Below are 72089 nucleotides of genomic sequence, written 5' to 3' on the forward strand. Positions count from 1 at the left end.
CCTTTAGCACTGGAGGTAAAGTACTTAATTAATATAGGAGCTCTCTTACCCCAAAAACTATTGAAACTTTGATATATGCACAAAATTGGTTTCGAGTCAGTTCAGTGCTAATTGACCTTGAAGAGTCTTTTGAAGAATTTGAAAAACTTGAGAAAGATAATATTCGTTATAATTATGTTTTATTTTATCTACATATATTGATTAACTTTACTACTTGATAATATGTTTAAGTTACTAATTTTTATTTGATTATATTTTATTGTAGAACTTGATCCAATTCCTCAACTAATAGACGAAGAAGACTCTGGTGATGAATCTGATTAGTGATCAATGCTTCACCTCTCAGCTTGGAGTTTTTTATGCTATGTTTTTATTAAGATTTGTATGCTATTTAATTTTGTGTTGTTGAGATTTGTTTTTATGCTGAATAATTATTATTTTATCAAGACTTGTTGAATTTATTGGATTACTGGACAGGTTGCTTTATAATGTTTATGGGATTTACTTTTTATTATTATGTTGGATTGTTGGACAGGTTACTTTATAATGTTTACGGGATTATTAGTACTTTAGTAGTGTGCATTTATACTATGTCAGGCAACATTGAATTTGTAAACTATGTTATTATTTTTTATTTAAAAAACCGCAAATCCAAAACAATCCAAACCCCTGGTGATCGGATCGGATTTTCAAAAAAAGTTCATCCAATTCAAACTGCACCGAACATAAAATAAGTGTTCGGATCGGATGCCTTTTTTCCTTAAAACCGAACCAAACCGTACCGTGAACACCCCTACTTTCTTCTTCGAAAGCTCTTTCAACCATTTCCATTCTCTCCATTCTTATTGATTCACAATCAGTCCATCAACAATCTACCTCGCCTTCTATCATTGTTGCCTCTTCCACTTCTGCGATCGTTGCTGTTACTACTGCTTCTACCATTACTCCTGCAACCATGGCCTCTGCCTTTTTCTCTTTTCTGTCCATTACAGCTATCACAGCAGCTTTTGCATCTGGTGTGAAAACAACTACTCAGCTATCCTCCCCCCCACATTGTGAAGAAGACGATGATCTTCAAATTATCTCTCTTCTTTTTTTGGTGGATGACGTGGTATAATTCTACAAAGAAGATAGGAGCTTGAGAGCCCCCAATGCAAACATTGAAACCTCTGTTTTCTGGGGGAACCAAGTATTCCTTTCTTTCAAGGTTACTGGCAGCTTATATTCCTTTTTAGGGCCTCGTTCTACTTAAGAACAAGTTGAGTCTGTCTTTTCTTTCTTTCCATCTCCCCGCTGAACATCTCCCTCTAATTTTCTACAAAAAAAATATTAGGGCTTCTTATTTTTCTAGTCGGGCCTTTAAGACCATCCCTCCAAAGGAATCTAGTTCCCTTCTTTCAACTTGGATGTCTAGGTTGGCCCCGACCTACAAATCTACATGAAAATCATTAGGGGTTGTTTCTGCTCTCAAACTAGCTAGGTTTGACCTTTCTTATACTGCTCTCCTCTTAGGGGCCAATTTATATTCTTGGTGCCTTGCTACTAATAACTTCCATTTTTCTTATGGGTTGATGAGTCCTAGTTTAATGGAAGTTTCTGCTTTGACTGGCATAGCTCCTGACGGGGAGTGTATGTCATGGGTGATGAGCGGATAATTTATACGTTTTTTGGCATTGTTTTTAGTATATTTTTAATAGTTTGAGTTGAGTTTTTAGTATATTTTTATTAGTTTTTAGTTAAAATTCACTTTTCTGGACTTTACTATGAGTTTGTGTGTTTTTCTGTGATTTCAGGTATTTTCTGGCTGAAATTGAGGGACCTGAGCAAAAATCTGATCCAGAGACTGAAAAGGACTGCAGATGCTGTTGGATTCTGACCTCCCTGCACTCGAAGTGGATTTTCTGGAGCTACAGAAGCCCAATTGGCGCGCTCTCAACGGCGTTGGAAAGTAGACATCCTGGGCTTTCCAGCAATATATGATAGTCTATACTTTGCCCAAGATTTGATGGCCCAAACCGGCGTTCAAAGTCACCTACAGAAATCCCAGCGTTAAACGCCGGAACTGGCACCTAAATGGGAGTTAAACGCCCAAACTGGCATAAAAGCTGGCGTTTAACTCCAAGAAGAGTCTCTACACGAAAATGCTTCAATGCTCAGCCCAAGCACACACCAAGTGGACCCGGAAGTGGATTTTTATGTCATTTACTCATCTCTGTACACCCTAGGCTACTAGTTCTCTATATATAGGACCTTTTACCATTGTATTTTCATCTTTTGGACATCTAGTTCTTAGATCAGATCTTGGTTCTTCTGGTTCCCTCTCTGGGGCCGAAACCAATGATCACTTTTGTTCTTATGTATTTTCAACGGTGGAGTTTCTACACACCATAGATTAAGGTGTGGAGCTTTGCTGTACCTCGAGTATTAATGCAATTACTATTATTCTTCTATTCAATTCCGCTTGTTCTTTGTCCAAGATATCACTTGTTCTTCAACTTGATGAATGTGATGATCCGTGACACTCATCATCATTCTCACTTATGAACAAAGTGACTGACAACCACTTCTGTTCTACAAGCAACAAGGCTCTAGTGTTTATCTCTTGGATTCTTTAACTGGAATCTTCGTGGTATAGGCGAGAACTGATGGCGGCATTCAAGAGAATCCGGAAGGTCTATCCTTGTCTGTGGTATTCTGAGTAGGATTCAATGATTGAATGACTGTGACGTGCTTCAAACTCCTGAGGGCGGGGCGTTAGTGACAGACGCAAAAGAATCACTGGATTCTATTCCGGCCTGATTGAGAACCGACAGATGGATAGCCGTGCCGTGACAGGGTGCGTTGAACATTTCCAATGAGAGGATGGGAGGTAGCCACTGACAACGGTGAAACCCTTGCATAAGCTTGCCATGGAAAGGAGTAAGAAGGATTGGATGAAGACAGTAGGAAAGCAGAGAGACGGAAGGGAAGGCATCTTCATGCGCTTATCTGAAGTTCCTACCAATGAATTACATAAGTATCACTATCTTTATCTTTCTGTTTTATTCGTTTATCATTATACCCATTTGAGTCTGCCTGACTGAGATTTACAAGGTGACCATAGCTTGCTTCATACCAACAATCTCCGTGGGATCGACCCTTACTCACGTAAGGTATTACTTGAACGACCCAGTGCACTTGCTGGTTAGTTGTGTGAAGTTGTAGTGATCACAATTTCGCGCACCAAGTTTTTGGCGCCGTTGCCGGGGATTGTTTGTGTATGAACAACTGACGATTCATCTTGTTGCTTAGATTAGGTATTTTTCTTCAGAGTTCTTAAGAATGAATTCTAGTGTTTCAGGGTGATGTTCTTATCATCACCAAAGCTGATTGATTCTCATCAATTTAGCTCTTGAATGCAATGTCCTGCTGAAGCTTGGCCGGCCATGTCTAATTTCTTTAGACTAAAGCTTTAGACTAACATTGCATGATTCCTGGAATTCTCATTAAGAATTTTGATACCTTTATTTTCTTTTTCTACATAATTTTCGAAAAAAAAAAATTTACAAAATCATAAAATCCAAAAATATTTCTTGTTTGAGTCTAGAGTCTCATCTTAAGTTTGGTGTCAATTGCATGTTTCTGTTCTTATTGCATTCATGCATGTGTCCTCATTGATCTTCAAGTTGTTCTTGATGATTTCCTTGTTTTGATCTTTGAATTCTATTGACTTGAGTGTTTTGTTATATGCATTCTCATTTTGTTAGTGTCAATGGTATACAAACTACTAAGTTTGGTGTCTTGCATGCATTATTATTTAATTTTAGTTGCATTTTGATTATTCCTTATTATTAAAAATCCAAAAACATTTTTAATTTGTGTCTTTTCAAGTCAATAATACAGAGAATTGAAGATTCAGAACATACTGCAGAGGAATCACACAGAAAAAGCTGGGCATTCAAAAATGCCCAGTGAAGAAGACAGACTGGCGTTTAAACGCCAGCCAGGGTGCCTGGCTGGGCGTTTAACGCCCAAAAGGGTAGTAGTTTGGGCGTTAAACGCCAGAATGTGCACCATTCTGGGCGTTTAACGCCAGGATGGCACAAGGGGGAGGATTTTGTTTTCAAAATCAATTTTTTTTCAAGTTTTCAAAGTTTTTCAAAATCAAATCTTTTTCAAATCATATCTTTTCAATCAAATGTTTTCAAAATCAATTTCTTTCCTTTTTCAAAGATACTTACTAACAATTAATGATTTGATTGAACATTTTAGGTATGTTGCCTTTTCTGTTGAGAAAGGTTTAATGTTTGAATCATATCTTTTCTTGTTAGGCAAGTCATTAATTTTTAAAAATCAAATCTTTTTAAAATTGTTTTCAAATCATATCTTTTCAATCATATCTTTTTAAAACCATAACTTTTCAATCAAATCTTTTTAATCACATCTTTTTCAAAATAGTTTTCAATCAAATCTTTTTTATTTCTAATTTCAAAATCTTTTTCAAAAATCACTTGATTTCTTTTCCACTCTTATTTTCGAAAATCAATTAAGTGTTTTTCAAAATGTTTTCAAAATCTTTTACTTAATTTTCGAAAATTACTTCCCTTCTTCTCACATCCTTCTATTTATGGACTAACACTATTCCTTAATGCAAAATTCGAACTCCATCTTCTTTGATAAGTTCGAATTTTCTACCTCTGTCTTCCATTTTTCTTTTCCTCTGACACCTCAAGGAATCTCTATACTGTGACATAGAGGATTCCATATTTTCTTGTTTTCTTCTCTTTCATATGAGCAGGAACAAAGACAAAGGCATTCTTGTTGAAGCTGACCCTGAACCTGAAAGGACCTTGAAGCGAAAGCTAAGAGAAGCTAAGGCACAACTCTTTGTTGAGGACCTAACCGAATTCTTTAAAAGAAGAAGAACCCATGGCAGCCGAAAATAACAACAATGCCAACAATGCAAGGAAGGTGCTGGGTGACTTTACTGCACCTACTTCCGACTTCTATGGGAGAAGCATCTCTATCCCTGCCATTGGAGCAAACAACTTTGAGCTTAAGCCTCAATTAGTTTCTCTAATGCAACAGAATTGCAAGTTCCATGGACTTCCATTGGAAGATCCTCATCAGTTCTTAGCTGAATTCTTGCAAATCTGTGACACAGTCAAGACTAATGGGGTTGACCCTGAGGTCTACAGACTGATGCTATTCCCTTTTGCTGTGAGAGACAGAGCTAGAATATGGTTGGACTCACAACCTAAAGATAGCCTGGACTCTTGGGAAAAGCTAGTCAATGCCTTCTTGGCAAAGTTCTTTCCACCTCAAAAATGGAGTAAGCTTAGAATGGAAGTCCAAACCTTCAGACAGAAGGATGGAGAATCCCTCTATGAAGCTTGGGAAAGATACAAACAATTAATCAGAAAATGTCCCTCAGACATGCTTTCTGAATGGAGCATCATAGGTATTTTCTATGATGGTCTCTCTGAACTATCCAAGATGTCTTTGGATAGCTCTGCTGGAGGATCTCTTCATTTGAAGAAGACGCCTACAAAAGCTCAAGAGCTAATTGAAATGGTTGCAAATAACCAATTCATGTACACTTCTAAAAGGAATCCTGTGAACAATGGGACAAGTCAGAAGAAAGTAGTTCTTGAGATTGATGCTCTGAATGCCATACTGGCTCAGAACAAGATATTGACTCAACAAGTCAATTTGATTTCTCAAAATCTGTCTGGAATGCAAAATGCACCAAGCAGTACTAAGGATGCTTCATCTGAAGAAGAAGCTTATGATCCTGAGAACCCTTCAATGGAAGAGGTGAATTACATGGGAGAACCCTATGGAAACACCTATAATTCTTCATGGAGAAATCACCCAAATTTCTCATGGAAGAATCAAGAGAGACCTCAACAAGGTTTCAATAATAATAATGGTGGAAGAAACAGGTTTAGCAATAACAAGCCTTTTCCATCATCTTCTCAGCAACAGACAGAGAATTCTAAGCAGAACCCCTCTGACTTAGCAACCATGGTCTCTGATCTAATCATAACCACTCAAAGTCTCATGACTGAAACAAGGTCCTCCATTAGGAATTTGGAGGCACAAGTGGGACAGCTGAGCAAGAAAGTCACTGAACTTCCTCCAAGCACTCTTCCAAGCAATACAGAAGAAAATCCAAAAGGAGAGTGCAAAGCCATAACCATGGCCGAATATGGAGAGGAAAGAGAGGAGGTGGACGCCACTGAGGAAGACCTCAATGGGCGTGCACCAATCTCCTCTGAGTTCCCCAATAAGGAACCATGGGAATCTGAGGCTCAAAATGAGACCATAGAGATTCCATTGGACTTACTTCTGCCTTTCATGAGCTCTGATGAGTATTTTTCCTCTGAAGAGGATGAGTATGTCACTGAAGAGCAAGTTGCTAAATACCTTGGAGCAATCATGAAGCTAAATGACAAGTTATTTGGAAATGAGACTTGGGAAGATGAACCTCCCTGGCTCACCAAAGAACTGGATGACTTGTCTAGGCAGAAATTACCTCAAAAGAGACAAGATCCTGGGAAGTTTTCCATACCTTGTACCATAGGCACCATGACCTTCAAGAAGGCCCTGTGTGACTTAGGGTCAAGTGTGAACCTCATGCCTCTCTCTGTAATGGAGAAGCTAGGGATCTTTGAGGTGCAAGCTGCAAAAATCTCACTAGAGATGGCAGACAACTCAAGAAAACAAGCCTATGGACTTGTAGAGGATGTTCTGGTTAAAGTTGAAGACCATTACGTCCCTACTGATTTCATAGTCCTAGAGACTGGGAAGTGCATGGATGAATCCATCATCCTTGGCAGACCCTTCCTAGCCACAGTAAAGGCTGTGATTGATGTTGATAGAGGAGAGTTAATCATTCAAGTGAATGAAAAATCCTTGGTGTTTAAGGCTCAAGGATATCCCTCTGTCACCATGGAGAAGAAGCATGAAGAGCTTCTTTCAAATCAGAGACAAACAGAGCCCCCACAATCAAACTCTAAGTTTGGTGTTGGGAGGCCACAACCAAACTCTAAGTTTGGTGTTGAACCCCCACATTCAAACTCTAAGTTTGGTGTTGGGAGGTTCCAACATTGCTCTGAGTATCTGTGAGGCTCCATGAGAGCCCTCTGTCAAGCTACTGACATTAAAGAAGCGCTTGTTGGGAGGCAACCCAATGATTATATTTTATATATTTTCTTTTGTTATTTTATGTTTTTTGTAGGTTGATGATCATAAGAAGTCACAAAATCCATTGAAAAAGCAAAAACAGAATGAAAAATAGGAAGAAAAACAGCACACCCTGGAGGAAGAACCCACTGGCGTTTAAACGCCAGTGAGGCTAGCAGTTGGGCGTTTAACGCCCAGTCTGGCACCATTCTGGACGTTTAACGCCAGAAAGGGGCACCAGACTGGCGTTAAACGCCAGGAAGGGGCAAGAACCTGGCGTTAAACGCCAGAAATGGGCACCAGCCCGGCGTTTAACGCCAGAATTGGCTCAAAACGTGTTTTTGAATGCCATTTGGTGCAGGGATGACTTTTCCTTGACACCTAAGGATCTGTGGACCCCACAGGATCCCCACCAACCCACCACCCATCTTTCTCTTTACCACTCACATCCATCCTTCCAAAAACCCCCACCTATCAAATCCCACTATCATCATCACTCCTTCATTTTCACACACCCTAAACACTACTTCTTCCCCTAATGGCCGAAACACAAAGCCATTCCCTTCTTCCTCATTTTTTCTTCTTCTACTCTCTTCTTTCTTCTTTTGCTCGAGGACGAGCAAACCTTTTAAGTTTGGTGTGGTAAAAGCATTGCTTTTTATTTTTCCATAACCATTTATGGCATCCAAAACCGGTTCAACTGAGAAGGCATGACCTCAAGCCCATAACTAAGAAAAGTATGGAGCAACCAAGAGATCCCTCTCATCATGAGATCCCTGAGATGCCTCAAGGGATGCACTTTCCTCCACAAGACTACTAGGAGCACCAAGAACACTCCGTCATCCTCCATGAAATTAGAAAAGATCAAAGAATCATGAGAGAGGAGCAACAAAGACAAGGAAGAGACAGTGAGGAGCTCAAGCACTCCATAGGATCTTCAAGAGAAAGAAAGAGCCGCCATCACTAAGGTGGACCCGTTCTTTAATCTCCTTGTTCTTTATTTTTCTGTTTTTCGAAAATTATGCTTTATGTTTATCCATGTTTGCGTCTTATGATCATTAGTGTCTTAGTGTCTATGCCTTAAAGTTATGAATGTCCTATGAATCCATCACCTTTCTTAAAAAGAAAACTGTTTTTATCACAAAAGAACAAGAAGTACAGGATTTCAAATTCATCTTTAAAACTAGCTTAATTAGTTTGATGTGGTGACAATACTTTTTGTTTTCTGAATGTATGCTTGAACAGTGCATATGTCTTTTGAATTTGTTGTTCATGAATGTTAAAATTGTTGGCTCTTGAAAGAATGATGAAAAAGGAGACATGTTACTGAGGATCTGAAAAATCATAAAAATGATTCTTGAAGCAAGAAAAAGCAGTGAATACAAAAAAAAAAGAGGAGAAAAACGAAAAAAAAGGGGGAGAAAGAAAAAGAAAAGAAAAAGAAAGAAATAAAGTTGTGATCCAAGGCAAAAAGAGTGTGCTTAAGAACCCTGGACACCTCTAATTGGGGACTTTAGCAAAGCTGAGTCACAATCTGAAAAGGTTCACCCAATTATATGTCTGTGGCATGTATGTATCCGGTGGTAATACTGGAAGACAGAGTGCTTTGGGCCACGGCCAAGACTCAATAAGTAGCTGTGTTCAAGAATCATCATACTTAACTAGGAGAATCAATAACACTATCTGGATTCGGAGTTCCTAAAGAAGCCAATCATTCTGAATTTCAAAGGATAAAGTGAGATGCCAAAACTGTTCGGAGGCAAAAAGCTACTAGTCCCGCTCATCTAATTTGGAGCTTAGTTTCATTGATAATTTGGAGTCTATAGTATATTCTCTTCTTTTTATTTTATTTGATTTTCAGTTGCTTGGGGACAAGCAACAATTTAAGCTTGGTGTTGTGATGAGCGGATAATTTATACGCTTTTTGACATTATTTTTAGTATGTTTTTAATAGTTTGAGTTGAGTTTTTAGTATATTTTTATTAGTTTTTAGTTAAAATTCACTTTTCTGGACTTTACTATGAGTTTGTGTGTTTTTCTGTGATTTCAGGTATTTTCTGGCTGAAATTGAGGGAACTGAGCAAAAATCTGATCCAGAGACTGAAAAGGACTGCAGATGCTATTGGATTCTGACCTCCCTGCACTCGAAGTGGATTTTCTGGAGCTACAGAAGCCCAATTGGCGCGCTCTCAACGGCGTTGGAAAGTAGACATCCTGGGCTTTCCAGCAATATATAATAGTACATACTTTGCCCAAGATTTGATGGTCCAAACCGGCGTTCAAAGTCACCTACAGAAATCCCAGCGTTAAACGCCGGAACTGGCACCTAAATGGGAGTTAAACGCCCAAACTGGCATAAAAGCTGGCGTTTAACTCCAAGAAGAGTCTCTACACGAAAATGCTTCAATGCTCAGCCCAAGCACACACCAAGTGGGCCCGGAAGTGGATTTTTATGTCATTTACTCATCTCTGTACACCCTAGGCTACTAGTTCTCTATATATAGGACCTTTTACCATTGTATTTTCATCTTTTGGACATCTAGTTCTTAGATCAGATCTTGGTTCTTCTGGTTCCCTCTCTGGGGCCGAAACCAATGATCACTTTTGTTCTTATGTATTTTCAACGGTGGAGTTTCTACACACCATAGATTAAGGTGTGGAGCTCTGCTGTACCTCGAGTATTAATGCAATTACTATTATTCTTCTATTCAATTCCGCTTGTTCTTTGTCCAAGATATCACTTGTTCTTCAACTTGATGAATGTGATGATCCGTGACACTCATCATCATTCTCACTTATGAACAAAGTGACTGACAACCACTTCTGTTCTACAAGCAACAAGGCTCTAGTGTTTATCTCTTGGATTCTTTAACTGGAATCTTCGTGGTATAGGCGAGAACTGATGGCGGCATTCAAGAGAATCCGGAAGGTCTAACCTTGTCTGTGGTATTCTGAGTAGGATTCAATGATTGAATGACTGTGACGTGCTTCAAACTTTTGAGGGCGGGGCGTTAGTGACAGACGCAAAAGAATCACTGGATTCTATTCCGGCCTGATTGAGAACCGACAGATGGATAGCCGTGCCGTGACAGGGTGCGTTGAACATTTCCAATGAGAGGATGGGAGGTAGCCACTGACAACGGTGAAACCCTTGCATAAGCTTGCCATGGAAAGGAGTAAGAAGGATTGGATGAAGACAGTAGGAAAGCAGAGAGACGGAAGGGAAGGCATCTTCATGCGCTTATCTGAAGTTCCTACCAATGAATTACATAAGTATCACTATCTTTATCTTTCTGTTTTATTCGTTTATCATTATACCCATTTGAGTCTGCCTGACTGAGATTTACAAGGTGACCATAGCTTGCTTCATACCAACAATCTCCGTGGGATCGACCCTTACTCACGTAAGGTATTACTTGGACGACCCAGTGCACTTGCTGGTTAGTTGTGTGAAGTTGTAGTGATCACAATTTCGCGCACCAATGGGCTACCGAATATCCTGATGATGTTTTTGACATCAATGTTGACTCAACTTCTGTGTCGGGCTTTATTCCAAATAATATGGGATCCGAGGGAGATCCCGTGACCGATAGTGAGCCTGTGGCCTTTTTGCTTTCATGGCTTAATGCCTTTGTTCTTGTCCTAAATCTATTGAAATTAAAAAAAAAAATTTACCACTAGCCATCATGCTTCAGTATAAAAAGTATGTCGACCTTCCTTCTTTGATTTTAGGTCAATTATATGAAACATTCTCCTTAGTGGTTGGTAAGATTTGACACGGTGAATTATCGATCAATCCCTTTGGTCCCATTTGAGTTGTAAACCTATGGTTGAAGGCTGTTCTTAAACCTTGACTGATAGATTCTTCTTTTGACGTTCCTAAAGCTCAACTTGATAGTATTCAACTATCTCTTCTCTCTTGGTAGAAACAAAAAAAATGTCTACCATAGATGCTTTTCATCACTTTCTTACTCTTTTTCTTGAGATAAAAATTGTGACAGCACTTCTTATTACCCAAATCCATTCACTCACCGTCAAAGTGCAGTTAGGTACCTTAATTACTTCATCACTCCCAAACCTGAAAATCAAAATATTGTCGATAATTTGTTGTCTAAAACACTTACTCCTCAAATTCTTCCTGTGGGAGTTTCCACGTGAGTCGACAATGGCCTTAAAGAAGAAACTAGTCACTTACTCCCCTCAATTCATGTCATGGCAATTTGGTTTAGCCCAAGCATTGCCTTCTCCACTCTCCCTCGACTTTGAGGCCCAAATAGTACACTATGAGGTGTCAAGAATAGAAGAGTTTGACTAAATCCTTGACTTGAATCACCAAAGAGTGAGCATTTAGTACCAAAGGTTCGACCTCTCTCGTTGTTTCCTTTCAACACCTGCCTTCCACAAGTGGTGGTCAACCTACTATACTTCTTATTGCTTTTCGACTGAACAAGTTCTTTCTAATTTGGTTCTTCCTGCTGCAGCATCGAAGAAAACTAAAGGTGAGCACGTCGAAGCAATTGTTAAGTTCAAAAAATATTATAAGATAAAATGTCATTTCAAAAAGGTAAAGTATGTTTTCAATGAGGCCTTTGAAGTGTGAGAAAAGAAGAAGGGAACACATTTTATAAAAAATTTGACCGTTATTTCAAAGCTTTGGCTTGAGATCCTTATGTTCAGAAAAAACACTTTATGCGACCATTTAAGTTTCCTTCTTTTCCCAATGTCCCTTTTGGACTTGCTAATCGACTACCTGACCTTTCTAAAGGAGCCTTAGGAGTGAATTACTGACTCCAAAGGAAAGACCCAAGAACATTGGGTATATTCACTACCGGTGCCTTGTACTATCCAAGGACCAGTGATAAAATACATGGTTGAACGAGTATCATTGGATATACTCCAAGTATCGTGTTTTCTTTAAGACTTAGAGCATTAAATTTTTACTCATCTTATATTCCTCAAACATTTTTAGCTGCTTGACCGACACAAATTTTAGCAGTTGCTGCTGATCCTCAACTGGTCGAAAAAATTGTGACTTAGATGAGGATCCTGCTCCTAAAAAAGCAAAGTCAAACTGCGGTGTTGGTCAAGGTCACGATAGGTCGAGTGATGCCACTCTTTCTTCCAAAAAACGTAGTCCTCTTGACATCCTTATGAGCTTAGGTCCCAAAAAAGTTCAAAAGACAAATCTCGTTATTTTCACCAAGGTATATATATATATATATATATATACACACACACATAGTGTCTAACTTATCCTTTGATATTTTTATGTTCTTTTAACTATTCTTTGTCACTTTGTCTTTAGTCTAAACATTCCAAACAAGACTCAAGAACTAAACTTAAAATAGGGAATCAATTTGAACAAGAAGTCGACCAACCCGATGATGTCGAGGTCGAAGTGACTCAATCTGTTTCTCCTGCAAGTTTTCAATGAACAGTGATTCCACCTATTCCCATTTTGGGTCCAATTCAAACTGTGCCATCGACAACCACTTCTCAGGTTTCTACCAAATCTCCACTGGTAAAATTCTTTGCCTTGTTTCCTCTCTTGTTACACTTAATTTTCTCAAACTTATCACTTTCTTGTTTTAGGCAAGTTACATGCCTCTACTTAGTGATGCAGAGACACATCAGAAGTCAGGTCCTGTATTGACTATCATACCCGAAGCAAATCAAGATGCTGTAAAATAGGATTTGGATTTCAAAGATCTTGACAAATATATTCTTTAGAAGGAACACAATTCTTGATTGCCTTAATCAATCTTTGGAGGATATTAACAACAATGCTAACCTAAAGGTTTGACTACTCGATGCTCTTAGTTTTCTGGACGAAAAAATTCCAACTAAGATTCACATAGCTCTAGGGGTCTTTATTGGGGATATATATAATCATATCTCTACATCTGAAGTTGCTGCGGAATACTTAAACAAATTGATTGAGGCACTGGTCAATCATGACACCCAATTAAAGAAATGTGATATGGCCAAGTCTCAAATTGAAGAAGTTTTATTAGATGGTCAAGCTATAAAGAGCAAACCTTAGCATCAAGAATTTATATTCTTGAGAAAAAATTGGCTGAGTTAAAGGCTGACAAAGGAAAAATTGTAGTAACTAACTCGACTCTGACACTTCAACTTCAAAAAATACATAATGTTTATGATTCTAAGACCTTGTGTCGTCTTGCCATAGTCGAAGCAGTAACTCAAGCCACTAAAGTTCAAGATGAAGTTTTTGAAGCTTCTGTCATTCTGGGTTGAAAATAAGAGGACTTAAAGCTTAAGTTTAAGACTTTGTTTTAGTTTTAATTTTGTATTTTGGTCAATGTTTTATATGAATGTTCACCTTTTATTCTAATAAGAATGATATGATTTGAGATATTTTTCATTTATGTGCCCAATCTGTCGATTATCTTTTATATCTTTTAACTCACACGTATTAATTACCGTCAAATACCTTTTCAACCTTAAAAGGTTCTTCCCATAATGGTGACAATTTTCCGTTAACTTGCTCAATGGGAAGGATTAATTTTAAAACGTTCTTCCCAAAATGGTGACCATTTTCCTTTAACTCAGTGGGAATGATTAATTTTAAAACTAAGTCACCGACTGCAAACTTTTTAGTCTTGACTTTCTTGTTATATGACTTAGCTCTAGATTCTTTCTGTCAAATCATTCTATCTAAAGCAATTAGTCAAGATTGATCTAATCCATCTAATTCATCCATCATACTCAATCAATATTGTTTGACAGGCAAATTATTCTGTTTTGCCACTCTAATAGTTTGTAAATTTATTTCAAGTGGTAAAACAACTTATAACCATAAGCTAACTCATAAGGTGTCTGGTGCACGAAATTGTGATCACTACAACTTCGCACAACTAACCAGCAAGTGCACTGGGTCGTCCAAGTAATACCTTACGCGAGTAAGGGTCGATCCCACGGAGATTGGTGGTATGAAGCAAGCTATGGTCATCTTGTAAATCTCAGTCAGGCAGACTCAAATGTATAATGGTGATGAACGAAAATAACATAAAAGATAAAGATAGTGATACTTATGTATATCATTGGTGTAAGAGCTTCAGACAAGCGTATGAAGATGCCTTCCCTTCCGTCTCTCTGCTTTCCTACTGTCTTCATCCAATCCTTCTTACTCCTTTCCATGGCAAGCTCGTGTAGGGTCTCACTGTTGTCAGCAGCTACCTCCCATCCTCTCAGTGAAAGCGATTGCATATGTCCTGTCACGGCATAGCGGAATTCAGCTGTCGGTTCTCGGTCAGGCCGGAATAATATCCATCGATACTTTTGCATCTGTCACCAGACGCCCCGCCTGCTAGGAGTTTGAAGCACGTCACAGTCATTCAATCATTGAATCCTACTCAGAATACCACAGACAAGGTTTAGACCTTCCGGATTCTCTTGAATGCCGCCATCAGGTCCTGCCTATACCACGAAGATTCCGAAGAATCCAAGAGATATTCACTAAGCCTCAGATGCTTGTAGAACAAGAATGGTTGTCAGTCACCTTGTTCATGGGTGAGAATGGTGATGGGCGTCAATCATCACCTTCATCAAGTTGAAGAACAAGTGATATCTTGGACAAAGAACAAGCGGAATTGAATGGAAGAACAATAGTAATTGCATTAATACTCGAGGTACAGCAGAGCTCCACACCTTAATCTATGGTGTGTAGAAACTCCACCGTTGAAAATACATAAGAACAAGGTCTAGGCATGGCCGAATGGCCAGCCTCCCAATGAGGGTTCAATCATCAAAACATGATCAAAAGATAGATGAAAATACAATAGTAAAAGGTCCTATATATAGAAAACTAGTAGTCTAGGGTGTACATAGATGAGTAAATGACATAAAAATCCACTTCCGGGCCCACTTGGTGTGTGCTTGGGCTGAGCAATGAAGGAATTTCGTGTAGAGACGTTTTCTGGAGTTAAACGCCAGCTTTTAATCCAGTTTGGGCGTTTAACTCCCAATTAGGTGCCAGTTCCGGCGTTTAACGCTGGGAATTCTTGGGGTGACTTTGAACGCCGGTTTGGGCCATCAAATCTTGGGCAAAGTATGGACTATCATATATTGCTGGAAAGCCCAGGATGTCTACTTTCCAACGCCGTTGAGAGCGCGCCAATTGGGCTTCTGTAGCTCCAGAAAATCCACTTCGAGTGCAGGGAAGTCAGAATCCACAGCATCTGCAGTCCTTTTCAGTCTCTGGATCAGATTTTTGCTCAGGACCCTCAATTTCAGTCAGAAAATACCTGAAATCACAGAAAAACACACAAACTCATAGTAAAGTCCAGAAAAGTGATTTTTAATTAAAAACTAATAAAAATGTACTAAAAACTAACTAAAAGATACTAAAAACATACTAAAAACAATGCCAAAAAGCATACAAATTATCCGCTCATCACAACACCAAACTTAAATTGTTGCTTGTCCCCAAGCAACTGAAAATCAAATAAGATAAAAAGAAGAGAATATACTATAGACTCCAAATTATCAATGAAACATAGCTCCAAATTAGATGAGCGGGACTAGTAGCTTTTTGCCTCCAAACAGTTTTGGCATCTCACTTTATCCTCTGAGGTTCAGAATGATTGGCTTCTTTAGGAACTTAGAATCCAGATAGTGTTATTGATTCTCCTAGTTAAGTATGATGATTCTTGAACACAGCTACTTATTGAGTCTTGGCTGTGGCCCAAAGCACTCTGTCTTCCAGTATTACCACCGGATACATACATGCCACAGACACATAATTGGGTGAACCTTTTCAGATTGTGACTCAGCTTTGCTAAAGTCCCCAATTAGAGGTGTCCAGGGTTCTTAAGCACACTCTTTTTGCCTTGGATCACAACTTTATTTCTTTCTTTTTCTTTTCTTTTTCTTTCTCCCCCTTTTTTTTTTTCGTTTTTCTGCTTCTCTCTTTTTTTTTTTTTTTTTGTATTCACTGCTTTTTCTTGCTTCAAGAATCATTTTTATGATTTTTCAGATCCTCAGTAACATGTCTCCTTTTTCATCATTCTTTCAAGAGCCAACAATTTTAACATTCATGAACAACAAATTCAAAAGACATATGCACTGTTCAAGCATACATTCAGAAAACAAAAAGTATTTGTCACCACATCAAACTAATTAAGCTAGTTTTAAAGATGAATTTGAAATCCTGTACTTCTTGTTCTTTTGTGATAAAAACAGTTTTCATTTAAGAAAGGTGATGGATTCATATGATAGCTTTAAGGCATAGACACTAAGACACTAATGATCATAAGACACAAACATAGATAAACATAAGCATAGAAATTCGAAAAACAGAAAAATAAAGAACAAGGAGATTAAAGAACGGGTCCACCTTAATGATGGCGGCTCTTTCTTTCTCTTGAAGATCCTATGGAGTGCTTGAGCTCCTCAATGTCTCTTCCTTGTCTTTGTTGCTCCTCTCTCATGATTCTTTGATCTTCTCTAATTTCATGGAGGAGGATGGCATGTGCTTCACCCTTAGTTGTCCCATGTTGGAACTTAATTCTCCTAGGGAGGTGTTCAGTTGCTCCCAATAGTCTTGTGGAGGAAAGTGCATCCCTTGAGGTATCTCAGGGATCTCATGATGAGAGGGGTCTCTTGTTTGCTCCATCTTTCTTAGTGATGGGCTTGAGGTCATGCCTTCTCAGTTGAACCGGCTTTGGATGCCATAAATGGTTATGGAAAAACAAAAAGCAATGCTTTTACCACACCAAACTTAAAAGGTTTGCTCGTCCTCGAGCAAAAGAAGAAAGAAGAGAGTAGAAGAAGAAGAAATGGAGGAGAGGGAGATGGCTTTGTGGTTCGGCCAAAAAGGGGGAGAAGTGGTGGTTTATGAAGGATGGATGTGAGTGGTGAAGAGAAAGAGATGTTGAGGTGATTGGTGAATCGGTGAAGAAGAAGAGAGAGAGTGGTGGTGGGGTCCTGTGGGGTCCACAGATCCTTAGGTGTCAAGGAAAAGTCATCCCTGCACCAAATGGCATCAAAATCCACGTTTTGAGCCATTTCTGGCGTTAAACGCCGGGCTGGTGCCCATTCCTGGCGTTTAACGCCAGGTTCTAGCCCTTTTCTGGCGTTTAACGCCAGTCTGGTGCCCCTTTCTGGCGTTAAACGCCCAGAATGGTGCCAGACTGGGCGTTAAACGCCCAACTGCTAGGCTTACTGGCGTTTAAACGCCAGCAGCTTCTTCCTCCAGGGTGTGCTGTTTTTCTTCCTGTTTTTCATTCTGTTTTTGCTTTTTTCATTGTTTTTGTGACTTCTTATGATCATCAACCTACAAAAAAGATAAAATAACAAAAGGAAATAGTTAACTATAAAACATTGGGTTGCCTCCCAACAAGCGCTTCTTTAATGTCATTAGCTTGACAGAGGACTCTCATGGAGCCTCAGAAATAATCAGAGCAATGTTGGAACCTCCCAACACCAAACTTAGAGTTTGAATGTGGGGGTTCAACACCAAACTTAGAGTTTGGTTGTGGCCTCCCAACACCAAACTTAGAGTTTGACTGTGGGGGCTCTGTTTGTCTCTGATTTGAGAGAAGCTCTTCAAGCTTCCTCTCCATGGTGACAGAGGGATATCCTTGAGCCTTAAACACAGAGGATTCTTCATTCACTTGAATGATCAGTTCACCTCCATCAACATCAATCACAGCCTTTGCTGTGGCTAGGAAGGGTCTGCCAAGGATGATGGATTCATCCATGCACTTCCCAGGATCTTGTCTCTTTTGAGGTAATTTCTGCCTAGACAAGTTATCCAGTTCTTTGGTGAGCAAGGGAGGTTCATCTTCCCAAGTCTCATTTCCAAATAAATTGTCATTTAGCTTCATGATTGCTCCAAGGTATTTAGCAACTTGCTCTTCAGTGACATATTCATCCTCTTCAGAGGAAGAATACTCATCAGAGCTCATGAAAGGCAGAAGTAAGTCCAATGGAATCTCTATGGTCTCATTTTGAGCCTCAGATTCCCATTGTTCCTCATTGAGGAACTCAGAGGAGATTGGTACAGGCCCACTGAGGTCTTCCTCAGTGGCGTCCTCCTCCTCTCTTTCCTCTCCACATTCGGCCATGGTTATGGCTTTGCACTCTCCTTTTGGATTTTCTTCTGTATTACTTGGGAGAGTACTAGGAGGGAGTTCAGTAATTTTCTTGCTCAGCTGACCCACTTGTCCTTCCAAATTTCTGATGGAGGACCTTGTTTCATTCATGAAACTTTGAGTGGTCTTTATTAGATCAGAGACCATTGTTGCTAAGTCAGAAGTATTCTGCTTAGAACTCTCTGTCTGTTGCTGAGAAGATGATGGAAAAGGCTTGCCATTGCTAAACCTGTTTCTTCCACCATTATTATTATTGAAACCTTGTTGAGGTCTCTCTTGATTCTTCCATGAGAAATTGGGGTGATTTCTCCATGGAGAATTGTAGGTGTTTCCATAGGGTTCTCCTAGGTAATTCACCTCTTCCATTGAAGGGTTCTCAGGATCATAGGCTTCTTCCTCAGATGAAGCTTCCTTAGTACTGCTTGGTGCATTTTGCATTCCAGACAGACTTTGAGAAATCAAATTGACTTGTTGAGTCAATATCTTGTTCTGAGCCAATATGGCATTCAGAGTGTCAATCTCAAGAACTCCTTTCTTCTGACTAGTCCCATTGTTCACAGGATTTCTTTCAGAAGTGTACATGAATTGGTTATTTGCAACCATTTCAATCAATTCTTGAGCTTCTGCAGGCGTCTTCTTCAGATGAAGAGATCCTCCAGCAGAGCTATCCAAAGACATCTTGGATAGTTCAGAGAGACCATCATAGAAAATACCTATGATGCTCCATTCAGAAAGCATGTCTGAAGGACATCTTCTGATTAATTGTTTGTATCTTTCCCAAGCTTCATAGAGGGATTCTCCATCCTTCTGTCTGAAGGTTTGGACTTCCACTCTAAGCTTACTCCATCTTTGTGGTGGAAAGAACTTTGCCAAGAAGGCATTGACTAGCTTTTCCCAAGAGTCCAGGCTTTCTTTAGGTTGAGAGTCCAACCATATTCTAGCTCTGTCTCTTACAGCAAAAGGGAACAGCATCAGTCTGTAGACCTCAGGGTCAACCCCATTAGTCTTGACTGTGTCACAGATTTGCAAGAACTCAGCTAAAAACTGATGAGGATCTTCCATTGGAAGTCCATGGAACTTGCAATTCTGTTGCATTAGAGAAACTAACTGAGGCTTAAGCTCAAAGTTGTTTGCTCCAATGGCAGGGATAGAGATGCTTCTCCCATAGAAGTTGGGAGTAGGTGCAGTAAAGTCACCCAGCACCTTCCTTGCATTGTTGGCATTGTTGTTGTTTTCGGCTGCCATGTGTTCTTCTTCTTTGAAGAATTTGGTCAGGTCCTCTAAAGAGAGTTGTGTTTTGGCTTCTCTTAGCTTTCTCTTCAAGGTCCTTTCAGGTTCAGGGTCAGCTTCAACAAGAATGCCTTTGTCTTTGTTCCTGCTCATATGAAAGAGAAGAGAACAAGAAAATATGGAATCCTCTATGTCACAGTATAGAGATTCTTTGAGGTGTCAGAGGAAAAGAAAGGTAGAAAATAGAAGTAGAAAATTCGAACTTGTCCAAGAAGATGGAGTTCGAATTTTGCATTAAGAGATAGTGTTAGTCCAAAAGTAGAAGGATGTGAGAAGAAGGGAAGTAATTTTCGAAAATTAAGTAAAAGATTTTGAAAACATTTTGAAAAACACTTAATTGATTTTCGAAAATAAGAGTGGAAAAGAAATCAAGTGATTTTTGAAAAAGATTTTGAAATTAGAAATCAAAAAGATTTGATTGAAAACTTATTTTGAAAAAGATGTGATTAAAAAGATTTGATTGAAAAGTTATGGTTTTAAAAAGATATGATTGAAAAGATATGATTTGAAAACAATTTTAAAAAGATTTGATTTGAAAATAATTTAAAAAGATTTGATTTTAAAAAATAATGACTTGCCTAACAAGAAAAGATATGATTCAAACATAAAACCTTCCTCAACAGAAAAGGCAAAAAATGTTCAATCAAATCATTAATTGTTAGTAAGTATCTTTGAAAAAGGAAAGAAATTGATTTTGAAAACATTTGATTGAAAAGATTTGATTTGAAAAAGATTTGATTTTGAAAAACTGAAAAAAAATTGATTTGAAAACAAAATCTTCCCCCTTGTGCCATCCTGGCGTTAAACGCCCAGAATGGTGCACATTCTGGCGTTTAACGCCCAAACTACTACCCTTTTGGGCGTTAAACGCCCAGCCAGGCACCCTGGCTGGCGTTTAAACGCCAGTCTGTCTTCTTCACTGGGCATTTCTGAATGCCCAGCTTTTTCTGTGTGATTCCTCTGCAGTATGTTCTGAATCTTCAATTCTCTGTATTATTGACTTGAAAAGACACAAATTAAAAATATTTTTGGATTTTTAATAATCAAAATGCAACAAGAATCAAATAACAATGCATGCAAGACACCAAACTTAGCAGTTTGTATACTATTGACACTAACTACATGAGAATGCATATGAGAAACAACAAAACACTCAAGTCAATAGAATTCAAAGATCAAAACAAGAAAATCATCAAGAACAACTTGAAGATTAATTAAGACACATGCAAAAAATTCGAAAAATGCAAGAAGAACAGAAACATGCAATTGACACCAAACTTAAGATGAGACTCTAGACTCAAACAAGAAATATTTTTGGATTTTATGATTTTGTAAAATTTTTTTGTGCTTTTTCGAAAATTAAGTGAAAAGGAAAATAAAGGTATCAAAATTCTTAATGAGAATTCCAGGAATCATGCAATGTTAGTCTAAAGCTTTAGTCTAAAGGAATTAGACATGGCCGGCTAAGCTTCAGCAGGACATTGCATTCAAGAGCTAAATTGATGAGAATCAATCAGCCTTGGTGATGATAAGAACATCACCTTGAAACACTAGAATTCACTCTTAAGAACTCTGAAAAATAAAAAATACCTAATCTAAGCAACAAGATGAACCGTCAGTTGTCCATACACAAGAACAATCCCCGGCAACGGCGCCAAAAACTTGGTGCACGAAATTGTGATCACTACAACTTCGCACAACTAACCAGCAAGTGCACTGGGTCGTCCAAGTAATACCTTACGCGAGTAAGGGTCGATCCCACGGAGATTGGTGGTATGAAGCAAGCTATGGTCATCTTGTAAATCTCAGTCAGGCAGACTCAAATGTATAATGGTGATGAACGAAAATAACATAAAAGATAAAGATAGTGATACTTATGTATATCATTGGTGTAAGAGCTTCAGACAAGCGTATGAAGATGCCTTCCCTTCCGTCTCTCTGCTTTCCTACTGTCTTCATCCAATCCTTCTTACTCCTTTCCATGGCAAGCTCGTGTAGGGTCTCACTGTTGTCAGCAGCTACCTCCCATCCTCTCAGTGAAAGCGATTGCATATGTCCTGTCACGGCATAGCGGAATTCAGCTGTCGGTTCTCGGTCAGGCCGGAATAATATCCATCGATACTTTTGCATCTGTCACCAGACGCCCCGCCTGCTAGGAGTTTGAAGCACGTCACAGTCATTCAATCATTGAATCCTACTCAGAATACCACAGACAAGGTTTAGACCTTCCGGATTCTCTTGAATGCCGCCATCAGGTCCTGCCTATACCACGAAGATTCCGAAGAATCCAAGAGATATTCACTAAGCCTCAGATGCTTGTAGAACAAGAATGGTTGTCAGTCACCTTGTTCATGGGTGAGAATGGTGATGGGCGTCAATCATCACCTTCATCAAGTTGAAGAACAAGTGATATCTTGGACAAAGAACAAGCGGAATTGAATGGAAGAACAATAGTAATTGCATTAATACTCGAGGTACAGCAGAGCTCCACACCTTAATCTATGGTGTGTAGAAACTCCACCGTTGAAAATACATAAGAACAAGGTCTAGGCATGGCCGAATGGCCAGCCTCCCAATGAGGGTTCAATCATCAAAACATGATCAAAAGATAGATGAAAATACAATAGTAAAAGGTCCTATATATAGAAAACTAGTAGTCTAGGGTGTACATAGATGAGTAAATGACATAAAAATCCACTTCCGGGCCCACTTGGTGTGTGCTTGGGCTGAGCAATGAAGGAATTTCGTGTAGAGACGTTTTCTGGAGTTAAACGCCAGCTTTTAATCCAGTTTGGGCGTTTAACTCCCAATTAGGTGCCAGTTCCGGCGTTTAACGCTGGGAATTCTTGGGGTGACTTTGAACGCCGGTTTGGGCCATCAAATCTTGGGCAAAGTATGGACTATCATATATTGCTGGAAAGCCCAGGATGTCTACTTTCCAACGCCGTTGAGAGCGCGCCAATTGGGCTTCTGTAGCTCCAGAAAATCCACTTCGAGTGCAGGGAAGTCAGAATCCAACAGCATCTGCAGTCCTTTTCAGTCTCTGGATCAGATTTTTGCTCAGGACCCTCAATTTCAGTCAGAAAATACCTGAAATCACAGAAAAACACACAAACTCATAGTAAAGTCCAGAAAAGTGATTTTTAATTAAAAACTAATAAAAATGTACTAAAAACTAACTAAAAGATACTAAAAACATACTAAAAACAATGCCAAAAAGCATACAAATTATCCGCTCATCAGTGTCGATCTTGTGGCCTCTTTAGGTGAACACATATATGCTCACAATACTTGGCTCAAAGTGTTATGCCAGTTTCGAGGTTGTCTCCTATATGCTTTTTAATCAAACTTATAAGAATTTTATTGATGCCTTCAACTTGACCATTAGCTTGTGTATAGTAGGGAGTCGAGTATACTATCTTAATTCCTTGTGATTCAGCAAACCCCTTTATTTGTTGACCTGCACACATAGTTCCTTGATCTATGGTCAAGGTCTAGGATACCGAATCTATGAATAATCGATTTCTCAATAAAATCAATTATCTTGACTTGGGTAACTTCCTTCATAGGCACAGCTTCCACCCACTTTGTAAAGTGGTCGACTACCACCAAAATAAATTTATGCCCCTTAGTCGAAGAAGGGTGAATATTTCCTATTAAGTTGAGAGCCCACCCTCTAAATGGTCAGAGCTTGATTATAGCATGTAAATCGAAAGTAGGGACTCTTTAAATAGGTGCATATCTTTGGCATTGATCACAATATCGAGCAAATTTAATATGATCCTTCATCATTAAAGGACAATACAACCCTTGTTGACGTTCTCTAAGATCCAGTGCATTTTTTAACCCAACTAGTGAGCTCTACAAATACCTTCATGTACATCAATCATAGCCAGATGAGCTTCTTGAGTACCAACACATTTGAGTAAAGAGCCATCGATACTTTTCTTTAAAAAATCCCCTCCAATTAATACAAAGCTTAATGGTAAGTATTTAACCTTTCGATCAATTCTTTGATTAGGATTTTTGAGATAGTCGATGATCTTGAACCTCCAATCACTTGGATATATTGCGTTTGTAAAATAGACTCCTCTTAATTCCAAAGGAGTTAAGTTAGTTTCAATTTCACTAAACTCTTTGATCAAATTGGAAGATATTTTATAGCCAGAAGCCATTTGAGCTAAGTCATTGGCATCCTGATTCGACTCTATAAATAATGTACTTGACTGAAACAAAGTTAAATTCGGCTAATAGTCGGGATACTTTCACAAAATATTTAGCTAGATTTTAGTTACAACTTTATAGTTTCTAGTTAACTGTTGAATTACTAGTTGTGAATCTCCTAAGATTTTGACTGTTTGAGCCCCTTTTTTTATTAATAATTCTAGACCAATGATCAATGCCTCATATTCTGATTCATTATTTGAAGCCATGGCTCTAGTCAAAACATAAACTTAGTCGGCATGTTATTAGGAGTGATTATCACTATCCCGACTCCTACCCCATACTAGTATTTAGATTCATCAAAAAATAATTTTCAAGATTTTAGTTCTAAGTATCCAACTATATTTTCTATGGATCTTTCATCAATGTCTATACAAGGGTGATTTGCGAGAAAGTCGGTAATCACTTGCCTTTTGACAGCCTTAATAGGGACATAAAATAAAGAATAGTCGATTAATCCTAGCATCCATTTCCCAATTCGACCCCTCAAAATTAGTTAAGAAAGCATATATTTAATAATATCAAATTTCGACACAACATAAATATTCTTTCTAATTAAATAACTTTTAAGTTTAGTACAAGAGAAATAGAGGGCTAAGCAAAGATTTTCGACTGCATTATATTTAGTTTCTATACCAGTCAACATTCGACTTAGATAGTAAACCACTCTCTTATTACCATCTTCATCTTCCTGGGCCAGCATGCTCCTTAAAGTTGTTTCTGATGCAGCTATATAAAGCTTTAATGGTCAATCTTGCTTAACAGGTGATAAGATTGGTAATGAAGTCAAATATTACTTTATCTGGTTGAATACCTCTTGGTACTCATTCTCCCATTTAAATTCTTCTCCCTGTTTTAATTTCAACAAAGGAGTAAAGTTTTACCAAAAAGGTTTGAAATGAAACGTCGATGAAAATTGACTTTACCTAAGAAAAAATATTCTTTCTTATTCTTGGGAGGTGCTGAGTCGAAAATAGCCTTGTACTTGTTAGTGTCGACGGCTACTCCTTTTTTTTTGCACTATAAATCTAGAAAAATTTTCTGCAGATACACCAACAACACATTTTAATGGATTTATTTTAAGTCGATGATATCTCATTCATTTAAAAATAGTTTCTAAACTATTTAAATGAGATTGTTTTGACTCTGACTTTACAACCACATCATTAATATAAATTTTCATAAACTTACCAATGAAATAATGAGAAATAGAGTTCATTTCTCTTTGGTAGGATGTCCCTACATTCTTTAATCCAAATGGCATGACTAGCCATTCATAGGTGCCGATAGCTCCTAGGCATCAAAACGCCATTTTTCGACACATCTTCTTGGGATATGAATATTTGATTGTATCTTGAGTATCCATCCATAAAGCTTAGAAGTTGGATCGCTTTCTACTGCAGGGTCGATCAACATCTTTGCAATTGACATATAATACTCATCCTTTAGTGTTGCTTTATGATGAGCGGATATTTTATACGCTTTTTGGAGGTAATTTCATGTAGATTTTAGCATGTTTTAATTAGTTTTTAGTTAAAAATTAATAGTTTTTAGGCAAAAATCATATTTCTGGACTTTACTATGAGTGTGTGTATTTTTCTGTGATTTCAGGTATTTTCTGGCTGAAATTGAGGAAGCTGAGCAAAAATCTGACTTAGGCTGAAAAAGGACTGCTGATGCTGTTGGATCCTGACCTCCCTGCACTCGAAATGGATTTTTTGGAGCTACAGAAGTCCAATTGGCGCGCTCTCAACGGCGTTGGAAAGTAGACATCCAGGGCTTTCCAGCAATATATAATAGTCCATACTTTGCGCGAGAATAGACGACGTAACTTGGCGTTGAACGCCAAGTACATGTTGCTGTCTGGAGTTAAACGCCAGAAAAACGTCATGATCCGGAGTTGAACGCCCAAAACACGTCATAACTTGGAGTTTAACTCCAAGAAAGGCCTTTACTCGTGGATAGCTTTAGTCTCAGCCCCAGCACACACCAAGTGGGCCCCAGAAGTGGATTTCTGCACCAATTATCTTAGCTTACTCATTTTCTGTAAACCTAGGTTACTAGTTTACTATTTAAACAACTTTTAGAGAATTATTTTGTACCGCATGACATTTTCATATCTGAATTACATACTTTTGACGGCATGAGTCTCTAAACTCCATTGTTGGGGGTGAGGAGCTCTGCAGCGTCTCGATGATTTAATACAATTCCTTTGTTTTCCATTCAAACACGCTTGTTCTTATCTAAGATGTTTATTCGCGCTTAATTGTGAAGAAGGTGATGATCCGTGACACTCATCACCTTCCTCAATCCATGAACGTGTGCCTGACAACCACCTCCGTTCTACATCAGATTGAATGAATATCTCTTAAATTCCTTAATCAGAATCTTCGTGGTATAAGCCGGATTGATGGCGGCATTCATGAGAATCCGGAAAGTCTAAACCTTGTCTGTGGTATTCCGAGTAGGATTCCGGGATTGAATGACTGTGACGTGCTTCAAACTCCTGAGGGCTGGGCGTTAGTGACAGACGCAAAAGAATCAATGGATTCTATTCCAACCTGATTGAGAACCGACAGATGATTAGCCGTGCTGTGACAGAGCATAGGAACGTTTTCACTGAGAGGATGAGAAGTAGCCATTGACAACGGTGACACCCTACATAGAGCTTGCCATGGAAGGAGCCTTGCGTGTGTTGAAGGATTTCAAGGAAGAGTTGAAGTCAAAGGACAAAGCATCTCCAAAACTCCAACATGTTTCTCATTACTGCACAACAAGTAACACTGTTATTCTCTTTTATTTTTATAATCAAATCTGGTAATTTCACTTTTAATCCTATTGGCTTCCTGACTAAGATTAATAAAATAAACATTGATTGCTTCAAGCCAATAATCTCCGTGGGATCGACCCTTACTCACGTAAGGTATTACTTGGACGACCCAGTGCACTTGCTGGTTAGTTGTGCGAATCACAAATTCGTGCACCACTTTACTCAAATCCCTAAAATCAATACACACTATTAATTTTTTAGTTTTCTTTAATTATAGGCACACTATTAGAAATCCATTCAACATACCTGACGGTTCGAATAAATTCTGCTTTTAGCAGTCGCTCAACCTCTTCTTTGATCCTAACCATAATTTCATGTGCAAAGCATCTGGGAGCTTGCTTAATGGGTCGAGCATTCTCGATGATGGAAAGTTTATGCTTGACCAAAGATCTATCCAACTCAAGCATCTCTTCATACTATGAGGCAAAACAATCTTGATATCTCTTCAACACCTCTATTAGCTCTTCCCTGAAAAGAGGATCTAAATACTTGCTAACATATGTTATTTGACCTTTTCCACCATCATCGACTTCACTGAGTAGATCTTGTACCTCAATTTTTTTGTTGTGCAAATCTTTTGAAAATAAGTCAGATTTCTTGAATCGTAAGTGGTAGAGATCATATATATAATCCAGTGCACATTTTTCTATGTACTCCTTCTTCTCAGACATATAGGCTGAAAGTCGAGTCCAATGGATCGATATATCCATCAAGTGGATTTTGTGGCCAAGCTTTTCTTGGCCTTAGGGACCAATTTCACACCATGGGCCCCAACATAGGAATCTTTTATAAGACTCGGGTCAAAGATTCTCATATCAATGTTTAGTGGTCGAATACTAGCATGATATTCTTTGAAGCATACATTTATCTATTCAATATAGTAGGGGTTTGCATCGGCTTCAATCTTTTCTATCCTTCCATCCTCATCCCAAAGCACCAACTTCTGATGCAGAGTCAAGAAAATCGCCCTTACTCTATGGATCTAATCTCTTCCTAACAGTATATTAAAGATTGCCTTGATAGGCACTACTATAAATACTGTTGGTCGTTCGATACTCCCTACTTTGACCCTAGTGGAATCATTCCAAGATTGTTGTCGATTACCATTGAATCCAATAACAGTCAAATTTATTTTGATGAAGTCTTCGACTGTCTTTTGGAATAATGATAGCATACTTTCATGAAGTAGATTAATCGTAGCTCCCCCATCTACCAGGATGCGCTGATTAGCAAACCTTTCACCTTGGCTTTGATATGCAATGATCGAAGGTGACCCTTGGTTATTTCCTCTAGCCTTTCAAATAACCCTTCTTTAATCAGCCCATTTTTGATAAATCTGTACTCTTCTCCTGGGATGACATCATTTCAATCCCTTTCGAGACAATTCTAAGGGCTTTCAGAGTCGCCCTGAATGTCAAAAGAGAGTAGCAACATCGTGGCTACATAACCAAAACCAGTCTCACCAAACATGACATATAAGTCATCTTTAAATTCAGAGTCAAAGGTCTATGTTAATGCTTCCTCCTCTTCTTTACCTATGGATGGTTGTTTTCTAGTCGATGTTTCCTTTAATACATGCTTTGGTTCTTGATCATTGATTGAGGATGCCTTGTCCTTCTTCTGTTCCTGCTTATTTAGTGACTTACTTTCTTTACTCAATTTCGAGTATTGATCCTCTGTATCAACATAAGCTCCTTGTACCTGAGCCACAACTCTTGGAATGAAGGGAGCTCTGTCCTAAAAATTGCGTCGAGATCTAGCTTGACCTCCACTTCTTCTGCTAGCCCCTCATCGAGAAGCACCTCTTTTCTGGCTTCAAACCCAATTCCCAAAACATCCTCTTAAAACATTAAAGTTATAATTTCTTGAGTAGTTTGGAGCATTGTTCTATACCTACTTATTATTTGACACATTAGCAGGTGGTACTCTAGTTCGATTCGATACCCCATGAGGTTTCTGGTCGACAGTGACCATTGTGCGCATCTTCTGCTTGATAGGGGTACCTGCAGAGTCTTGACTCTTACTTCTCTACTTTAGTCGAGCTTGCCTCAACTCTTCTTGATGCACACTTTCTTAACTCTTTTTGTATCAAAAGCCTTATCATTAAAGCATCGAACAAAGCACTGCATCGGGGATAGATAGCAACATTTCCCTCATCTTCTCTTTGCCTTGACCAAAAATCCAACAAACCTTCTCTTACTTTCGGGTAAACAAGCCTTTCTACTTCAAACATATCCATCTAATCATTTTTCTCTGTGAACTTAATAGAAACCATGTTGATTGAGAAACCATTTCTTCAGTTTTAACAAAGTTTGATGTGATATGGAAAGGATCAGAATCCACTTTCATCTCAAGTTTTTCTGCGAACTTTAGTTGACCATCTTCAATTGCCTTCTGTATCAAGTCCCTGAAACGTACAAAATTATTAGTATAGTGACCAAGAACTTGATGAAATTTACAAAATTTCTTAAATCTAATTTTAGAAATAGATGGCATTTGTTTTCTTTCAGAAAGTACAAGCTGTTTGTCTTTTAAAAGCATGTCAAATATTTGTTTTGCTTTTGTTAATTCGAACGAATAACTTCTTCCTCGTGACAAAGAAGTTGTATCTTTTGCTGGATTAAGAGATCGACACACAAAAGATGGTCCACCTTTTAATTCTGCAGCAAAGATAGACTCGCTATTTGGCTCTTCATCACTCATTCAATAAACATAATTCACTTTCTTATTAAGGAAAGTTTTTCTTTTACTCGACTCATGTTCTTCTTTTTCTTTATTCAAATTTTCAATTTGTTGAACCTTATCGGCTAACTGAGCCAAGTCTAGGAATTATTTGTTTACTAATTTCTTTTGAATAGTGAAGTCGAGACCATTGATGGCCATCTTGACTATTTTTAGTTCAGGAATAGGAGTGAAACATTTGTTTCTCATATTCTTGAATCATATTAAATAGTCATCGATCGAGTCAGATTTCTCCCTTTTCACTGTAAATAAATCAAACAAAGTTATTTTCATTTCACCTCTAAAGAATTGATCATGAAAACTTCTTTCTAACTGAACCCAGCTATGGATTGAGTTAGGTAGCAAATCTGAAAATTATGTGACTGCATTCTTTGTCAGAGAAGTGGAAAAAGATCTCATTTTCAAGTATTCATTACCAGCTAATTCGCCAATCTTGACTTATATCGAGCTCTGTGCTCGACAGACAAAATAAGAATTATTTGTCACACCTATATTAAATTCTGCCCTATTCAAGATTTGTTCGACAACTTGTGTTATATTTTGACCATAAACTTGAGCAGTATTATTTGCTCTAGCCTCGTTTAAAATCCTATTTGGATCATCTTTTCTATTTAGAATTACTTGATGATTGTTTATATGCATTCCACCTATCGGTGGGACAAACATTCGATTGATTACTCCTGCAATATCATCGACACGTCGAGTTATTTTCTCTATTCTTGCATTATTATTTTCCATTATTTGATTTAAAACTGTAGCCATCTGCTATGTAAGTGTAAGAACCGCAATTAATTAGCCACTTAATTAATTAATTTAATTGCCTAAAATAGGTTCCAAAAATTTAGAATATTAATTAGAAAATTTAAATATAATATTTAGACTCAGTATATTTTTCTGAGTTGGAAAATATAATTTTCTATGGAAAATTGCGTAAAAACGTGTACCGGTAAATTAGCCGGTAGTACTGGCGTAAGTCTATCCAGTACTGTGCGAGAATGATAAAAATAATAGAAAAACCTAGGATTATATTTAAAGTTAAAAACCGGGTGCTAATTCTAAAGGTTTGGCCCAAAATTGGGCCTAACGGGCCAAAAAGCGCTAACGGATTGGATCGAACCCAAATTGGACCCAAACCCAACATATATAAGTGTGTAAATGAACCCAAATAAGCTTATAACACACTTGAAACCAAACTTTAGCAGCTGAAAAGAAGAGTGAAGGGAAGAGAGAAAACACCATTCACAATTGCATTCAATTGATCATATCTTGAGTTATGGTGCTTCGATTTGTGAACGGTTTACAGCCACGCGAAGCTCTCACCGAGCCCATTAGTTTTATCTAACCAAAATGGTAAGATTTTCAAAAATTCCTCCTAGTTCTCATCCCTTGTGAATTTCAACTTTAAGGTTTTAGTTTTACGTAAATTTTTGTGTTTTTGGTTGTTTAGGTGCTAACCATTAGTGAGGAATTGTTGGGTTTTATGTCTAATTTCTGTGGATAAGGTAGGATTTCTCAAAAAACTCTTGTAGTTTGGTATATTGTAAATATTAGGTATTGATTTTGATGAAATATATGATGTTAATTTGAGCATTGGTACTGGTTGGAGTTGTCTTGGTCATTTGGAAGCATTTGGATATGAGTTGGTGGCTTGGTTATGATTGAAAACTTGTTTGGACTCAAATTTGGTGTATTGTGCGTATTGAAAATCGACCAAGGTACGGTTTCGGTTTTTTCTATGTAATATGTAATATTTCTGGACACTTAGGCTAGTAGACCTTAGGATAGGATTTAATTAGTTGTTGATAATTGTAATGTATAATAATTTTGATGATTGTGATAATTTCGGTGAGTGATGATGTTGATTTATGATGTGGAGTTGGATAATGATGATTATAAGGATTGATAATGAATTATGAGGCTTGTTGATATTGATAAATGTTGAGGATCGTGAAATGATGTTTTGTGATGTTAATTACTGAAATTTAAGTTTTATAAGTGGAATTTGGTGTATGGAATGGGTGATATTATATTTTGCTAAGTTGTGGAATGATGAGAAGGTATATGAATATAATTTATGTATATTGGCGCTATTTTTTATATGGAATAAATGGTTTTGAATTGAGAGTTTGGTAAATTTGAGGTTTAAAGGTTTTTGGAAAAAAATGGATTTTTGGCCAACTTTGGCAGATCATATCTTAAGCCCCGATTTTTGAAAATTTATTGGATTTTGTATCAAATTAAAGATAATTCAAAGAGCTTTAAAACGGTATAGCTTTCGGGGAAATCAAAGTTTTGTAGAAAAACATATGATTGTTGGAAGTTGGTGTCAAAAATTTGAATTTTGTGATGTTGCAAAAAATTGTAAGTTCTGGTTTGTGTGCCCAGGCAGACACCTGTGCCTACGCACTGAGCAGAATGGGTGTTATGACTCGTGCGTACGTACGAGACATGTGCCCTTTGAAAGTTGCAAGTTGTACGTACACACAAGTTGGGAAGAGCATTCTGTTGATTGCGTCCACACGTATTCATGCGTACTCACAAGATGGAAAATTTTACTTTGTGTGGGTACGCACATCTCTATGCGTACGCACAAGCCCTGCTTTTCTAATTAAAAACTTTATTTTCAATCGTTTTACCTTCCTGGTAAGCTTGCAAACTTCCGTAACACTTGTTTAAGACCCCTTAGCTTGTTTTTAGGCTTTAAAACATAGAGAATACAATGAGTGAGTTTAATTAAATATTTTCTGGTGAAAAGTTTAGAAGACGGAGGCTTAGATTTCTAAAGTTGGGAGTGGACTGTTGGAGTACTATATTGATGATGATTGTGGGAACTTAAGAGCTGATGGTAAACTTATGAAATCAAGGGATTAAGGATGGTTATGAGGAGTCAGAGACTCGAAGAGAAATGGTGAATCATTGAATGTTGAAAGTGATCACTGAATGAGATATGGATATATATTGTATTATACTGATATTGTTGAGACACTATGCGCTTGGCAGGTATGGTAGGTTAATCCCGCCTATCGAGGCCACAGTGGCGGCGTAAGGGCGATGGTTAGTTCCGCTTACGTTGTGATGTGAGGTCTTTGGCTGAGTATCCCCCTCACATCTTTTTGAAACACAAGAGTGTGCCAGGCACTATATTCCTAGACCGTGTACCGAGCACGATATCCCTAGGGGTTCCGATTATATTCATGATTGAAGAGCAACATTCCTATGGGAATGTGTCAGGTTGGTAGTTGAACTGACAATGTGATATCACAGTCAATAGGACAAGAATTCATCATATGCATTTTCAATGTGGTTACTTGCTTTGTTTACTTGCATACTATGCCTAATTGTATAACATGCTTAATTGCTTCTTGATTTACTTGCTATATATAATAATTACTTGTGCTTTACTTGTATGAATTACTTGTGTTTTTTACTGGGATTGAGGAGGTTCGGTAGGCAGTGGTAATGGGATCGCATGGCGGTTAGGCTGGCGAAGGCTGTGGGACAGTGGTGAAAATGTTAGATTAGAAATCCCCTAAGTTTGATGACCTGTTTAAGGATTTATTTATCTGTTTTATAAGCTTGAATATCTTGGTTGATGTGAAGTTCTAGAATTGCCTCTCACGTCCTGGAATCTTATATCTTACATTACTGGGCACTGTTACTGTTCCAAGGGTTACCTGAAACTGTAGGTCGATCTCGGACGAGATCTTCGGTGTTGGTCGGAGCCGACGTGTCCGGCAGGTGTACAGCGGCCGGAGCTGGTGTGTCCGACTTGTTGGACTTGGTGGTGGTGCTGATCCTTCGTCCCCGGAGGGTGGGGGGTACCTGCAAGGGACTCTGATGCTTAAGTTAGCAAGGGTATTAAGCAGGTATTGAGTAGAATCAGAGTATGAGTTATACCTAGGTGCTCCAGCGTATTTATAATGGTGAGATGTGGCCTCCTGCGGATAAGATAAGTTAGTTATCTTATCTTATCTTTATCTTATCTTTAAGTGAGGTCATCTTTTAAGGGAACCGCCTTTATCTCTATGGGATTGGACTGCCCTTGGATTTGGAGCGCGTTCCTCTATTTGGGCCCTTCGTTGGGGCTTTCCTGTGACTTGGCCGAGCTCTTTGAGGAGAGGTCGGGTTGTCCTGACCTGAAGAGGTCGGTCGCTTTGTCTGTCGAACATCCCGGGTCGGACAGCTCGACCCAGGGTATGAACAGTGCCCCTGTTTGAGTTCGGTCTTCTTTTTTGAGGCTGAGTCCTTTACTTCGATCCTTCTTTGGTGAAGCCGAACTCAAGCATTTTGTTGATTCCTTTGTATCAGCTTTGAATGCAGAACGTTTCCTCTAAAAGACGCGCGCTTTTATACCGGCGCTTTTTTGGGAACGTGCGAGGGTTTAATGCTTTTAATTTTGAGCATTAATTGCCCCGTTTCCCTTAGGCTCTTTTACTTTGGATTTTGAAAAAACCTGAAAACGGTTCTTCTCCTTTTGCTCTTTCGTAACTTCTTTTCTCAGTTCTCTCCACTCTCTGTTTTTGCACTTCTGCTTTCCTTTTGTTGTGGCGTTATTTGGTGTTTTCTGGCACTTAGGATCTTGCATTTCTTCCTGCGACATTACTCCTGTTCGCATTTTTTGTGAGAAGACATTTTCCAGATTTCGTCTTCCCTCTTTGAAGCTTGCTGCTCTTTTCCAGGTTGGTACTAGCTTTTCTTGCTTTTTCCGTGGCTTTGTTTTTGAATTTTGGTGAATGTTCTAGTTTTGCATGTTTGAAAGTTTGGATCTTTTTGCGATCTTTTATTTGTTGCTGTGATATGCTTTTCTTATCTTCCTTCTTGTGGTTTTTCTTGGAATTTCTGTTGAGGCTTTCTGGGGTTTTACTGTTGCTTTCTGGTTGCTTTTGATGTTGGTAGAAAATCTGCATCTGTTTCTTACTTTTGGAGATTGCTTCCTGTCTGATCTTTGAAAAAGGTTGCATCTTTAATGGTCCCGTGCTTTGTTGCTTTGGGAATGTTTTTGTTTGGTAGGCTTTGTAGTCATTTACTGTGTTTTTCTTTGATGAAAAGCGCTTTGTTGCTTTGAATCCTTTTGGAGAAATGCTGGGATGCGATCTGTAGGGTATTTTTGGAAACCTTGCTTTGTTGTTGCCTCCAAAGGATGCCCCAGGGCTTTGGTTTGAGTCTTGGGGTTTTCCTTTTCTTGCTTTTCATTTGCCTCAGAAGTATTGACCGAGTTGTTTTCCCCTTTGTCCGAGATGTTTGTAGTAACCTCATTTTCTTTTCTTACTTGTAGGATTAGTTGGCCTCATGTCTTCTCGCAATAACATTGTAGAGATGTCTTCCAGAGTTCCCGAGGGGATGTCCGATTGGCTGGACTCCCTTGTTTTGTTGTGTCTTTCTGTTGTGGATGCTGAATTTTACACAGAGTTGAGGAGGCGTCATAGGATTTGTGGGAACAATGCTCGCGAGGGGGATTACGAGCTTGTTGCTCCTGATTCTGATGAGAGGGTTTGCTTTCCGACTTCCATCGAGAGGAAGCGTCCTTTCTTCTATGCCTATGAATACTTTTTCAGCCAATTGAATGTTACTTTTCCTTTTACTGCTTTTGAAACCGACCTGTTGTGGTCGTGTAATATTGCTCCATCCCAGCTTCACCCCAATTCCTGGGGTTTTATTAAAAATTTTCAGCTTCTTTGCCATGAACTAGATGTAACACCTTCCCAGACTCTGTTTCTTTACTCGTTTGTTTCTGCCAAGCCTGGCGGTTCTTCAAAAAAGAAAGCTTCTTGGGTTTCTTTCCGGTCCGCCCAGGGCCATAAAGTATTTGCGATGTATGATGAGTCCTTTAAGGACTTCAAGAGTTATTTCTTTAAAGTTCGAGCTGTTGAGGGGGCCCGCCCCTTTTTTCTTGATAAAAATGACGAGCCCTCTTTCCCTCTAGAGTGGCAGAAGGATGTAAGAGTATCTCGCTATACTTGGGAGATGCTTGATGATGTCGAACGTGCTTTTGTAGTTGTTCTTGAGGATCTCTGGGGGAAACCACCTCATCTTGATACAAAAAGATTTCTGACTAATCCGTCCTTGGTTCGGACTGCTTTGGGTACTGTCTGCTTTATTATTTTTATACTTGCTTTCCGAGCTTTTTTCTTCTTCTATGTTGTAATTTGTCTTTTGTGGTTGATTTTGTGTTCTTCAGAGATGTCGAAGAATAATGACTCTATGAAGGCCTTCAAGAAGGCGAAGAAAGCAACTGCTGCTTTAAACATTTCGGCCAAGGCGGCCGGAGAGGGATCTTCTCAGGTTCCAGTTAAACCTCCTGTACCTAGTTCTCCCGGGACGAGGAAAGCAATTCCTATTCCTCGGGTTCGCTTGGTCGATCCTCCGCAATCTTCTGCTGCAGCTCCTGGTGCCCCTCCTTGTAAGAAGCAAAAGTCATCCGAGCCCTTTAACCTGGATGCCCTTGATTTTGATGCTATCGAGTTTGTCGACCAGCAAATTGCCCCCTATGGTGGGCTTTCTATGGACGATGTTTCTCTTCTTCAGCATCTGGATTTTATCACTAAAAGTAGTGTGAAGATGGCTTATATGGGTGCCGCTATATTCCGAACAATTTAGGGGATTCCGATTCATGCCACAAAATCCTTTATGGAAGAGGCCAAGTCGGAATTTGATCGAATCAAGGATCTGAAGGAGGAGTTGGAGGTGAAGTTGGCGAAGGTGGAGAAGGAGCTGGAGGGTGAGAAGGCCAGCTCTATTGCCCTTGCTGCTTCTTTGAAGCTGGCCGAAGACATGGCATTGAAACATAAGGATAGCTATGTCTCGGCTTATAGGGAGTTGATGCATCTTCGGGAGGATTTGGAAACAGCTCGAGTTAATTATGGTGAGCTTCAAGGTCACCTTGTAGGTAGCGTAACTGCTGCCTCCGAGAACCTGATGGAGCAGTTCCGGGTTGTTGCTCCTGATGCCGACTTGACTCTCATCAGCCTGGACAATGTCGTGAGGGATGGTAAGATTGTTCCTGATGACCAGGATGATGATGAGGCTGATCCTCCCCCAGTGCCTTCTCTTAAGGTATCAACCTCCTCTGTTCCTCCCGTTACATCTGATCCGGATTGCCAGATTCTGAACCGGGATGATGGAACCGTAGATGCCGTGCCCCTTCAGACTCGTCCTCCTTCCCCTTGTCCTGACGCTGCCAAGAAGGCCCCAGATGTTTGCTGATCTCTTGATGTATAGTTGGCCCGACTTGTGGGCTTTTAAAACTTTTCATTGACATTTCCTAGTTTCTTGTTTAGCAACTTTTTATTTTGAAAAACAAAAAGTAGCTCTCTTTCCCTTCACGGTAGGTTTTGGTGGCCTTCCGGGCCTTATAACTTTGTGGAGTAACAGAGGTAGTTTTTTGACTTGGTATCTTTTCAGTTTTCTACTGATGTTTGAAATCTTGTATCTCGACCTCTTCAGATTGCTTTGTTTTATTGTTTGTAGCTTGGATCCTTTGAGGTTTGTGACTTATGGGTCCAACTTGTTTCTTGGTGGTTCTTTTGCGCTGGTCTCCCTTTAAGTTATTTCTGTTATCCTCTTTTTTGGACCTTTGTCGGGTCTCTTCTAGGGATTACTTTGATAACCTTTTAATGGTAGGAGTCCGACTTGGTTATATCGGTCTCCTTTAAGTTATTTTTTGTAGTCCTCTTTCTTGGATCTTTGTCAGATCTCTTTTAGGGACTACTTGTATAACTTTTTTAGTGATAGGAGTCCGACTTGGTTATGTCGGTCTCCTTTAAGTTATTTTTTGTAGTCCTCTTTCTTGGATCTTTGTCAGATCTCTTTCAGGGACTACTTGTATAACTTTTTTAGTGATAGGAGTCCGACTTGGTTATGTCGGTCTCCTTTAAGTTATTTTTTGTAGTCCTCTTTCTTGGATCTTTGTCAAATCTCTTTCAGGGACTACTTGTATAACTTTTTTAGTGATAGGAGTCCGACTTGGTTATGTCGGTCTCCTTTAAGTTATTTTTTGTAGTCCTCTTTCTCAGATCTTTGTCAGATCTCTTTCAGGGACTACTTGTATAACTTTTTTAGTGATAGGAGTCCGACTTGGTTATGTCGGTATCCTTTAAGTTATTTTTTGTAGTCCTTTTTCTTGGATCTTTGTCAGATCTCTTTCAGGGACTACTTGTATAACTTTTTAGTTTGGGTCTGACTTTGTTATGTCAGACCCTTCTAAGTTAAAGTAATCCTCTTTAATAGGGTTGGCCATACCTCTTTCCAGGGTTTACTTATAATTTGGGTTGACTTGGTCCGACTTCTGAACGTCGGCCAGTCTTTAAGTTATTATATTAGCTATCCGTAAGACCTTGTCAGGTTTTTTTTTGGATTGCTTTCGATAAATTCTTACATTATTCTGTGTTCATCTTTGCCGATTTGTAGAAAAATGGTTGGCGTCTTTAGATCGTCCTTTGGGTGAATCGCGTTTTCACCTTTATCGGACGATTGTCTTTATCGTGGTCGCGCAGTGAATTTATTTTTCACTTTCTGTCGACCTGTTGCTTTATAATCGGACGATGAATACTTTAGATTAATGCGTCTTGGAATCTTGTAGAATATCTAAATAAACTTTATTCAAAGAAAAAATGAAAATGTATACATGTGGGAATTTCCTTGTCCCTTTAAGCCGGGTATGATCTAGGTCTCGACATGGTGCCTCATTAAAAAACCTTTTCAGGAAAAAGAGCGCATCCATTTAGTGAGATCCTTTACTTTTTCTAACTGTAGTACCTTCGTAGGTTGCAGGCGTGCCACGATCGGGGAAGCTCTTGTCCATCAAGCTCGGACAGTCTGTAGTAGCCCTTCCCAAGTACTTCTATGACTCGATAGGGTCCTTTCCAGTTTGCTGCCAGCTTCCCTTCTCCGGGTCAGGTTGTTCCAATATCATTCTGGATTAGGATGAGATCATTCTCTGCAAAACTTCTCGACACTACCTTTTGATTATATTTGGAAGCCATTCGGCGTTTTAGAGCTTCTTCCCTGGTCCGAGCTCTTTCTTGGATTTCGGGTAACAAGTTGAGCTCTTCTCTCTGAAGTTGGGAGTTTACTCGTTCATTATAGTGGACTACTCGGGGAGATCCTTCCTCAATTTCTATTGGAATCATTGCCTCCGCTCCGTATGCTAGTCGAAATGGTGATTCATTTGTAGTAGAATGGGGGGGTTGTTCAATACGCCCATAGGACTTGTGGAAGTTCCTCGTCCCAAGCTCCCTTTGCTTCTTGTAGCCTCCGCTTTAGTCCGGCCAATATGACTTTGTTGGCCGCTTCGGCTTGTCCATTGGCTTGGGGATGTTCAACGGAGGTGAACTGGTGTTTTATGTTCAAGTCGGCCACCAGTTTTCTGAAGCCTGCATCTGTAAATTGGGTACCGTTGTCCGTGGTGATGGAGTATGGTATTCCGAACCTCGTAATAATGTTCCTATATAGGAATTTTCGACTTCTTTGAGCGGTGGCGTTGGCTAGGGGTTCTGCCTCGATCTATTTAGTGAAATAGTCTACTCCTACTATGAGTAATTTTACTTGTCCTGATCCCTGTGGGAAAGGTCCGAGAAGGTTGAGTCCCCACTTCGCAAATGGCCAGGGTGAGGTCACGCTGATGAGCTTTTCTGGTGGGGCAATGTGAAAGTTGGCATGCTTCTGGCATGGTGGGCATGTCCTCACAAATTCTGTAGCCTCCTTTTGTAGAGTTGGCCAATAGAATCCTATCCGGAGTATCTTTTTGGTGAGAGCTTGCGCTCCAAGATGATTACCACAAATGCCGCTGTGCACTTCCTCCAAGACTTCCTTTGTGTTAGAAGTCGGTATGCATTTTAGTAAAGGTGTTGATATCCCTCTTTTGTATAGTGTGTTGTTTATGATAGTGTAGTACTGTGCCTTCCTTTTCAGCCTCTTTGCCTCCTTTTCATCTGTAGGGAGTGCTTCTGTTTTAAGGTAATTTATTATGGGGGTCATCCATCCTTGATCCTGACCTATTATGGCTAGGACTTTTTCTTCTTCCGTTATTGACGGGTTCTGTAGTATCTCCTGGATGAGGCTTCTGTTGTTGCCCCCTGGTTTGGTGCTGGCTAATTTTGAAAGGGCGTCAGCTCGGGCATTTTGCTCACGAGGTATGTGGTAGATTCTATATTCCCCGAGTTGTCCGAGCTGTTCTATGGTTTTATCCAAATATTTTTTCATGGTCGGATCTTTGGCTTGGTAGCTTCCTGTTATTTGTGAGGTTATGACTTGTGAGTCACTGTAGATGTTGAGTTTTCGAGCTCCAACCTCCCTATCCAGCTTCAAACCAGCTAATAGTGCTTCATATTCTGCCTGGTTATTTGAGGCCGGGAATCCGAATTTAAGGGAGAGCTCAAGTTGAGTTCCTTGGTTGCTTTCGATTATCACACCCGCACCGCTTCCTGTTTTATTCGAGGATCCATCTACGTATATGTTCCACTCTATGGGAATTTTCGGGGTGTCTGTGAATTCTGCGATGAAGTCGGCCAGGTGTTGTGATTTGATGGCTGTCCGCACCTCGTACTGGAGGTCGAACTCAGACAACTCGATTGCCCATTGTAGGATTCTTCCTGCTAGATCTATTTTCTGTAATATCCCTTTTATGGGTTGGTTGGTCCGAACTTTGATGGTATGTGCTTGGAAATATGGGCGAAGCCGTCGGGATGTGAGGATCAGAGCGTAGGCACACTTTTCTATTTTCTGGTAGTTCAGCTCAGATCCCTGTAGCGCTTTGCTAATGAAGTAGACGGGCTTTTGCCCATGTTCGTCTTCTCTGACTAGCGCTGAGGCTATTGGCCGGCTCCCTACTGCAAGATATAATATGAGCGGTTCTGCTTCTCGTGGCCGAGATAGGATAGGTGGCCGTCCTAAGAATTCCTTGAAGTCTCGGAAGGCTTGCTCACATTCTGTCGTCCATTCGAACTGTTTTCCCTTTCTTAATGTAGCATAGAAGGGAAGAGATCTTATCGTAGCTCCTGCTAAGAATCAGGATAGAGCAGCCAACCTCCCGTTGAGTTGTTGTACTTCTTTGACACAGGTTGGGCTCTTCATGTTGAGTATGGCTTGACACTTGTCTGGATTTGCTTCAATCCCCCTTTGTGTGAGCATGAAGCCTAAGAATTTGCCTGCTTCTACTGCAAAGGTGCATTTTGCGGGATTGAGCCGCATGTTGTGTTTCCTGATAGTGTAAAACACTTGAGTCAGGTCGGTGACGAATGAATTTTTGCCGGTATAGAAATAATCAAGTAATCAATCGTAGTATAGTCTAAACCGACGCAAAATCCATTTATCAAACGAATCTACAATCAATAATCGAGAGTATTAGTCCCGAGTCGTTCTTCCCTAGGAATGCTACAAGGATGCATGTATTGGTTAAGTGGTCTTTTTGTAGCTTGAAGAGTGTGGCATAAAAGTGTGAATAAAAGAAAACAACAATCAATCAATATTAAAAGCCTTGGCCAAGGTTGAACATTGGAAGTCCCATCACTATAGCTTCCTTCAATTGTGATAACAAAGGAGTGTTGCTTCACTTAGTTAACCCCTAATTATAGAGGAAAGTCAAGTAAAAGTAATTAACTCAAGTCACAAGTCCTAGTCTTACCCTAGGGAAGTCTAGCTTTAGTGCACTCTAAGTCAATTAGCAATCCTCAATTCTTAATCAACAATTGACATCCATTATTCAAGTGTCTCCAATGACTTAACCACTAGGCCAAGTGAGGGAATACTACTCCATATCTAAAGTTGGCATTTTCTCAAACATTTGGAGGGCAAAAATGAAAGACATAGTAAAATTGAGAAGAGATTTAGAATCAAAGCAATTCAACACAAGAGATTAACAACAATCAACAATGAACAACAATGAAAATGAGATCTTTAATGAATCAATAGAATCCAAAACAACAAAGCTAATTCTAAGATCTACAAGAATTGAACAATTACAAACACTAATTGAGATTAGAGATAAGGATCTACAACATGAACAAGGTAAATTGAGAGTGGCAATAGATCTCACCAAAGAATGGTTGAGAATTGAGAAAATGAAGATGAATCCTAGAGAGAAGTTGGAGTTTCTCTCTCTACAAATGTAACTAACTAAAAATATCTATCTAATGATCTCCAATTAGTCTATGGATGTGAATGTGTGTATATGTTGTCAATCCCCTTCAATCCTTGGCTCTTATATGCATTTTGGCGCCAAAGTTAGTTGCTGAAACCTCCTAAAATCGCCAGGCACGTGCTGCAATAAAGGAATCACGTGCGGACTACGACGCGTGCGCGCACGGTACGCGTGTGCGTCCCTGGCTGATTCTGCGATGTGCGCGCGAGCGCCTTGTGCGCGTACGCGTGCTTGGCCGAAATCAATTCTTTGGCTTTTTGTGCTTCTCCCCACTTGCATGCTTCCTTCCTTGCTTCTTCTGATCCATGCTTAGCCTATTTCATCCTGAGATTACTAACAAACACATCAAGGCATCTTATGGAATCAAAGAGAAACTAGAATTCATCAAAATAAGACTTAAAAAGCATGTTTTTACACTTAACCACAAATAAGGGAGAGATAACAAAACCATGCTAATTCCTAGGCTAAATGTGACAAAAGGTTATCAAAATATTCTAATTTCAATACAAAACAAACCGTCAAATTGGGGTTTGTCAGTCGGATAATAGTGTATCTTCGCTTTGTGTCTTTATCAACATGTCATCTACATTAACTTCCATGATTTTTCCGATGTGATCTGAGAAAACTTTATTCATTAGCCTTTGATAAGTAGCTCCTGCGTTCTTGAGACTGAAAGGCATCACGATGTAACAGTAGTTTGCTTTTGGCGTTAGGAACGAGGTCTTTTCTTGATCTGGCGGATACATGGGGATTTGGTTGTACCCTGAATACGCGTCCATGAACGAGAGATACTTATATCCTGATGAAGCATGTACTAGAGCGTCGATGCTTGGGAGTGGGTAAGGGTCTTTTGGGTAGGCTTTGTTGAGGTCGGTGTAGTCGGTGCACATTCGCCACTTCCCATTTGACTTTTTCACCAAGACGATGATTGCTAGCCATAGTGGGTATTTGACTTCCCTTATGAACCCGGCCTCTAGTAGTGCCTGTACTTGTTCTTCTACAGCTTGAGCTCGTTCTGGTCCGAGTTTTCTTCGTCTTTGTTGTACCGGCCGGGATCCCGGATAGACTGTCAATTTGTGGCTCATTAGTTCGGGATCAATGCCTGGCATGTCGGCAGCTTTCCATGCAAAGAGATCAACATTATCTCGTAGGAACCATATTAGTGATTCCTTTGTGTCTCCTTTCAGGATTGTGCCAATATTAGTTGTTTTATCCGAGGTGTCTCCGATCTGGATTCTTTCTACTTCTCCTTTGGGTCGTGGTCGGAATTCTTCTCACCTCTGAACTCCACCGAGCTCGATTGTGTGGAACTCTCCTCCTTCGCCTCGGAGGTTTAGGCTTTCATTTTAACAGCGACGTGCCATCTTTTGATCTGCCTTTATTGTAACTATCCCTTCCGCCGTTGGGAATTTCATACATAGATGTGGAGTCGAAACTATTGCGCCGAGTTGATTTAACGTTGTCCGACCTATTAAGGCATTGTAGGCTGAGCTTACGTCGACCACAATGTAGTCTATTTTGAGGTGGTTTCCCCTTTCCGAAGGTTGTATGCAGCGATATGTATCCCAACGGTTGAACTGTGGCATCTCCTAGTCCAAACAGGCTGTTCGGGTACGCTCTTAGCTCTTTTTCTTCTAGGCCGAGTTTGTCGAAGGCAGTTTTGAATAAGATGTCGGCAGAGCTTCCCTGGTCAATTAGTGTACGGTGAAGGTTGGCGTTTGCCAGTATGATCGTAATGACCATGGGGTCGTCGTGTCCTGAGATGATTCCGGATGCGTCCTCCTTGGTAAACGTGATTGCTGGGATGTCTGGGGCTTCTTTTTTTCCTTCGACGTGGTACACCTCTTTGAGGTGTCGCTTACGGGATGATTTGGAGATTCCTCCTCCAGCAAATCCTCCGTGTATTATGTGAACGTGTCTTCCGGTGTGCGAGGTGATCGTTCAGATCGTCCGACATCCTCATCCCTTTTTCTTTTTCTTGGTTCGTCATCCCGATTAGCCAAAAATCGATCTAGCTTTCCTTCTCTTACTAGTTTTTCTATGACGTTTTTTAAGTCGAAACATCCGTTGGTGGAATGCCTTCGAAGTCGGTGATATTCAGAGTATTCATTCCGATTTCCTCCTCCTCTTTTGCCTTTAAGTGGTCGAGCTGGAGGGATTTTCTCTGTGTGGCAGACTTCTTTGTAAACATCTACCAAGGATACCCTAAGAGGAGTATAGTTATGATATTTTTTTATTTTCTCTCCGGAGCGATCTTCCTTTTTCTTGGATTCTTTATCTCGGTAGGCAGAACCGAACCTTGAGGCTTCGCCAAGTCGAGAATTTTCCTTTATGTTGATGTATTTCTGCGCCCGTTCTTGTACTTCGTCTAAGGATGTCGGGTATCTCTTTGATATAGATTGGCTAAATGGTCCTTCTCGCAGGCCATTTATAAGGCCCATAATGGCAGCTTCTATTGGTAGATTTTGTATGTCCAAGCATGTTTTGTTGAATCTTTCCATGTAGTTGCGAAGGCTCTCCCGATCTCCTTGCTTGATCCCTAGTAGGCTAGGTGCGTGTTTGGCTTTGTCTTTTTGTATGGAGAATCGGGCCAGGAACTTTTTGGCCAGGTCGTCGAAACTCGAGATGAATTTTGGAGGTAGGTTGTCAAACCATTTAATGGCTGTCTTGGTGAGAGTTGTTGGAAAGGCTTTGCAGCGAATTGCATCTGAGGCATCAGTGAGGTACATTCTACTTCTGAAAGTTGCTGAGATGATGGTTGGGGTCCGAGGTGCCGTCATATAGAGTCATATCCGGAAGTTTGAAATCTTTTGGAATTTTGGTCTTCATAATTTCTCTGGTGAATGGATCTTGATCTTTCTGAGAGCTATCCTCTGTGGATGGTCGAGTAGCTTTAGTTTTGAGATCAGCTTCGAGTTTTATAAGCTTATCTTCTAATTCTCGGCGCAGCCTTATCTCCCGGCGTAGATCTTCTTCTTTTTCACGTCGATGTTGGGCTTCTTTCTCAAGTTGCTCCAATTGATTTTGAAGTGCTTCTATTACTCCTGGATTTGATGAATTTTTGTCTCTATTGGTTTCTGGAGTATCTTTGAGTATTGTGTCCGCGTTTTTATGCGGCGTTCTGTCTTCCAAACCTGAATCGTGGTCGTTGTCATGGTCATCCGCCATGTTAATGGGATGACTTCCAGGTTTCCCGGCAATGGCGCCAATGTTCCGAGGGTTACCTGAAACTGTAGGTCGATCTCGGACGAGATCTTCGGTGTTGGTCGGAGCCGACGTGTCCAGCAGGTGTACAGCGGCCGGAGCTGGTGTGTCTGACTTGTTGGACTTGGTGGTGGTGCTGATCCTTCGTCCCCGGAGGGTGGGGGGTACCTGCAAGGGACTCCGATGCTTAAGTTAGCAAGGGTATTAAGCAGGTATTGAGTAGAATCAGAATATGAGTTATACCTGGGTGCTTGATGAGCGGATAATTTGTATACTTTTTGGCATTGTTTTTAGTATGTTTTTGGTATGATCTAGTTAGTTTTTAGTATATTTTTATTAGTTTTTAGTTAAAATTCACTTTTCTGGACTTTACTATGAGTTTGTGTGTTTTTCTGTGATTTCAGGTATTTTCTGGCTGAAATTGAGGGACCTGAGCAAAAATCTGATTCAGAGACCAAAAAGGACTGCAGATGTTGTTGGATTCTGACCTCCCTGCATTCGAAGTGGATTTTCTGGAGCTACAGAAGCCCAATTGGCGCGCTCTCAACGGCGTTGGAAAGTAGACATCCTGGGCTTTCCAGCAATATATAACAGTCCATACTTTGCTCAAGATTTGATGGCCCAAACCGGCGCTCAAAGTCACCTACAGAAATTCCAGCGTTAAACGCCGGAACTGGCATAAAATTTGGAGTTAAACGCCCAAACTGGCATGAGAGCTGGCGTTTAACTCCAGAAAAGGTCTCTACACGAAATTCCTTCATTGCTCAGCCCAAGCACACACCAAGTGGGCCCGGAAGTGGATTTTTATGTCATTTACTCATTTCTGTACACCTTAGGCTACTAGTTTTCTATAAGTAGGACCTTTTACTATTGTATTAGCATCTTCGGATCTTTGGAACCTTTTTCTTTAGATCTTTTGATCACTCTGGGAGGCTGGCCATTTGGCCATGCCTAGACCTTGTTCTTATGTATTTTCAACGGTGGAGTTTCTACACACCATAAATTAAGGTGTGGAGCTCTGCTGTACCTCGAGTATTAATGCAATTACTATTGTTCTTCTATTCAATTCCGCTTGTTCTTTGTCCAAGATATCACTTGTTCTTCAACTTGATGAAGGTGATGATTGACGCCCATCACCATTCTCACCCATGAACAAAGTGACTGACAACCACTCTTGTTCTACAAGCATCTGAGGCTTAGTGAATATCTCTTGGATTCTTTAATCGGAATCTTCGTGGTATAGGCAGGACCTGATGGCGGCATTCAAGAGAATCCGGAAGGTCTAAACCTTGTCTGTGGTATTCTGAGTAGGATTCAATGACTGAATGACTGTGACGTGCTTCAAACCCTGAGGGCGGGGCGTTAGTGACAGACGCAAAAGAATCACTGGATTCTATTCCGGCCTGATTGAGAACCGACAGATGAATTCCGCTATGGCTGTGACAGGGCATATGCAATCACTTTCACTGAGAGGATGGGAGGTAGCTGCTGACAACAGTGAAACCCTACACGAGCTTGCCATGGAAAGGAGTAAGAAGGATTGGATGAAGACAGTAGGAAAGCAGAGAGACGGAAGGGAAGGCATCTTCATGCGCTTATCTGAAGTTCCTACCAATGAATTACATAAGTATCACTATCTTTATCTTTTATGTTATTTTCGTTCATCACCATATATATTTGAGTTTGCCTGACTAAGATTTACAAGATGACCATAGCTTGCTTCAATAGCAACAATCTCCGTGGGATCGACCCTTACTCACGTAAGGTATTACTTGGACGACCCAGTGCACTTGCTGGTTAGTTGTGCGAAGTTGTGTAATGCCATGGTATTGAGCTACCACGTTTTTGGAGCCATTACCGGGGATTATGAGAGTTGTGAAAAAGTATTGTTCACAATTTCGCGCACCAAGTTTTTGGCGCCGTTGCCGGGGATTATGAGAGTTGTGAAAAAGTATTGTTCACAATTTCGCGCACCAAGTTTTTGGCGCCGTTGCCGGGGATTGTTCAAGTTTTGAGCAAGCTTTTGGTAACAATGCCTGGGATTGTTCAGTTTGGACAACTGACGGTTCATCTTGTTGCTTAGATTAGGTATTTTTTTTTCGAAATTCTTGAAGATGAATTCTAGAGTTTCATGATGATTTGTTGAAATCTGGCTGGCTGAGAAGCCATGTCTAATTTCATTGGACCGAGGTTTCAACTTATCATCACAAGAGCTTGATGATTTTTATCAATCTTGCTTTTGGAGCAGTGATCTGCTAAGGCTTGGCTGGCCTTTGGCCATGTCTAGTATTTTGGACCGAAGCTTTCTTTGAAAGCTTGGCTGGCTGTGAAGCCATGTCTAATTCCTGGACCGGAGTCTTAGACTAGCATTGCACTGATTCCTGGGATTCTCACTACGAATTTTGATACCTTTTTCCACTTAATTTTCGAAAAACACAAAAAAATCAAAAAAATCATAAAAACCAAAAATATTTTATGTTTCTTGCTTAAGTCTAGTGTCTCATCTTAAGTTTGGTGTCAATAGCATGCATTCATTCATGTGTCTTAAGGGTCTTCAAGTAATTCTTGATGATTTCTTACTCTGATCTTTGAATTCTTTTGGCTTGAGTGTTTATGTGTCTCATATAGTGTTAGTAGTGTACAAACTGCTAAGTTTGGTGTCTTGCATGCATTGTTATTTGATTCTTGTTGCATTTTGATTATTAAAAAACCCAAAAATATTTTTAATTTGTGTCTTTTCAAGTCAATAATACAAAGAATTGAAGATTCAGAACATGCTGCAGAGGAATTATACAGAAAAAGCTGAGCATTCAAAAATGCCCAGTGAAGAAGACAGACTGGCGTTTAAACGCCAGCCAGGGCACCTGGTTGGGCGTTTAACGCCCAAAGAGGTAGCATTTTGGGCGTTAAACGCCAGAATGTATACCATTCTGGGCGTTTAACGCCAGGATGGTGCTAGGGGGAAGATTTTGTTTTCAAAATCAATTTTTTTTTCAAGTTTTCAAAGCTTTTCAAAATCAAATCTTTTTCAAATCATATCTTTTCAATCAAATGTTTTCAAAATCAATTTCTTTCCCTTTTCAAAAGATACTTACTAACAATTAATGATTTGATTGAACATTTTTTGCCTTTTCTGTTAAGGAAGGTTTTATGTTTGAATCATATCTTTTCTTGTTAGGCAAGTCACTGATTTTCAAATCAAATCTTTTAAAATTGTTTTCAAAACATATCTTTTAAAATTGTTTTCAAATCATATCTTCTCAATCACATTTTTTTAAACCAATCAAATCTTTTTAACCTCATCTTTTTCAAAATAGTTTTCAATCAAATTTTTTTGATTTCTAATTTCAAAATCTTTTTCAAAAATCACTTGATTTCTTTTCCACTTTCAATTTTCGAAAATTATCAATCAATTTTTAAAAAAAGTTTTTTTTTACATCTTTCTAATTAATTTTCGAAAATCCTCTTCCCTCTTTCCCACATCCTTCTATTTATGGAGTACTACTCCTCCTTAATGCACAATTCGAACCCTATCTAATCAAGTTCGAATTCTTCTACCTTATCTTCTTCTATTTTTCTTTTCCTCTGACACTTCAAGGAATCTCTATACTGTGACATAGAGGATTCCACATTTCTTTTCTCTTCTCTTTCATATGAGCAGGAGCAGAGACAAAGGCATTCTTGTTGAAGCTGACCCTGAACCTGAGAGAACCTTGAAGCGAAAGCTAAGAGAAGCCAAGGCACAACTCTCTTTAGAGGACCTGACCGAATTCTTCAAAGGAGAAGAACACATGGCAGCCGAAAACAACAACAATGCCAACAATGCAAGAAAGGTGCTTGGTGACTTCACTGCACCTACTCCTGATTTCTATGGGAGAAGCATCTCTATCCCTGCCATTGGAGCAAACAACTTTGAGCTTAAGCCTCAATTAGTTTCTCTAATGCAACAGAATTGCAAGTTCCATGGACTTCCAATGGAAGATCCTCATCAGTTCTTAGCTGAATTCTTGCAAATCTGTGACACAGTCAAGACTAATGGGGTTGACCCTGAGGTCTATAGACTGATGCTATTCCCTTTTTGCTGTAAGAGACAGAGCTAGAATATGGTTGGACTCTCAACCTAAAGAAAGCCTGGACTCTTGGGAAAAGCTAGTCAATGCCTTCTTGGCAAAGTTCTTTCCACCACAAAGATGGAGTAAGCTTAGAGTGGAAGTCCAAACCTTCAGACAGAAGGATGGAGAATCCCTCTATGAAGCTTGGGAAAGATACAAACAACTAATCAGAAAATGTCCCTCAGACATGCTTTCTGAATGGAGCATCATAGGTATTTTCTATGATGGTCTCTCTGAACTATCCAAGATGTCTTTGGATAGCTCTGCTGGAGGATCTCTTCATCTGAAGAAGACGCCTGCAGAGGCTCAAGAGCTAATTGAAATGGTTGCAAATAACCAATTCATGTACACTTCTGAAAGGAATCCTGTGAACAATGGGACTAGTCAGAAGAAAGGAGTTCTTGAGATTGACACTCTGAATGCCATACTGGCTCAGAACAAGATATTGACTCAACAAATCAATCTGATTTCTCAAAGTCTGTCTGGAATGCAAAACGCACCTGGCAGTACTAAGGAGGCTTCATCTGAGGAAGAAGCTTATGATCCTGAGAACCCTTCAATGGAAGAGGTGAATTACCTAGGAGAACCCTATGGAAACACCTATAATTCTTCATGGAGAAATCACCCAAATTTCTCATGGAAGAATCAAGAGAGACCTCAACAAGGTTTCAATAACAATAATGGTGGAAGAAACAGGCTTGGCAATAACAAGCCTTTCCCATCATCTTCTCAGCAACAGACAGAGAGTTCTAAGCAGAATACCTCTGACTTAGCAACAATGGTCTCTGATCTAATCAAAACCACTCAAAGTTTCATGAATGAAACAAGGACCTCCATTAGGAATTTGGAAGGACAAGTGGGTCAGCTGAGTAAGAAAGTTACTGAACTCCCTCCTAGTACTCTCCCAAGTAATACAGAAGAAAAACCAAAAGGGGAGTGCAAAGCCATAAACATGGCCGAATATGGAGAAGAAAGAGAGGAGGTGGACGCCACTGAGGAAGACCTCAATGGGCGTGCACCAATCTCCTCTGAGTTCCCCAATGAGGAACCATGGGAATCTGAGGCTCAAAATGAGACCATAGAGATTCCATTGGACTTACTTCTGCCTTTCATGAGCTCTGATGAGTATTCTTCCTCTGAAGAGGATGAGTATGTCACTGAAGAGCAAGTTGCTAAATATCTTGGAGCAATCATGAAGCTAAATGACAAGTTATTTGGAAATGAGACTTGGGAAGATGAACCTCCCTTGCTCACCAAAGAACTGGATGACTTGTCTAGGCAAAAACTGCCTCAAAAGAGGCAGGATCCTGGGAAGTTTTCTATACCTTGTACCATAGGCACCATGACCTTCAAGAAGGCCTTGTGTGACTTAGGGTCAAGTGTAAACCTCATGCCCCTCTCTATAATGGAGAAATTAGGGATCTTTGAGGTGCAAGCTGCAAGAGTCTCATTAGAGATGGCAGACAATTCAAGAAAACAAGCTCATGGACTTGTAGAGAATGTTTTGGTGAAGATTGAAGACCATTACATCCCTACTGATTTCATAGTCCTAGAGACTGGGAAATGCATGGATGAAACCATCATCCTTGGCAGACCTTTCCTAGCCACAGCAAAAGCTGTGATTGATGTTGATAGAGGTGAAATGATCATTCAAGTGAATGAAGAATCCTTTGTGTTTAAGGCTCAAGGATATCCTTCTGTCATCATGGAGAGGAAGCATGAAGAGCTTCTCTCAAAACAGAGCCAAGCAAAGCCCCCACAGTCAAACTCTAAGTTTGGTGTTGGGAGGCCACAACCAAACTCTAAGTTTGGTGTTGAACCCCCACATTCAAACTCTAAGTTTGGTGTTGGGAGGTTCCAACACGGTTCTGAGTATTTCTGAGGCTCCATGGGAGTCCTCTGTCAAGCTAATGACATTAAAGAAGCGCTTGTTGGGAGGCAACCCAATGTTTTATAGTTAACTATTTTCTTTTGTTATTTTATCTTTTTTGTAGGTTGATGATCATAAGAAGTCATAAAAACAATGAAAAAAGCAAAAACAGAATGAAAAACAGGAAGAAAAACAGCACACCCTGGAGGAAGATGCTGCTGGCGTTTAAACGCCAGTAAGCCTAGCAGTTGGGCGTTTAACGCCCAGTCTGGCACCATTCTGGGCGTTTAACGCCAGAAAGGGGCACCAGACTGGCGTTAAACGCCAGAAAAGGGCTAGAACCTGGCGTTAAACGCCAAGAATGGGCACCAGCCCGGCGTTTAACGCCAGAAATGCCTCAAAACGTGATTTTGAGTGCCAATTGGTGCAGGGATGACTTTTCCTTGACACCACAGGATCTGTGGACCCCACAGGACCCCACCACCATTCTCTCTCTTCTTCCCCCATTCACCAATCACCTCAACACCTCTTCCCCAAAAAACCCTTCACCTATCAAATCCCATCTTTCTCTTTACCACTCACATCCATCCTTCATAAAACCCCACCAACCTCACCCTTCAAATTCAAACAACTTTCCCTCCCAAACCCACCCATAATGGCCGAACTCCTTCTCCCCTCTCTCCTATAAATACCCTTCTCCACTTCTTCATTTTCACACAACCTAAACACCACTTCTCCCCCTCTTTGGCCGAATACACCACCATCTCCCCCTTCTTCATTTCTTCTTCTTCAACTCTCTTCTTTCTTCTTTTGCTCGAGGACGAGCAAACATTTTAAGTTTGGTGTGGTAAAAGCGTTGCTTTTTCATAACCATTATGGCATCCAAGGCCGGAGAAACCTCTAGAAAGAGGAAAGGGAAGGCAAAAGCTTCCACCTCCGAGTCATGGGAGATGGATAGATTCCTCTCAAGGGTGCATCAAGTCCACTTCTATGAAGTTGTGGCCTTGAAGAAAGTGATCCCCGAGGTCCCCTTTTCACTCAAAAAGGGTGAATATCCGGAGATCCGACATGAGATCCGAAGAAGAGGTTGGGAAGTTCTTACCAACCCCATTCAACAAGTCGGAATCTTGATGGTTCAAGAGTTCTATGCCAATGCATGGATCACCAAGAACCATGACCAAAGTGTGAACCCGAATCCAAAGAATTATCTCACTATGGTTCGGGGGAAATACTTGGATTTTAGTCCGGAGAGTGTGAGGGTGGCGTTCAACTTGCCTATGATGCAAGGAGATGAGCATCCTTATACAAGAAGGGTCAACTTTGATCAAAGGTTGGACCAAGTCCTCACAATCATATGTGAAGAGGGCGCACAATGGAAGCAAGATTCAAGAGGAAAGCCGGTTCAATTGAGAAGGCATGACCTCAAGCCCGTGGCTAGAGGATGGTTAGAGTTCATACAACGCTCAATCATTCCCACTAGCAACCGGTCCGAAGTTACCATAGACCGGGCTATCATGATCCATAGCATCATGATTGGAGAAGAAGTGGAAGTTCATGAGGTTATAGCCCAAGAACTCTATAAGGTGGCGGATAAGTCCTCTACCTTAGCAAGGTTAGCCTTTCCTCACCTCATTTGTCACCTCTGTTATTCAGTTGGAGTTGACATAGAGGGAGACATCACCATTGATGAGGATAAGCCCATTACCAAGAAAAGGATGGAGCACACAAGAGACCCCTCTCATCATGAGATCCCTGAGATTCCTCAAGGGATGCACTTTCCTCCACAAAACTATTGGGAGCAACTGAACACCTCCCTAGGAGAATTGAGTTCCAACATGGGACAACTAAGGGTGGAGCATCAAGAACACTCCATCATCCTTCATGAAATTAGAGAAGACCAAAGAATCATGAGGGAGGAGCAACAAAGACAAGGAAGAGACATTGAGGAGCTCAAGCACTCCATAGGACCTTCAAGAGGAAGGAAGAGCCGCCATCACTAAGGTGGACCCGTTCCTTGATTTCCTTGTTCTTTATTCTTCTGTTTTTCGAATTTTAGTGCTTATGTTTGTCCATGTTTGTGTCTTATGATCATTAGTGTCTTAGTGTCTATGCCTTAAAGTTATGAATGTCCTATGAATCCATCACCTTTCTTGAATAAAAACGTGCTTAATTGAAAAAGAAAGAATTGCATGAATTCTGAATTTTATAATAGTTTAATTATTTTGATGTGGTGGCATTACTTCTGTTCTCTGAATGTATGCTTGAACAGTGCATATGTCTTTTGAATTTGTGGTTCATGAATGTTGGCTCTTGAAAGAATGATGAAAAAGGAGACATGTTACTGAGGATCTGAAAAATCATAAAAATGATTCTTGAAGCAAGAAAAAGCAGTGAATACAAAAAAAAAAAGAGAAAGAAGCAAACGAAAAAAAAAAGAAAAGAAGAAAAAAAAAGAAAGAAATAAAGTTGTGATCCAAGGCAATAAGAGTGTGCTTAAGAACCCTGGACACCTCTAATTGGGGACTTTAGCAAAGCTGAGTCACAATCTGAAAAGGTTCACCCAATTATGTGTCTGTGGCATGTATGTATCCGGTGGTAATACTGGAAGACAGAGTGCTTTGGGCCACGGCCAAGACTCAATAAGTAGCTGTGTTCAAGAATCATCATACTTAACTAGGAGAATCATTAACACTATCTGGATTCTAAGTTCCTAAAGAAGCCAATCATTCTGAATTTCAAAGGATAAAGTGAGATGCCAAAACTATTCAGAGGCAAAAAGTAAAAGCCCCGCTCATCTAATTAATACTGATCTTCATAGATGTTTTTGGAGTTCATTGCATATTCTCTTCTTTTTATCTTATTTGATCTTCAGTTGCTTGGGGACGAGCAACAATTTAAGTTTGGTGTTGTGATGAGCGGATAATTTGTATACTTTTTGGCATTGTTTTTAGTATGTTTTTGGTATGATCTAGTTAGTTTTTAGTATATTTTTATTAGTTTTTAGTTAAAATTCACTTTTCTGGACTTTACTATGAGTTTGTGTGTTTTTCTGTGATTTCAGGTATTTTCTGGCTGAAATTGAGGGACCTGAGCAAAAATCTGATTCAGAGACCAAAAAGGACTGCAGATGCTGTTGGATTCTGACCTCCCTGCACTCAAAGTGGATTTTCTGGAGCTACAGAAGCCCAATTGGCGCGCTCTCAATGGCGTTGGAAAGTAGACATCCTGGGCTTTCCAGCAATATATAATAGTCCATACTTTGCCCAAGATTTGATGGCCCAAACCGGCGCTCAAAGTCACCTACAGAAATTCCAGCGTTAAACGCCGGAACTGGCATAAAATTTGGAGTTAAACGCCCAAACTGGCATGAGAGCTGGCGTTTAACTCCAAAAAAGGTCTCTACACGAAATTCCTTCATTGCTCAGCCCAAGCACACACCAAGTGGGCCCGGAAGTGGATTTTTATGTCATTTACTCATTTCTGTACACCTTAGGCTACTAGTTTTCTATAAGTAGGACCTTTTACTATTGTATTAGCATCTTCGGATCTTTGGAACCTTTTTCTTTAGATCTTTTGATCACTCTGGGAGGCTGGCCATTCGGCCATGCCTAGACCTTATTCTTATGTATTTTCAACGGTGGAGTTTCTACACACCATAGATTAAGGTGTGGAGCTCTGCTGTACCTCGAGTATTAATGCAATTACTATTGTTCTTCTATTCAATTCCGCTTGTTCTTTGTCCAAGATATCACTTGTTCTTCAACTTGATGAAGGTGATGATTGACGCCCATCACCATTCTCACCCATGAACAAAGTGACTGACAACCACTCTTGTTCTACAAGCATCTGAGGCTTAGTGAATATCTCTTGGATTCTTTAATCGGAATCTTCGTGGTATAGGCAGGACCTGATGGCGGCATTCAAGAGAATCCGGAAGGTCTAAACCTTGTCTGTGGTATTCTGAGTAGGATTCAATGACTGAATGACTGTGACGTGCTTCAAACCCTGAGGGCGGGGCGTTAGTGACAGACGCAAAAGAATCACTGGATTCTATTCCGGCCTGATTGAGAACCGACAGATGAATTCCGCTATGGCTGTGACAGGGCATATGCAATCGCTTTCACTGAGAGGATGGGAGGTAGCTGCTGACAACAGTGAAACCCTACACGAGCTTGCCATGGAAAGGAGTAAGAAGGATTGGATGAAGACAGTAGGAAAGCAGAGAGACGGAAGGGAAGGCATCTTCATGCGCTTATCTGAAGTTCCTACCAATGAATTACATAAGTATCACTATCTTTATCTTTTATGTTATTTTCGTTCATCACCATATATATTTGAGTTTGCCTGACTAAGATTTACAAGATGACCATAGCTTGCTTCAATAGCAACAATCTCCGTGGGATCGACCCTTACTCACGTAAGGTATTACTTGGACGACCCAGTGCACTTGCTGGTTAGTTGTGCGAAGTTGTGTAATGCCATGGTATTGAGCTACCACGTTTTTGGAGCCATTACCGGGGATTATGAGAGTTGTGAAAAAGTATTGTTCACAATTTCGCGCACCAGTGCTCCAGCGTATTTATAATGGTGAGATGTGGCCTCCTGCGGATAAGATAAGTTAGTTATCTTATCTTATCTTTATCTTATCTTTAAGTGAGGTCATCTTTTAAGGGAACCACCTTTATCTCTATGGGCTTGGACTGCCCTTGGATTTGGGGCGCGTTCCTCTATTTGGGCCCTTCGTTGGGGCTTTCTTGTGACTTGGCCGAGCTCTTTGAGGAGAGGTCGGGTTGTCCTGACCTGAAGAGGTGGTCGCTTTGTCTGTCGAACATCCCGGGTCGGACAGCTCGACCCAGGGTATGAACAGTTACCATACTGAGAACCTGCGATTCTCATACCATATTCTGTTATTATTTTTCAGATACAGGTCGTGATCCACTTTGGTGAGTTATGTGATGGTGACATAGCGGAAGATCTTTATCATCCTTTGGATTTCTTTTGAATATTTTTTTAATACTCTAACTTTTGTATCTGTATTTGCCTTAGAGGCTAACTTTGAGAGAGATATTGTATATGCTATTTTAACTATTTAAACTTTATTATGTCTGTATATAACTAGTCGGCCTAAACTCCGCGGGCTGCGACTAGTATTTTATGACTATTTTACTCATATAACTATATATGCCTTGTTATCTTGTATCTATATCTTTTGCCTTTAGGCTTGTAGCTTCGTGTGAATGTTTTGCGCTTTGAAACTCTGTTTTGAGCTTATTTCTTCATCGGACATCTAGAATTACTATCTATATATATATATATATATAATTGTATATGCCTTAGAATTGTCGTGACATTTAATTATCATTTGCTTCACGGCATGAGGTAAGGCTTAGGGTAATTAGGGTGTTACATTTAGTGGTATCAGAGTGGTTCATCCTCGTGAGCCTGAGGGATGGACCAATTATGCTTCATTGCATACTCTGTGTCTTTTTTTTATGCTATTTAGGTTATCTGCTTGATATATGTATATCATGCTTGTTTATGAGTGCCTTTTTGGGATAATTGAAGCACTAGGCTTTTGATATTGAGACTGATCACCTTAATATCGACTGTTTGGTGTAGACAGAAACTCTAATGGCTACTCACAGATGAGGTCGTACGTGTACATGGAGAGGAACTGAGAATGACCAACCAACCAACAACCATGCCGAGTTCATGGCGGCGATGATCAATTTGGAAATTACTATGCAAGCCAACACTGCTGCGATTATGCAAGCAGTGGAAAGGATGTGTTAACTGGCTGGAAACGGTAATAGAAACGCAAATGGGAATGGAGAAGGAGACAATAACAATTTGGGAGGTGTTCCGATGACTTTAGCTTCGTTTCTGAAAGTTCATCCACCTACTTTTAGAGGGTTGACTAACCCTACTAAAACGGACAATTGGTTCCATGCCATGGAGCGTGCCTTGCAAGCCCAGCATGTTCCGAACAACTAATTTGTTGAGTTTGTGGCATATCAACTGTTAGGAGAGGCTCAACACTGATGGTAAGAGGAATGCCAATTACTGCAGCTTCAGAACACCGACATTCCTTGGGACGTGTTTCAAATGGCATTTTATAGTAATTATTTCCCGGAGTCAGTGAGAAAAGCTAAAGAGTTAGAGCTTATGTACCTGAAGCAAGGCTCATTGTCTGTGGCCCATTACACTAGTCGATTTGAGGAGCTCTGTAGGTTCTCTAGGGTATTTCAGGGTGCCTCAGAGTCCTATGATAGTTGGAAGTGTATCAAGTATCAAGGAGGCTGATGAGCGGATAATTTATACGCTTTTTGGCATTGTTTTTATATAGTTTTTAGTATGATTTAGTTAGTTTTTAGTATATTTTTATTAGTTTTTAAGCAAAATTCACATTTCTAGACTATACTATGAGTTTGTGTGTTTTTCTGTGATTTCAGGTATTTTCTGGCTGAAATTGAGGGACCTGAGCAAAAATCTGATTCAGAGGCTGACAAAGGATTGCGGATGCTGTTGCATTCTGACCTTCCTGCACTCGAAGTGGATTTTCTTGAGCTACAGAACTCCAAATGGGACGCTCTTAACTAAGTTGAAAAGTAGACATCCAGGGATTTTCAGAAATATATAATACTCCATACTTTGCGCGAGTTTTGACGACGTAAAATGGTGTCAAAACGCCAGCTCTCAGCCCTTTTCTAGCATCAAAACGCTAGAGCTGGCATAAAAGTTGGAGTTAAACGCCCAAACTGGCACCAAAGCTGGTGTTTAACTCCAAGGAAGACCTCTACACGTGTAAAGCTCAATGCTCAGCCCAAGCACACACCAAGTGGGCCCGGAAGTGGATTTCTGCATCATTTACCTATTTCTGTAAACCCTAGTAGCTAGTTTCATTATAAATAGGACCTTTTATTATTGTATTTTCATCTTCGGATCATAGAGACAATTTTGGATATCATATTTTCATATTTGGGGAGGCTGGCCATTCGGCCATGCCTGGACCTCCAGACCACTTATGTATTTTCAACGGTGGAGATTCTACACACCATAGATTAAGGTGTGGAGCTCTGCTGTTCCTCGAGTATTAATGCAATTACTACTATTTTCTATTCAATTCAAGCTTATTCTTGTCCTAAGATATTCACTCGCACTTCAACCTGATGAATGTGATAATCTGTGACACTCATCATCATTCTCACCTATGAACGCGTGACTGACAACCACTTCCGTTCTACTTAAGATTGAGCGTGTATCTCTTAGCCTCTATTTCGAAAGATCGGAGTCTTCGTGGTATAAGCTAGAATTATTGGCGGCCATTCCTGAGATCCGAAAGTCTAAACCTTGTCTGTGATATTCTGAGTAGGATATGGGAAGGGATGACTGTGACGAGCTTCAAACTCGCGAGTGTTGGGCGTAGTGACAGACACAAAAGGATCACTGGATTCTATTCCAACATGATCGAGAACCGACAGATGATTAATCGTACGGTGACAGCGCATTTGGACCATTTTCACTGAGAGGACGGGAGGTTGCCATTGACGCCGATGAAACCCAACATACAGCTTACCATAGAAAGGAGTATGAAGGATTGGATGAAGGCAGCAGGAAAGCAAAGGTTCAAGAGGGATGAAGCATCTCCATACGCTTATTTGAAATTCCCACCAATGAATTACATAAGTATCTCCATCTTTATTTTATGTTTATTTATCTTTTAATTATGAAAACTCTATCACCCATTTGAATCCGCCTGACTGAGATTTACAAGGTGACCATAGCTTGCTTCAAGCCAATAATCTCCGTGGGATCGACCCTTACTCACGTAAGGTTTATTACTTGGACGACCCAGTACACTTGCTGGTTAGTTGTGTGAAGTTGTGAAAAAGAGTGAGATTACAATTGTGCGTACCAAGTTGTTGGCGCCATTATGTATCACAATTTCGTTCACCAAGTTTTTGGCACCGTTGCCGGGGATTGTTCGAGTTTGGACAACTGACGGTTCATCTTGTTGCTCAGATTAGGTAATTTTCTTTTTTTTTTCAACCTTTATTTTATTCTCAAAAAGTTTTCAAAAATATTTCAAAATTTTTTCTTCTTTTTTGTTCTTTTCAAAATAATTTTCAAAAAATCCAAAAAAATTCATAAAATCATAAAAACTCATAAATATTTCATGGTTCTTGTTTGAATCTAGGGCCAAATTTTATGTTTGGTGTCAATTGCATGATTTCAATTGTCTTGCAATTTTCGAAACACATACATTGTGTTCTTGATGATCTTCAAGTCGTTCTTGATGAATTGCCTTGTTTGATCTTCATGATTTATTGATTTGCATTGCATGATGTTCTACATATGCATTCATATGGCCCAAACATGAGAAAGTTCTAAGTTTGGTGTCCTCCATGTTTCCTTTCATTAAGAAAATTGAGTTCTTGATGTTCATCTTGATCTTCAAGATTGTTCTTGGTGTTCATATTGATGTTCATAATGTTCTTGCATATATCTTGTGATTTGATCCAAGAATTATATGTTTTGACTCATTTTGTTGTTTTTCAAAATTGAAAACATATCTTCTTGAATAAAGGATTTAGCAAAATGAAGATCCAAGAACATAAAGCAGAGGAATTACAGAGAAAAAGCTGGGCGTTCAAAACGCCCAGTGAAGAAGGAAAACTGGCGTTTAAACGCCAGCCAGGGTACCTGGCTGGGGGTTTAAACGCCCAAACCATGCAGCAATTGGGCGTTAAACGCCCAAAACATGCAGCTCTTGGGCGTTTAACGCCAGGATGACACAAGGAGAGGAATTTTGTTTTCAAATCAAATCTTTTTCAAATCTTCATAATTTTTCAAAATCAAATCTTTTTCAAATCAAATATTCTCAATCATATCTTTTTCAAAATCATATCTTTTCAAACATATCTTTTTCAAAAAAATCAAATCTTTTTAATTTCCTATTCAAATCTTTTTCAAAATAAATTTCAATCATATCTTTTCAAACATATCTTTTTCAAATCATATATTTTTCAAAATCAATTTCAAAATCTTTTCTAACTTCTTATCTTTTCAAAATTGATTTTCAAATCTTTTTCAACTAACTAATTGACTTTTTGTTTGTTTTATTATTTCTTATCTTTTTCAAAACCACAACCAATTTTTCAAAAATTTATTTTAAATGTTATTCTTTTTATTTTTCGAAAATTCTTCCCCCTTTCTTATCTTTTTCTATTTAAACACTAACATTCCTCCTCAATTGTCAATTCGAACTCCATATCTCTCATTGTGTTCGAATTCTTCTTCACTTACCTCATCCTTATATTCTTGTTTTTCTCTGACACCTCAAGGAATCTCTATACTCTGACATAGAGGATTCCATATTTTCTTTGTTTTCTTCTCTTTCATATGAGCAGGAACAAGGACAAAGGCATACTTGTTGAAGCTGATCCTAAACCTGAAAGGACTCTGAAGAGGAAGCTAAGAGCATCTAAAGCACAAAACTCTGAAGAGGATCTCATTGAAATTTTCAAAAAGGAGGCAGCCAAAGAAACAATTATGGCCGAACCAAACAACAATGCAAGGAAGATGCTTGGTGATTTTACTACACCAACTTCCAACTTCTATGGAAGAAGCATCTCAATCCCTGCCATTAGAGCAAATAATTTTGAGCTAAAGCCTCAATTGATTTCTCTACTGTGACAGAATTGCAAGTTTCATGGACTTCCATCAGAAGACCCCTATCAGTTTTTAACTGAGTTCTTGCAGATCTGTGATACTGTTAAGACCAATGGAGTTGATCCTGAAGTCTACAAGCTTATGCTTTTCCCTTTTGCTGTAAGAGACAGAGCTAGAACATGGTTGGATTCACAACCTAGAGATAGCCTGGACTCTTGGGATAAGCTGGTCACGGCTTTCTTAGCCAAGTTCTTTCCTCCTCAAAAGCTGAGCAAGCTTAGAGTGGATGTTCAGACCTTCAGACAAAAAGATGGTGAGTCCCTCTATAAAGCTTGGGAAAGATACAAGCAACTGACCAAAAAGTGTCCTTCTGACATGCTTTCAGAATGGACCACATTAGATATATTCTATGATGGTCTGTCTGAATTTTCCAAGATGTCACTGGACAACTCTGTAGGTAGATCCATTCACCTAAAGAAAATGCTTGCAGAAGCTCAGGAACTTATTGAAATGGTTGCAAATAACCAGTTCATGTATACCTCTGAGAGGAATCCTGTAAGTAATGGCTCAGAAAATGCTTGCAGAAGCTCAGAAACTTATTGATGCTCTGAATGCCATATTGGCTCAGAACAAAATATTGACCCAACAAGTCAATATGATCTCTCAGAGTCTGAATGGATTGCAAAATGCATCCAACAGTACTAAAGAAGCATCTTTTGAAGAAGAAGCTTATGATCCTGAAAACCCTGCAATGGCAGAGGTGAATTACATGGGTGAAGCCTTTTGCAACACCTATAATCCTTCATGGAAAAATCATCCAAATTTTTCATGGAAGGATCAACAGAAGCAAGGCTTCAATAATAACAATGGTGGAAGAAACAGATTTAGCAATAGCAAACCTTTCCCATTATCATCTCAGTAACAGACAGAGCATTCTGAGCAGAATCTTTCTAGCCTAGAAAATATAGTCTCTGATCTATCTAAGGCCACTCTTAGTTTCATGATTGAAACAAGATCGTCCATTAGAAATTTGGAGGCACAAGTGGGCTAGCTGAGTAAAAGGGTTACTGAAACTCCTCCTAGCACTCTCCCAAGCAATACAGAAGAGAATCCCAAAGGAGAGTGCAAGGCTATTGATATAATCAACATGGCCAAAACCTTAGAGGAGGAGGAGGACATGAATCCCAATGAGGAAGACCTCAAGGGACATTCAATGGTCAGTACAGAATCCCCTAATAAGGAACCAAAGGAATCTGAGGCTCATACAGAGACCATAGAGATTCCCTTGGACCTCCTTTTACCATTCATGAGTTCGGATGACTATTCATCTTCTAAAGAGGATAAAGACATTGTTGAAGGGCAAGTTGCCCAATATTTAGGAGCAATCATGAAGCTGAATGCCAAGCTGTTTGGTAATGAGACTTGGGAGGAAGAGCCTCCCTTACTCACCAATGAACTGAATACGTTGGTTCAGCAAAATTTACCTCAAAAGAAACAGGATCCTGGTAAATTCTTAATACCCTGTACCATAGGCACCATGACTTTTGAAAAAGCTCTGTGTGATCTGGGATCAGGGATAAACATGAGGCCCCTCTCTGTAATGGAGAGACTGGGAATCTATGAGGTACAGGCTGCCAAATTCTCATTGGAGATGGCAGATAAATCTATGAAAAAGGCTTATAGACTAGTAGAGGACGTGCTAGTGAAGGTTGAAGGCCTTTACTTCCCTGCTAATTTCATAATCCTAGACACTAGGAGGGATGAGGATGAATCCATCATCCTTGGAAGACCCTTCCTAGCCACAGCAAGAGCTGTGATTCATGTTGACAAAGGAGAGTTGATCCTTCATGTGAATGAAGAATGCCTTGTAGTAAAAACTCAAGGTTCTCCATCTGTAACCATGGAGAGTAAGCATGAAGAGCTTCTCCCAATACAGAGTCAAACAGAGCCCCCACATTCAAACTCTAAGTTTGGTATTGGGAGACCACAGCCAAATACTAAGTTTGGTGTTGAGAGATCTCAACCATACTCTGATCAACTGTGAGGCTCCATGAGAGCTCACTGTCAAGCTATTGACATTAAAAAAGTGCTTATTGGGAGGCAACCCAATTTTATTTTAATTTTATCTATATTATTTTGTTTTCTTTTAGGTTGATGATCATGTGAAGTCACAAAGACAATTACAAAAATAAAGAAAAAAAATCAAAAACACATTGAAAACAGCACACCCTGGAGGAAGGACTTACTGGCGTTTAAACGCCAGAATAGGGAACCAGACTGGCGTTTAAACGCCAAAACAGGGCAACAAACTGGCGTTTAGACGCCAGAACAGGAAGGAAAGCTGGCGTTTAAACGTCAGAACAGGGCAGCAAACTGGTGTTTAAACGCCAGAATTGCATTTTTAGGCATTGTGAATGCCCAATTGGAGTAGGGATGAAGAATTCCTTGACCCTTCAGGATCTGTAGACCCCACAGGATCCCCACCAACCTCATCTCATTCTCTCTCCTCTTCACACCTTTCTACAACACTCTTCCCCAAATACCCTTCACCAATCACCTCCATATCTCTTCCCCAAATACCCTTCACCAATCACCTCCTTAACTCTTCCCCAAAAACCCCACCCACCTTCAAAATTCACAACCATTTCCCTTCCAAACCCACCCAAACCATTCGGCCACTCTCCTTATAAATACCCTCCTTCACCCCTTCATTTTCCACATCACAAACACCTTCTTCCCATCTTGGCCGAACCCTATACACCCTCCATCTCCTCCATTTTCTTCTTCTACATCTTTCTTTCTTTTTTTGCTCAGGGACGACCAAATATTTTAAGTTTGGTGTGGTAAAAGCATTACTTTTTGTTTTTCCATAACCATTTATGGCACCTAAGGCCAGAGAAGCCTCTAGAAAGAGGAAAGGGAAGGTAACTGCCTCCACCTCTGAGTCATGAGAGATGGAGATATTCATCTCAAAGGTCTATCAAGACTACTTCTATGAAGTTGTGGCCAAGAAGAAGGTGATCCCTAAGGTCCCTTTTAGGCTCAAAAAGGGCGAATATCCGGATATCTGACAAGAGATCCGAAGAAGAGGTTGGAAAGTTCTTGCCAACCCCATTCAACAAGTCAGAATCTTAATGGTTCAAAAGTTCTATGTAAACACATGAATCACTAGGAACCATGATCAAAGTGTGAACCCAAACCCAAAGAATTGGCTTACAATGGTTCGGGGGAAATACTTAGATTTCAGTCCGAAAAACGTGAGGCTAGCGTTCAACTTGCCAATGATGGAAGAAAATGTACGCCCCTACACTAGAAGGGTCAACTTTGATCAAAGGTTGGACCAAGTCCTCATGGACATATGTGTAGAAGGAGCTCAATGGAAAAGAGACTCAAGAGGCAACCCGGTTCAATTGAGAAGAACGGATCTTAAGCCTATGGCTAGAGGATGGTTAGAGTTCATCCAATGCTCTATCATTTCCACTAGCAACCGATCTAAGGTAACTGTGGATCGGGCCATCATGATCCATAGTATCATGATTGGAGAGGAAGTAGAAGTTCATGAAATCATACCTCTAGAACTCTACAAGGTGGCTGACAAGTCCTCACCTTTGGCAAGATTAACCTTTCCTCATCTCATATGTCACTTTTGCTATTCAGCTGGGATTGTCATAGAGGGAGACATCCTCATTGAAGAGGACAAGCCCATCACTAAGAAGAGGATGGAGCAAACTAGAGAGCCCATTCATGGCACTCAACAAGAGCATGAGAAATTTCCCTCATCAAGAAATCCCTGAGATGTCTCAAGGGATGCAATTTCCTCCACACAATTATTGGGAACAACTCAACACTTCTTTGGAAAGCTTGAGTTACAACATGGACCAACTAAGGATAGGAGCACCAAAATCACTAGGGATGAAGCAATAGAGGCAAGGAAGAGATATAGAGGAGCTCAAGAGCACCATTGGTTCTTCAAGAGGAGGAAGACGCCACCCTCACTAAGGTGGACTCATTCCTTAATCTCCTTGTCTATTTATTTTTCTGTTTTCGGCTTTATGCTATAGGTTCTATCTATGTTTGTGTCTTCACTACATGATCATTAGTGTCTAGTGTCTATGTCTTAAGGCTATGAATAACTCCATGAATCCTTCACCTCTCTTAAATAAAAATTGTGCTTAATTACAAAAGAATAAGAAGTACTTGGATTTCAAATTTTATCTTGAAACTAGTTTAATTATTTTGATGTGGTGGCAATACTTTTTGTTCTCTGAATGAATGCTTGAACAGTGCATATTTTTTATCTTGTTGTTTATGAATGTTAAAGTTGTTGGGTCTTGAAAGAATGATGAACAAAGAGAAATGTTATTGATAATCTGAAAAATTATGAAATTGATTCTTGAAGCAAAAAAAAGCAGTGAATGAGAAAGCTTGCAAAAAAAAGAGAAAAGAAAAAAAATGGCAAAAAAAAAGAGAGAGAGAAAGAAAGAAAAAGAAAAAGCAAGCAGAAAAATCCAATAGCCCTTAAAACCAAAAGGCAAGGGGTAAAAAGGGTCCAAGGCTTTGAGCATTAATGGATAAGAGGGCCTATAGGAATAAAATCCAGGCCTAAGCGGCTAAATCAAGTTGTCCCTAACCATGTACTTGTGGCATGCAGGTCCAAGCGAAAAGCTTGAGACTGAGTGGTTAAAGTCGTGATCCAAAGCAAAAGAGTGTGCTTAAGAACTCTGGACACCTCTAACTGGGGACTTTAGCAAAGCTGAGTCACAATCTGAAAAGGTTCACCCGGTTATATGTCTATGGCATTTATGTATCCGGTGGTAATACTGGAAAACAAAGTGCTTAGGGTCACGGCCAAGACTCATAAAGTAGCTATGTTCAAGATCAACGTACTGAACAAGGAGAATCAATAACACTATCTAAAATTCTAAGTTCCTATAGATGCCAATCATTCTGAATTTCAAAGGAAAAAGTGAGATGCCAAAACTGTTCAGAAGCAAAAAGCTACAAGTCCCGCTCATCTAATTAGAACTAAGTTTCATTGATACTGTGGGATTCATTGTTTATTCTCTTCTTTTTATCCTATTTTGTTTTCAGTTGCTTGGGGACAAGCAACAATTTAAGTTTGGTGTTGTGATGAGCGGATAATTTATGCGCTTTTTGGCACTATTTTTATATAGTTTTTAGTATGATTTAGTTAGTTTTTAGTATATTTTTATTAGTTTTTAAGCAAAATTCACATTTCTGGACTTTACAATGAGTTTGTGTGTTTTACTGTGATTTCAAGTATTTTTTGGCTGAAATTGAGGGACCTGAGCAAAAATCTGATTCAGAGGCTGACAAAGGACTGCAGATGCTGTTGGATTCTGACCTCTCTTCCCTTGAAGTGGATTGGTGCACGAAATTGTGATCAATACTTTTCCAAACATAAACAATCCCTAGTAATGGCTCCAAAGACTTGGTGCTCAATACCATGGCATAAACACAACTTCGCGCAACTAACCAGCAAGTGCACTGGGTCGTCCAAGTAATAAACCTTACGCGAGTAAGGGTCGATCCCACGGAGATTGGTGGTATGAAGCAAGCTATGGTCATCTTGTAAATCTCAGTCAGGTAGACTCATATGGGTATAGTGATAAGCGAATAAAGCATAAAGATAAAGATAGAGATACTTATGTATATCATTGGTGTACGAGCTTCAGACAAGCGTATGAAGATGCCTTCCCTTCCGTCTTTCTGCTTTCCTACTGCCTTCATCCAATTCTTCTTACTCCTTTCCATGGCAAGCTCGTGTAGGGTTTCACTGTTGTCAGCAGCTACCTCCCATCCTCTCAGTGAAAATACGTCCCTGATGCTCTGTCACAGCATAGGCTAATCATCTGTCGGTTTTCGTTCAGGCCGGAATAATATCCATTGATACTTTTGCGTCTGTCACTAACGCCCTAGCCTGCTAGGAGTTTGAAGCACGTCACAGTCATTCAATCATTGAATCCTACTCAGAATACCACAGACAAGGTTAGACCTTCCGGATTTTCTTGAATGCCGCCATCAGTTCTTGCCTATACCACGAAGACTCTGATCTCACGGAATGGCTGGCTCGTTTGTCAGGCGAGCACTCGGTTGTCAGGCGATCAACCATGCATCGTGTATCAGTAATCCAAGAGATATTCACTAAGCCTCGCATGCTTGTAGAACAAGAATGGTTGTCAGTCACCTTGTTCATAGGTGAGAATGATGATGAGTGTCACGGATCATCACATTCATCAAGTTGAAGAACAAGTGATATCTTGGACAAAGAACAAGCGGAATTGAATGGAAGAACAATAATAATTGCATTAATACTCGAGGTACAGCAGAGCTCCACACCTTAATCTATGGTGTGTAGAAACTCCACCGTTGAAAATACATAAGAACAAGGTCTAGGCATGGCCGAATGGCCAGCCTCCCAAAGAGGGTTTAATCATCAAAACATGATCAAAAGATGAAAATACAATAGTAAAAGGTCCTACTTATAGAAAACTAGTAGCCTAAGGTGTACAAAGATGAGTAAATGACATAAAAATCCACTTCCGGGCCCACTTGGTGTGTACTTGGGCTGAGCAATGAAGCAATTTCGTGTAGAGACTCTTCTTGGAGTTAAACGCCAGCTTTTATGCCAGTTTGGGCGTTTAACTCCCATTTGGGTGCCAGTTCCAGCGTTTAACGCTGGGATTTCTTGAGGTGACTTTGAACGCCGGTTTGGGCCATCAAATCTTGGGCAAAGTATGGACTATCATATATTGCTGGAAAGCCCAGGATGTCTACTTTCCAACGCCGTTGAGAGCGCGCCAATTGGGCTTCTGTAGCTCCAGAAAATCCACTTCGAGTGCAGGGAGGTCAGAATCCAACAGCATCTGCAGTCCTTTTGAGTCTCTGGATCAGATTTTTGCTCAGATCCCTCAATTTCAGCCAGAAAATACCTGAAATCACAGAAAAACACACAAACTCATAGTAAAGTCCAGAAAAGTGAATTTTAACTAAAAACTAATAAAAATATAATAAAAACTCAACTAAAACTACCAAAAACATACTAAAAACAATGCCAAAAAGCGTATAAATTATCCGCTCATCATGGATTTTCTGGAGCTACAGAACTCCAAATGGTGTTCTCTCAACTGCGTTGAAAAGTAGACATCTAGGGCTTTCTATCAATATATAATAGCCCAAACTTTGCGCGCATTTTGATGACGTAAAATGGCGTCAAAACGCTAGCTCTCTTCCCTTTTCTGGCGTCAAAATGCTAGAGCTGGCATAAAAGTTGGAGTTAAACGCCCAAACTGACACCAAAGCTGGTGTTTAAATCCAAAGAAGACCTCTACATGTGTAAAGCTCAATGCTCAGCCCAAGCACACACCAAGTGGGCCCGAAAGTGGATTTCTGCATCATTTACCTATTTCTGTAAACCCTAGTAGCTAGTTTCATTATAAATAGGACCTTTTACTATTGTATTTTCATTTTCGAATCATAGAGACAATTCTGGATATCATATTTTCATATTTGGGGAGGTTGGCCATTCGGCCATGCCTGGACCTCCAGACCACTTATGTATTTTCAACGGTGGAGTTTCTATACACCATAGATTAAGGTGTGGAGCTCTGCTGTTCCTCGAGTATTAATGCAATTACTACTATTTTCTATTCAATTCAAGCTTATTCTTGTTCTAAGATATTCACTCGCACTTCAACCTGATGAATGTGATGATCCGTGACACTCATCATCATTCTCACCTATGAATGCGTGACTGACAACCACTTCCATTCTACTTAAGATTGAGCGTGTATCTCTTAGCCTCCATTCCGAAAGATTGGAGTATTCGTGGTATAAGCTAGAATTATTGGCGGCCATTCCTGAGATCCAAAAAGTCTAAACCTTGTCTGTGGTATTCCGAGTAGGATCTGGAAAGGGATGACTGTGACGAGCTTCAAACTCGCGAGTGTTGGGCGTAGTGACAGACGCAAAAGGATCACTGGATTCTATTCCAACATGATCGAGAATCGACAGATGATTAGCCGCACGGTGACAGCGCATTTGGCCCATTTTCACTGAGAAGACGGGAGGTAGCCATTGATGCCGGTGAAACCCAACATATAGCTTGCCGTAGAAAGGAGTATGAAGAATTGGATGAAGGTAGCAGGAAAGTAGAGATTCAAGAGGGATGAAGCATCTCCATACACTTATCTGAAATTCCCACCAATGAATTACATAAGTATCTCTATCTTTATTTTATGTTTATTTATCTTTTAATTATGAAAAATCTATCACCCATTTGAATCTGCCTGACTGAGATTTACAAGGTGACCATAGCTTGCTTCAAGCTGACAATCTCCGTGGGATCGACCCTTACTCACGTAAGGTTTATTACGTGGACGACCCAGTGCACTTGCTGGTTAGTTGTGCGAAGTTGTGAAAAAGAGTGAGATTACAATTGTGCGTACCAAGTTGTTGGCGCCATTGTGTATCACAATTTCGTGCACCAGAGGCTTGAGGGACATCATCATGATGGCTGTAGCTTGTTTGGGGATTTAGGTGTTTTCCGAATTGGGGAACAAGGCCCGAGTGGTTGAAGAGTGCGCTAAAAAGGTGGCCTTAGCAAAAGATACTAGAGGTGGAAATAATAACCATGGGCATGGCAAGTACTTTCAGTCGAGGGGTCAGAACTTCAAGAGACCCACTTTTGATCAGTACCACCAGGTGAGAAGAAGAAATATCCAAAGTAAGACTTCTTTGAATTTAACTTGCGATCGTTGTGGGCATTTTCATCCTTATGACTCGTGCAAGCTGGGTATAGGTGGTTGTTTCAATTGCGGATTGCATGGTCACTTGGCAAGGAATTGTACTCGTGAGAGAAACCCGAATGCGGGTTAGAATCAACACCAAGGACGAATATTTGCTGTGAACACCAATGATGCAACCAAGGGGGACCCTTTGATGAGAGGTAAATGTTTATTTAGTGATAAAATATTGGTTGCATTGTATGATACTAGGGCTTCGCATTCTTTTATTGCATTTGATAAGGTTGAGGAACTAGGGTTGAAAATGTCAGAATTAGCTTTCGATTTGTATGTGCATACCCCAGATCAGATGGTTGTGACTAAATCAGGTTGTAGGGAAGTATCTTTCAAGATTGAGGATAGAAAATTTGTTCATGATTTAATCTGTTGGCCAATGGTTGGGTTGGAGATAATTTTGGGGCTTGATTGGTTGTCAAAGAACCAGGTATTGTTGCATTGCTTTGAGCGATCAATTCGGTTTATGCCAAAAGGAGAAGGAGGAACAGTGGTAGCTAAGGGTTATTATCTGAACTCTGTGTTGGTAAATTGTAATGTGGAAGAGTGTTAGGGTTATATACGTTTGGTTGCGAATGCGTTAGGTGATGAACAGGAGCTAGATCAAATTTCGGTAGTTAGAGACTTTTTTGAAGTATTTCCTGAAGATATTCCCGAATTTCCGCATCAAAGGAAAATTGAATTTGCTATTGAGTTGGTACCGGGAGCCGGATCAGTGTTGATTGTGCTATACCGAATGGCTCCGATAGAGCTAGCGAAACTAAAGACTCAGTTGGAAGAGCTTTTAAACAAGAGGTTCATTCGACCGAGTGTGTCTCCGTCGGGAGCGTCAGTTTTATTGGTAAAAAAGAAAGATGGGGGAATGCAACTTTACATGGATTACCGACAGTTGAACAAAGTGACTGTGAAGAATAAGTATCTGTTGCCTAGGATAGATGACTTATTGGATCAGTTGCGAGGAGCTGGAGTGTTTTCAAAAATTGATTTAAGATTTAGTTACCATCAGATAAGGGTGAAGAAGAATGATATTCCAAAAACTGCGTTTAGGACGTGCTATGGACACTACAAGTTTGTGGTGATGTCCTTCGGGTTGACAAATGCACCTGCTGTGTTCATGGATTACATGAACAAAGTATTTTGTCCATTTTTGGAAAAATTTGTGGTAGTATTCATAGACGACATTTTAGTTTACTCAAAAATGATGGAAGAAGATGAAGAGCACTTGAGAATTTTGTTGCAAATCCTGAAAGAGCGTAAATTATAAGCAAAATTATCTAAGTGTGAGTTCTGGAAAGAAGAGGTGAAATTCTTAGGCCACATAGTGAGTAGGGGCGGAATAGCGGTGGATCCTTCAAAAGTGGAGACAGTGATAGAATTGGAGAGGCCGACGATGGTAACAGAGGTTTGGAGTTTCTTGAGTTTGACCGGATATTATCAAAGATTCATCAAGGGATTTTCTCAAATTGCATTACCAATGACTAAGTAAAGAGAGATTTCAAGCTTTGAAGGAGAAATTAACTTCAGCACCTGTTTTTATTTTGCTGGAACTGCACGAGCCGTTTGAAGTGTACTGTGATTCTTCGTTAAAGGGTTTGGGTTGCGTGTTGATGCAACACCAAAATGTGATAGCTTACGCATCGCATTAGTTGGCACCTTATGAGATAAATTACCCAACTCATGACTTAGAATTGGCGGCGGTTGTGTTTGCGTTGAAGATTTGGAGGAACTACTTGTACGGAGTGAGGTTTAGAGTCTTTTTTATTACAAGAGTCTCAAGTACATCTTTGATCAGAAAGAGCTCAATATGCGTTAGAGAAGATGAATAGAGCTACTGAAAGATTATGATTTTGAACTGAGTTATCACCCCGGAGAAGCAAATGTTGTAGCGGATGCATTGAGTCAGAAGTCATTAACGATCGTTTGGATGAGGATCCAAGAGGAGAAGTTAGTGGACAAGTTTGCAGACCTCAAGTTGGATACTGGTAAAGTTGCTGGAATAGCTTGTTTGAATCAGTTACAAATTTCAAGTACGTTTAAGTCAGAAATTTAGAGAGCTCAGCAAAATGAACAAGAACTTCAGAGATTATTTTAACCAATTGGTAAGGAGAGGCATGGAGAGTTTACTAAGGATAATAAAGGGTTATGGAGGTATAAAGGGAGGATTTTTGTGTCGGATGTAGGTAGTTTGAGATAAGAGTTGTTGTCGGAAGCTCATAGCAGCGGATTCTCCATTCATCCAGGCAGTACGAAGATGTATCCTGATTTGAAGAAGATGTTCTGATGGCCTAGGATGAAGAGTGATGTAGCTACACTTTTGTCTAAGTTTCTGACGTGTCAGAAGGTGAAGATAGAGCCAGAGTGTAACAACCCTGATTGTCGAGTATGCGAGATATTTTCTGAAGGCACGAATTTCGCCAGAAGATCAGTAAAGGGAACACCTCTTCTATATCAACAAGTATCTCAATCCTCATTGTCATTATGTCATCCTTAAGCTAGAACCTTTTCCAAGGCAAGCTCGATAACGCGGTCACGAAGAACCTAGTTTTTTAACCGTATCGGTTAGGAGTTTTGATTCGATCTTTCGTAAATTGTCTCGGTTTGACGAACCGGACTCGATTCATGAGAGAAGAGAGATAATAGGATAATATTATCATTATATTAGTATTAGAAAATGCTTGAATGATATTATATGGTTACCTGGTCTGTTTTAGTTAAAAACAGAAAATCGGTTTAACCGGGTTTACGGTTTACTGGTGCAGCTTAGCACCAGCACTCTCTGATGACTTTAGCAATGCTAAGGCCTCATTATACATGTTCTATTATCATAATAAATATGTTACTAGTGTCATTTATGCTAGTAGCTCAGAAAATAATTTTTAGAGATGTTTTTACGAGTGTTCCGATAC

The 72089-nt window shown here is 39.8% G+C and overlaps 2 non-coding genes across 2 annotated transcripts; one reads left to right on the plus strand and one right to left on the minus strand.

Annotated features, from left to right (window-relative positions):
• Positions 1-5313: 5313 nt before the first annotated feature.
• LOC130978803 (small nucleolar RNA R71) lies at positions 5314-5421 on the minus strand. Its single transcript, XR_009086417.1, has one exon. It is a non-coding gene; the product is annotated as a small nucleolar RNA R71 (small nucleolar RNA).
• A 13595-nt stretch (positions 5422-19016) lies between these two features.
• Positions 19017-19124, plus strand: LOC130978055 (small nucleolar RNA R71). The gene has a single exon (XR_009085719.1). It is a non-coding gene; the product is annotated as a small nucleolar RNA R71 (small nucleolar RNA).
• Positions 19125-72089: the final 52965 nt, after the last annotated feature.

The sequence above is a fragment of the Arachis stenosperma genome, chromosome 4 (assembly GCF_014773155.1).
Source record: "Arachis stenosperma cultivar V10309 chromosome 4, arast.V10309.gnm1.PFL2, whole genome shotgun sequence".
Classification (NCBI taxonomy): Eukaryota; Viridiplantae; Streptophyta; class Magnoliopsida; order Fabales; family Fabaceae; genus Arachis; species Arachis stenosperma.